The 72089-nt window shown below is 43.6% G+C and overlaps 1 protein-coding gene and 1 long non-coding RNA gene across 2 annotated transcripts in view; both read right to left on the bottom strand.

Moving 5' to 3' along the window:
• MTAP (methylthioadenosine phosphorylase) overlaps positions 1 to 13918 on the bottom strand; it is a 26758-nt gene extending 12840 nt beyond the window's left edge. Inside the window, exons 1-4 of the mRNA XM_035141288.3 lie at positions 13870 to 13918; positions 4185 to 4271; positions 3892 to 3950; positions 1010 to 1177 (exon numbers count right to left, since the gene is read on the bottom strand). Of these exons, the coding sequence (XP_034997179.3) occupies positions 1010 to 1177; positions 3892 to 3950; positions 4185 to 4271; positions 13870 to 13902 (347 nt within the window). The 5' untranslated portion in view covers positions 13903 to 13918. The remainder of the gene's footprint in view (positions 1 to 1009; positions 1178 to 3891; positions 3951 to 4184; positions 4272 to 13869) is intronic.
• Positions 13919 to 26315: 12397 nt separating this feature from the next.
• Positions 26316 to 62152, bottom strand: LOC148683454 (uncharacterized). Its single transcript, XR_015947308.1, has 2 exons — positions 62042 to 62152; positions 26316 to 26597 (listed from the first exon to the last, which is right to left on the bottom strand). It is a non-coding gene; the product is annotated as an uncharacterized LOC148683454 (long non-coding RNA).
• Between the last annotated feature and the right edge of the window lie 9937 nt (positions 62153 to 72089).

The following is a 72089-nucleotide window of genomic DNA, read 5'->3' as shown; positions in this document are numbered from 1 at the left end:
CAGTGGCCCCTTGGTTCTCAGACTTAATCCGTTCCGGAAGTCCGTTCCAAAACCAAAGCGTTCCAAAACGAAGGCGAGCTTTCCCATAGAAAGAAATGCAAAGTGGATTAATCCGTTCCAGACTTTTAACATGCACACGAAAGCTCATACCAAAATAAAAACTTAGTTGGTCTTTAAGGTGCTGCTGGAAGGATTTTTTTTTATTTTGTTTCCCCTAAAGCAGCAATTTAACATGAATTTTACTGACGAGACCACGGATCCATAAAATGAAAGCAATCAACAATGTACTGCAGTCACACAATCAACCCATCAGTAGCTGAACTGGGTTCCACACAGTCACAAAAGCAAAACAAAGAGCCGCAAAAACAAAAACGCAAAATAAATAGCAAAAACAGACCCTCAGCGTAACACTCAAATCGGAAGTGTAACACTCAAAATGGAGCACGTTTGGCTTCTGAAAAAAGTTCACAAACACTTCCTTCCAGGTTTGCAGTGTTTGGGTTCCAATTTGTTTGAGTACCAAGGCGTTTGAGAACCAAGGTACCACTGTATAAGTAAATTTTGCTCTCACTTTCAATCAAGACTGTCGTGAAATAAAGGGGAAACTAATCAGGAACAATCCAGAACGGACAATCCAGATTGGATTGCTTAATTTAAAAGGATTCTCATGAATTATCAACTTGCTCCCAATAAGTTGTAAAGGGAATGTGCTCTGCGGCTTGCTCACTGGCATGAGCGAGTAGGGATAATATTTAATCAATATATCCTCTCCTACATTCCTAAACATTCCCACACTTTGGTTTCCCCTGCATCAAGTATGCGTTGTGTGGTCTTTGGTTCCAGATCCACGAAACAGTATTTTCATTAGAACCCCTCGCCACCCCATTAATATCATCCATATATCAAAAGCAGGGGTGCTTTGGGAATAAAGTTTCTGCTCCAGCCCGAGATCTAATTCAATGATTGCCCAGCCTAGCTCCTCATATAAGATCTCCACCTCTTTTTTTACCTGTCTATAAACTGGTCTATTATGACAATGTCTCCAGGCTGAATCTCTTCTCTCAACGAACCACAGGCTGTAGTCACCAGCAGATGAGAGCAGCCCTCTTCCTTCAGGGCCCACAGATTGGCACGGTAATTGACATGTGTCGGGATGATGGTGTGATGTCTCCCATGCCTAAGTAGAGAAAGATGGGAGAGAATAAACAGCGAAGCTAAAATTCAAGACCGGGATGGACGGGACGGGACGGGATGGGACAGGACATGACGCACACAGAAGCAAACAACTTGCATTTCGTGTTGCGGTTAGGAATGAATTTACCAAATTGTGTTTTTATTCTCTTCCACCACCTCTTTGAAAGCAATTTACTTATGTAAGCATCTAAGGAGAGTAGCTGGGGATCGGGGCCAATAGATCTGGCCAATCCAGAGGCTTCCATTTGCTTTTATTCTCTTCCACCACCTCTTTGAAAGCAATTTACTTATGTAAGCATCTAAGGAGAGTAGCTGGGGATCGGGGCCAATAGATCTGGCCAATCCAGAGGCTTCCATTTGCTTTCCTGTCTCAGGAACAAATGTTGTACACCTCGTGTGCCAGAAGCTATGAGGGTTTAGTACATATACCATGTTTCTCATATTTTAAGGCATCCCCCCAAAATAAGCCATGGCAGGATTTCCAAGGGTTGGTGAAAAAATAAGGCATACCCCGAAAATAAGCTCTAGCGCAAAGCCCCGACCGAGCGAGAGGCGAAGCCGCGGGACCCAGCAGGAGCCTCGGTGTCCCCTGTGCGAAGCCCTGGGACCCCGCAAGAGCCTCAGCGCGCGGCGCGCTAACCCCCGTGACCCGGCTGGACCTGCAGCTCAAGCCGCGGCAGCTGGCAGGAGCCGCGGCGAAGCCCTGGGACCCGTCAAGAGCCTCAGCGCACGCACGCTAACCCCCGGGACCCGGCTGGACCCGCAGCTCAAGCCACGGCAGCTGGCAGGAGCCGCAGCGAAGCCCTGGGACCCGGCAAGAGCCTCAGCGCGCGGAGCCCAGGACCTGGCTGGACCCGAACTGAAGCAGTGCTAAGCCCCGGGAGCCGGCAGGAGCCGCGGTGCGTGAAGCCCGAAGCCCTGGGACCTGGCAGTACCCTTAGCGCACTGTGCTTGAAGCCCTCGGACTGCAAAAGTACGGTACTTAATTAAAAAAATAAGACATCCCTTGAAAATAAGCCATGGTGTGTTTTTTTTGAGGAAAAAATAAATAGAAGACGTGTCTTATAATATGAGAAACACGGTAGTTTCTAAGGGAGCAGGTGGCGCTGGGGTCTAAACCACTGAGCATCTTGGGCTTGCCGATTGGAAGGTCAGCTGTTCGAATCTGCACAATGGGGTGAGCTCCCGTTGCCCTGTCCCAGCTCCTGCCAACCTAGCACTTCGAAAGCATGCCAGTGCAAGTAGATAAATAGATACTGCTGTGATGGGAAGGTAAACAGCGTTTCTGTGCGCTCTGGCTTCCATCACGGTGTCCCGCTGAGCCAGAAGCAGTTTAGTCCTGCTGGCCACATGACCCGGAAAGCTGTCTGTGGACAAACGCTGGCTCCCTCAGCCTGAAAGCGAGATGAGCATCGCAAGCCCATAGTTGCCTTTGACTGGACTTCACCATCCAGGGGTCCTTTCCCTTTCCCTTTTTACATATAGTTTCTGGTTCAAATCCTCAACCCTGGGATTTAAGGCCTGGGATTTTAAGGTTTTTAGGACTGGGCAATTTTATCATTTTTCATGTCTCTGTATTCCTCTGTCCCAAACTCTCAAGAAAGCTTACATTTAATTTGCACCTATCTGTTAAATTTATATCCCAACCTTCCTTATAGGGCGGCACACACTTCTGTGATTAAAAACAAAACAAAGCTCCACAATTTAAAATAGAATTTAAAGTATATTCAAAACATTTAATAATCCATTCAAAACAATAAAACAAGCAAAGATGACAGCAGCAATTAGAAATATCTCGATACAGAAAAGCAAGGCAGAATGGAAATACGTTGAAGAGTACTTAAAAAAAGAAAAGATAAATACAAATTTGGTGATATGCTTCGATTAAAATACATATAGGATGAACAACAAACAGATAATAAATAGAGGAAAGGTCAATCTAGCAGATAATGTGGGGATAGAGATAAAGCAGGACAAGGAAGAACTGATAAAGGGAAGTGATGTTCAAACAATAGGAAGCGCTCTTTTTTATCTGTATTGTACCTCTATGTTTATGTATGTGTTGTTTTTATTTGTATGTATGTGTACACATATCTCATATGCGTATGCATATGTAGGGGTATATGTATATATATATATATATATATATTTATGTTATATTCTTTTTTTCTCTCTTTTTTCTTTCCTCTTTTCTTTTCTGTTCCTTTTTTTTCTCTTCTCTTTCCTCTTCTTTACTGATTTGGAGTTGCTTTTCTGTTTTTGTTTTTGTGTAATTCTGATGTGTAATTTATGATTTATGATCTTGCTTTGTAATTATAAAATACGAAATAAAGGCTTTTTTAAATATAAAAAAACAAAAAAAACCAATAAAAGAAACAGAAGAACAGAAGAAACAAAATCACGTGTCTGCACAGGCCTGCTGAAACAGGTAAGTTGTCAGCAAGCATAAGTATTGTCCAACACCATTAACTGAACTTGGTAGTTCTAAAAGAAGAGGAACCATTTTTAAGGTAGAAGACTCAATCAAGCCAATCAAGATCTATAAACCAATTATAATTTACTGAAATGCTGGAGATAATCCTCAGCATATAGTGTGCATCTTTATTTAGCAGGTTAGATGCCTTGATTTCATACATTTACGGCAAACCTTATTTTTGAGTAGAAGAGAAATACAAGTGATGCTTAAGGAATTCTTACCTGGCTAGAAGCACACAGTCAACATTTTTTATCTTCCCCAAAATCAGAGCATCTGATGGCTGGAGTTAAAAACAAAAATAACACAAGACAGGGATGGAAGACGACACATTACAAAATGCCAACAGTGAATTTTAAACAATCTTAACTGCTATTTAGGCATGATTTTTTTTGGGGGGGGGATTCTTATTTATAATTTTTTCATTTATAACAATCCAATAAAAGCCACATTAATACAATACCAAATTAAAATTCAATTTTAAAAGCCAGTTATCTTAGAAGTTATGGGTACCTACCTTTCCATAAGGCGTATCGACGTATTTTTCTGTTCGTCCTTCTAATATGTCTGGGTCGTCCAGACCGGTCCCTCCAATAATTCCAATCTTGCGCACAAGAAACACGCATTAGTTTGGAAGACATTTGAAACTATTCCTAAATGCTACACCATAATAGTGTTTGGTTGTCACCGGTCCCCACCCCCCTCGCCATTCCCCCTCCTCCCTCCTTCCTAATTGTTTAAACCAATTCATGAACCAAGAACTTATACACTGACCACTAATAATGAAACATATGTTGTAGATATTTTTCCACATTTATTATGCTATGACATGAGAAAGCTTGGTGCCTTGCAAGACGAAATTAATTCATTCCGTGAGTCGCTTCGTCTTGCGATAATTTCATCTTGCGAAGCGTGGTTTGCCGTGGCAAAAAACAAAAAAACTGCAAAAAAATTAGTCTTGCGAAGCACAGACATAGAAAACTTCGTCTTGTGAGTCACCAAAAACATCGCAAAACGCTTTCATCTTGCGAGTTTTTTGTTGCACGAGGCATTCGTCTTGCGAGGTACCACTGTATACTTATTTGTATAACATTATTCTTGTTTATAGCCAGCCCCCCCAATAGTGCTTGGTTCTTGTTGTTGTTTTTAGATAAGGAGTGTGAAAACTCCATCATGCTTCAATGAAGGCCGTGGAAATACAGAAAAACATCTATTTGTGCGCAGTGCCGGATTTATGTATAAGCTCAATAAGCTCTAGCTTAGGGCCCCACTCTCTTGCGGGCCCCCCAAAAAATTAAAGGAAAAAAACCTGGATGTACATTTCCAAAATACAAGATAAAAAACAAATAAAATTAAACTTATATACAGCAACAGTTTTTGTGTTGTGTAGGCTCCTATGATGTAAGTCATGGGCCCTGCCTGCTCGCTTCCTCCCTCAAATATCCCTGGTTTGCTCCTTTCTATATATAGGGTGCCTACATTCTGTATGTGCAAATGGCTTTAGATACCTATGAGGTCCATAAATTACCATATACCATATTCAACACAAAAAAACAGCAACAATTTGTTGTTAACAAAGGACAGCTGGACATATCAAGGGCCCCATGACCTTCAGGAGCTGAGGGCCTCATCCAACCTAAATCCGGCCCGGTTTTTGCGAGACAACTTCTTACACCGGCCTTTTCTCTCTCGTTTGCTCAAGCCTATGTACATTTATGTGTGTGAATCCTAGTTTAGAAAACCACATGTGACAAACAAGACTACCCAAGGGCCAACAGTTCTCTGATAATTCCTGCTGAAATCTCCGTGTCAGCGATGGGAAACCCGTGGCACTCCCACCGTCCTTGAGCCCTGGGCTCGCTGCCTGGGACAGAGGTGAGCAAAGGCTGCAAAACCATCTGGTGGAGAGATGACCTTGGATGAGTCCAACGTGGTTCAAAGCTTAGTCGGATGCTGGTGGCCAAAGGAAGATGTTTGCTGGGGTGCAGCAAGAGAGGGTGATGGTTTTAAGGTGTTCAGCGAGCGCATGGTTAGGACATGGCTTGCGGGCAGATAGCGTCACCTTATGATGGAGCCTGACAACTTGTGAGCGAAGTGCCAGACCCAGGGGGGCCATTGGCTGGGAGTGGAGAGGATGATTCTACAAGAAGGCAGAGTCTGGGCATCGCTGCTACAACAATGAAACCATTGTTGTGCTGGGTTTTTTTTTTAGGTCAGGAATGGAAAAAACCAGTCACCCTATTTTTAGTCCGAGGCAGCTTCCTTACAGCTGACTGGGATAGGGAAGGGAAAACTCTGCCACCCACACACATTTCCTCCTTCCGCAGAGGACAGGCAGTGTGCCAGTCAGGGGCTTTCCAACTCAACCAGATGAGAACAGCAAATAGGTATGAATGGGACCGAAGGAAAACCAACCAACCCCCCATTCCTTCCCCCCCAGCCCCTTGCCTCAGTAATTGGCTCTAGCTGTGGGCCACGGGTAGCGCTGTGGTCTCAACCACTGAGCCTCTTGGGCTTGCCAATCAGAAGGTTGGCGGTTCGAAACCCTATGATGGGGTGAGCTCCCGTTGCTCGGTCCCAGCTCCTGCCAACCTAGCAGTTCGAAAGCACGTCAAAGTGCAAGTAGATAAATAGGGACCGCTGTGACGGGGAAGGTAAATGGTGTTTCCGTGCGCTGCTCTGGTTTCGCCAAAAGCGGCTTAGTCATGCTGGCCAAATGACCCGGAAAAACTGTCTGCGGACAAACGCCAGCTCCCTCGGCTAGTAAAGCGAGATGTGCACCGCAACCCCAGAGTCGTTTGCAACTGGACTTAACTGTCAGGGGTCCTTTACCTTTTAAATAAGTTTTAATAGGGGCGCGGGTGGCCCTAAACCACTGAGCCTCTTGGGCTTGCGGATCAGGTTGGTGGTTCGAATCTCTGCGATGGAGTGAGTTCCCATTGCTCTGTCCCAGCTCCTGCCAACCTAGCAGTTCGAAAGCATGCCAGTGCAAGCAGATAAATAGGTACTGCTGCGGTAAATGGCGTTTCCGTGCGCTGCTCTGGTTTCGGTGTTCTGTTGCGCCAAAAGCAGCTTAGTCATGCTGGCCACATGACCCGGAAAAACTGTCTGCAGACAAACGTTGGCTCCCTCGGCCTGCAAAGCGAGATGAGTGCCACAACCCCAGAGTCATTTGCGACTGGACTTGTAGGGTTGTAAGAAGTTTTGTAAGGAGAACTATATGAATTATTGTGAAAGCGGACTAAGAAGGAGGTTTTTTTAGGATTTGGATTTTATAGCAATAACTATTAAAATAAAATGCAAAATTAGAAAGGAAGTAAGAAACCATCAGTCGAGGTTGATGGAAGTCCTAGGCGGTGATAGCCAAAGGTCTGTTATGTTTTCTAAGATGGGATGTAATGTTTGGAAAACGTGTAAAAACAAACAAGCAAACAAACAAACAAACAAACAAGATCAGTAGCTGAACTGGGTTCCACACAGTCACAAAACCAAAAATGCAATATAAATAGCAAAAACAGGCAGACCTCAGCGTGACACGCAAAATGGAAGTGTGGCACTCAAAAGGGAGCATGTTTGGCTTCCCAAAAGAAGTTCGCAAACCGGAAAACTTACTTCCGGGTTTGCAGTGTTTGGGTTCCAAGTTGTTTGAGTACCAAGGCATTTGAGAACCAAGGTACCGCTGTAATGTAAAAAAATGTTGTTCCCCTGTAAGTATCAAAAGATAAATCAAAGCACGGGAGGGCTGGCTTTGAACATATACAGTGGTGCCTTGGTTTGCATACATCTTGGATTACAAACATGTCAAAACCCAGAAGTGCATGTCCCAGTTTGCAACCTTTTTTTGGATGACAACCCATTTTTTTTGGATTACAATTTTTTTCGAGGCCCCATTGGCGAAAGCGTGCCTTGGGTTACAAGCTGTTTTGGTTTACAAACGGTCCTCCGGAACGGATTATGGTTGCAAACCAAGGTACCACTGTAATAGCTTTTTACTTGCAGAGAACCCTTTCCACATCAATTTGTCTACCGTGGAATCCCCACGTTGCAGGAGTTTCTGGGAGGAAATGCCCAGAATTTGCAAAAGGTGCATGTCAGCCCTGATGGACCTGCCATAAAATAACCACCACAGGGAAAGTTTAAGAGTATCGAGTGAATTGTCTCTTAAGCAAGATTGGCTGTCTTTGCTGGTTTCACAGCGGAACCTCAGGAAGATTCTGAGGAACCCTGAGATTTCCTGAGACATAGCTTGAAAACCACTGGATTAAGCAAACCATTGTGGGGGAATAAATATCTGTGTTGCCAGATACTTACAATAAATAAATAGCAACAGACATAAAATACTCCATCCCACACTCTGTGCCCACTTCTTTAAGACTGACCTCTTTCTAATTTAAAAAGACCTTGCATCACTTTCAGCTACAATAGGAACATTTATTTCATTAGCCTAAGGCTATGTGGTTCTTGTTACCAGTCCAAAGTTCTGCCATAGGGTGGCAGAGCCTGCCAAGGACCAGCTCAGACAGAAACACATATTCTTTCTGATTTGCTGCCATCTTGTGGCATGGAAGTGGTAGTGCAGGCAAACCGGGTGCAACAATAAGTGAAGACAGATTTGCAATTTCCAGTGTGTTCGTAAAAACAGGGTGGATAAAAATCAATGCTTTTTAAATAAATAAATAAATAAATAAATAAATAAATAAATAAATAAATAAATAAATAAAATTGGATTTTTAAATTTTAAATCAGATTTCTTAAAATAAAATGCTATTGGAGGAAAATTCTTTCTAAAGATAGTTTTCTATTTAAGTTACATTATAGTCTAAAGGCTATTCATCAGGAAATAAGGATTTGTTTTAAGTTTTTCATGTGTGCTAAAACTCACGTCTTTTAAAAAAAATTGTTTAACCACCTTAGTTAACGAACACGGATATATAGGCTATAATGTTATTGTTTCAGTTAAATAAATTGTTTAAATTGTTATTAAGGAAATGATGGCTTTTCTCTTTCCAATAAAGTACAGCAGAAAATTAGTCCACATATAAACAATAATTTCATAATGACCTGTCTTTGTATTTCTAATAGTATAACCAAACCAGTAATTTTTGATATACAGTGGAACCTCGGTTTATGAACACATCGGTTTATGAATTTTCAATTTATGAACGCCGCGGACCCATCTGGAACGGATTAATTCACTTTCCATTACTTTTAATGGGAAAGTTCGCTTCAGTTTATGAACGCTTCAGTTTATGAACAGACTTCCGGAACCAATTACACCCATGTTTCAGTTTATGAACGCTTCAGTTTAAGTACTTCGCGGACCCGTCTGGAATGGATTAATCCACTTTCCATTACTTTCAATGGGAAAGTTCGCTTCAGTTTATGAACAGACTTCCGGAACCAATTGTGTTCATAAACCGAGGTACCACTGTAACTGTAAAAACTACTCTGAAAAAATTATTGTTCCAAAAATGAAACCTTCATCTGTTTGTTGTAAATGCTAAGATTATACCAGCAAGAATGAGTCTTTCTGTAAAAAGAAAAAGAAAAAAAAGAGATTTAAATCCACCCTGCGTAAAAGAATCAAAGAATGCTGGAATAATACTGCCTGAATGTTACCATCGAAAAGGTTCCCGTGTCACGCAACTGAAGCTACCATTCCACATTCCACATTCCAAATACCCAGCTGGCAACCAAATCCCTCCCATGTAGAATTATAGAGCTGGAATGGATCTTGAAGTTTATCTGGCAACCCTCGCTGTTACGCCAGAGCTACCAGCTTGGGCTTCTGAGTTTGGCTGCTTTGGGGTATCAATTACTTTATGCTCTGCTGTGATCAGCTGGATCACGTTTTGCTGCAAAAGCAATTTATGTGCTCGCTCCACTTGCTTAGTAATGAATAGTACACCTATGCAAAACGGAGAAAGGCTTTCATCAGGCAAGGATAAAATGCCCAGGCCTCAAGTTTTCAGAAACTGTAGGCAGCACCCAGTTAATACTGTTAAGCCAGTTGAAATCAATGTGATTAAATGATCCGAACGTTGTGCTGGAGTCCGGCCAGAGGGAATAGAAGTGCTTGAGATGAAGGAAGGAGGAGGAGGAAGAAGAGGAGCCTCCCATCAGTGGGGGGTCTCTGCCACTTCTCAGGAGGGGAGGGGTGATGCAGCGGAGAGGCCAGAGCTTTGCGGATGCCCCCGCAGAAACACAGGATAAGCTCCACCAGGGCACCTGTGCAGCCGTGATCTCCCTACCACCTAGCTAGTACCCCCTCTCCCCCGTAAGTGGTAGCAACTCCATTGCAGGGAAGCTACGGTTGCAACTCTATCCCACTGGCCATGGGCTTTGAAGACACTCAAACTCAGGACGCAACATGCTAAGAGGAAGGCATGCTTGGAAAATCCACACCACGATCAACTCCCACCCAGGAACCAATGTCCCCACTGTGGAAGGATGTGTGGATCCAGAATTGGCCTCCACAGTCACTTACGGACTCACTGTTAAGACCATGTTTATGGAAGACAATGGTACTCGGCTACAAGGGATCGCCAAAGAAGAAGACGTTTGAAATTAGCCAGGAGCCAGGCACATTTTGCACCTGATTGACCACTTGTGACCAAGTGTATCTTCACTTGGTGGAGCGACTTCACCCCCATCATTCTACCCGGACACTGAGGTCCAGCTCCGAGGACCTTCTGGTGGTTCCCTCCCTGCGAGAAGCCAAGTTACAGGGAACCAGGCAGAGGGCCTTCTTGGTGATGGTGCCCGCCCTGTGGAATGCCCTCCCACCAGATGTCAAAGAAATAAACAACTATCTGATGTTTAGAAGGCATCTGAAGGCAGCCCTGTTTAGAGAAGTTTTTAATGACTGATGTTTTAATGTATTTTTAATCTTCACGTGTGTGTGTGTGTGTGTGTGTGTGTGTGTGTGTGTCTATTCTGACCTCTTTTTCTTAATGGTGACATATTCTTCACAACTTTGGGCAGGGCATCAAGGTGGGGTAAGTGAAGACAACTCACTATAATTTTCTTCACTGCTCCTGCTAAGGTTGCCCCTTTTTGGTTCCAGAAATTCATTCTGTTTGGGCAGATAAAAATGCAACGGATAGAATTCCAAAGGAAGTGTTGTTAGTGTGTGAAAACAGTCAAGATCCAAGGATCCCCAGGCAAGCACCTCCAGATGGTAGAGATGTCAGGTACCATCCTGGCATCCCCTCTTGGCCGCAAGTGGCCAATAGCCTGGTGCAAAATGCGCCTGGTGAATTTCGAACACTGTTGATGACTGTCGGCCAAGTGACTCAAATGCACACTGTGACTTCAGGAATATCTCCCTCTGCCTATTTTCTTCCTAATTTCACATTCAGAATGAAGACGAGGGAAAAGTCTTGGAAGCACAGCGCAGTTCCAGGGCGGATACCTCCCCCCCCCCAGCTTTTCAGAGAGAAATGGGATTCTCATGTGCAGCAGAACAGCGACCAGCTGCAACCCTTCTCTCTGAGCTTGGAGGAAAGGAAGAAACTAAGGCAAGGTTTTGCCCTGATCCCACCCACCCCCTGGCAGAATCACCTAATAATCACAAGCCTAAATGACTTTAAAGGTTTTCCCATGAAGTTGGAAATGGTTTGTACTTATTGCTTCAACAAACCCTAACTCCTGTCAGCTACATGTGAAAAAATTCCTTCCTAAGTTTGTCATAGGTATGAGCTTTTGTGTGCATGCACACTTCTTCAGATACACTGAAACAGAAGTCACCAGACCCTTATATACAGTGAGAGGGTGGGGAGAGGTATTACTCAGAAGGGTGGTGGGAATGAGTGACTGGCTGATAGGTGTGGTAGACCGTTAACGGCTGCAATTGGTCTTACAGGAAAAAGCAATGGGTGAGATGGCTAAAAATAGCTTTATCATGATATACAGTGGAACCTCGTAAACAGACTACCTCTGTTTACGAACGCTTCAGCGAGCGAACGCCACGGACTCGGGGAAGTGTTGACATCCGGATTCCGCAGCTCGTGCATGCGGAGAAGAGCTCTATCGGTGCTTCACGCACGCGCAGAAGCATGCCTTCAGCGAGCGAACGCCTCAGCGGAATGGATTGCGGTTGCAAACCGAGGTACCACTGTAGTGAGAGGGTGTAGGGCTAATTGCAGTCTCAATAGTCAACAGGTTTGCCACACCTATCAGTCAATCAACCATTCCCACCACCCTTCTGAGTAATACAGGGTCTGGTGACTTCTGTTTCAGTGTATCTGAAGAAATGTGCATGCACACGAAAGCTCATACCAAGAACTTGTTGTTGTTGTTTAGTTGTTTCCGACTCTTCGTGACCCCATGGACCAGAGCACGCCAGGCACTCCTGTCTTCCACTGCCTCCCGCAGTTTGGTCAAACTCATGTTGGTAGCTTGGAGAACACTGTCCAACCATCTCGTCCTCTAGAACAAACTTAGTTGGTCTCTAAGGTGCTACTGGAAGGATTTTTAAAATTTTGTTTTGATGACGTCAGACCAACACGGCTACCTACCTGTAACTAGCTACATGTGACACATTCGAACTCTGCGGACACACAGCAGAATTTTTTAAAAAGGATAAAAAGAGATAACTCAAGATAGGTTAAAAAAATACATACACTGAAAGCATGAAGGAGACAAGATCAAATTCAGCAAGATCTCACTGTTTCCTCACTGTAATAGGAAGCATTCTACCTCTACAACTCTACTCAAGAGGAGCTGCTGCTATGTGTGTATCTAAGTGCATACATTCTGTCAAAGCAACAGATACGATCATTTTCAGAAATGGCAAACTACGGAATATCGATCACGTGGATTGGAACTATCCAAAGAATGCAAATAGGCCGTTCATGGTATTTCAGTGTGCCCTAAAAAGCAATGCGGTATCCTGTATAAGGAACAGGTTCTGTGACTCACAGCTCAGTTGGTTAGAGCTTGTGGTTGAAAACGCCGAGGTTGCAGGTTGGATCCCCTTATGGGACCAGCTGCATATCCCTGCACTGCAGGGGGTTGGACTAGATGATCCTCAGGGGTCCCTTCCAACTCTACAATTCTAGGCTTCTGTGATACAGGAGTCTAAACGCACTACCTTTCACCAGATTTCTAAAAGCCGTTGATTAGCTATATTTGAAGGGCACGTGGTGGAAAAGCCCTCTGTGACTAATAGAGGAAACTCATCTGAATAATTAAGAAAGGGAGGGTGAGAACTAAGCACAAGCCTCAGACTGCGGATCACCTCTGGATGGTCCTTTGGGGCAGCAACAAGGGGGATGGAGACAGGGGTAAAGGTAAAGGGACCCCTGACCATTAGGTCCAGTCGTGAGCGACTCTGGGGTTGCGCGCTCATCTCGCATTATTGGCCGAGGGAGCCGGCGTATAGCTTCCAGGTCATGTGGCCAGCATGACAAAGCCGCTTCTGGCAAACCAGAGCAGCACATGGAAACGCCGTTTACCTTCCCGCTGTAGCGGTCCCTATTTATCTACTTGCATTTTGATGTGCTTTCGAACTGCTAGGTTGGCAGGAGCTGGGACCAAGCAACGGGAGCTCACCCCGTCACAGGGATTCGAACCGCCGACCTTCTGATCAGCAAGCCCTAGGCTCAGTGGTTTAGCCCACAGCGTATTAAGAAGGCAGCTGTTTTCTTTGCCGCACAAATCGGGGGGTGTTCATTCCGGGATTCTTAATACTGTAGTGGGCGCTGTTTCTAAAGCACGGTGCTTTCCAAGAAAGAAGCAGCGGTGGAGGAGGAGGAAGAAGAAACCCAAAGGCAAAACCCCCCGTTTAACAAAAGCCAGGGACACTTGGCCAAGTGTCCCCGAGCATGTCTGCAGAAACCCACCGTCGCCTATGCACAAAGCCCGGCCTGTCGCCAGGCCCTTCTGGCGCGCAAGTGGGGCTTACTCCCGGGTAAATGCACCCAGGGGACTCGGCGCGCGCGCACCCTTCGGACTCCAGGGGCCCAGCACCGCTGGAGAGGGCGCCTTTACGCGCGCCAAAGGGCGCCTAGGCGCACGACTCGAGCAGGCCGACGGAGATCCCCAAGGACTCCCGGCCCGCGCTCGCGCGCTCAGGCCCCCTTCCCGTTCCCCGGGAGCCCGGCGGCGAGGCGGCCCCTTCGGGAAACGGAAAGGGAGCAGCCGAGCTGCGTCCCCAGCCGGGCGAGGCGGCAGCAGCAGCAGGGAGGCGCCTCGCTTACCTTCACGGGCGGGCAGGCGGCGGCTGCAGCCATGTTGCTCGGGGAGGAGAAGCGGCGGAGAGGAGGGCGGTCCCTGGCCGGGCGCGCCCACCGGCTCTCCGCCCCCGGCAGGAGGCGAAGCGCGAAGCGCAAAGCGCGGGGATCCTGCCCAGCCAGCCAAGAGGTTCGCGTTTGTCGCTCCAGTTCCCTTCCTTCCCTCCCCTCTTTTTAATTAATAAATTTATCCGTTTAGTAGTTTTTCAAATTATAATTTTACAATCACATATCCAACATGCAACTTAAAAACAAGATTCCAGAGAATCTCCTGGATTTCCCCCCCTCCCCTTTGTGGGTCCTATCAATCATTTCCTCCTGCATCTTTTATCATCATCCAAATCTTTTACATCTCCAAAATTCGCCATTAAACGACAAGTGTCATTTGTCGCTGCAGTTTCCTACGGTAGGCAGTTCACGAAATCTAGGTGGAATGAAACCTTGAGTAGAAGCCAGGTTAAAATAACACACACGAGCAAGCCGACCGCAGCGATCATTGCTGGCCGTGGTCGTGATCCACACAATGGATCCGGCTGTAGCGCCTTAATTGCGCAAAGCGCGGCGGGGCACCCCATGGACTCATCCACAAAGTCAGCCATTCATTCTTTGATTGGTACAGTATGTCACTTTCTCTCTCTCTTCCTCTCTCTCTCTCTCTCTCACACACTGCATCATTCTGAAAGCAGTTTACAACGCAGATAAAACGGGGGGGGAGCACTTCCAACGAACACCGCAGAAGCAATTTTTTAATAAGTTAGCGAAACAAGAAAACAAACAAACAAACAAACAAACAAACAAAAACAACAACAACAACAACAACAACAACAACAACAACAACAACAATTTATACCCCTGGGTTTCCCCAACTACTCTGGGTGGCTTCCAACAGAACATTAAAATACAATAATCTATTAATCTACCAAACATTAAAAGCTTCCCTAACCAGGGCTGCCTTCAGATGTCTTCTAAAAGTCAGATAGTTGTTTTTCTCTTTGACATCTGATGGGAGGGCATTCCACAGGGCGGGCGGCACCACCACCAAGAAGGCCCTCTGCCTGGTTCCCTGTAACTTGGCTTCTCGCAGTGAGGGAACCGCCAGAAGGCCCTTGGCGCTGGATGTCAGTGTCTGGGCAGAACAATGGGGGTGGAGACGCTCCTTCAGGTATACTGGGCTGAGGCCGTTTAGGGCTTGAAAGGTCAGCATCAACACTCTGATTTTGCTAGGAAATGTACTGGGAGCCAATGTAGGTACATAACAACATGGCAAAACTTTAGCAAATATAAGAACAGAAGAAGAAAAAACCCAGCATATTCCAATGCTATAAATATAGCAAGATTATATGCAGCATCCGATAGCAAAAATAACAAGGGAGCTGAGAACAAGGTGCTGAGAAGGCCAAGGATTGGGACCCCAGCCGTAGGGACCACCTGCATATTTCTGCATTGCACAAGGGGTTGGCCTACATGACCCCAGAGGCAGGGCCATCTTTGGAATATGCATCGTGGGGTGCAAAGATCTTTCCAGCCCCCTCAGATTTAGTTTAAAGGTAAAGGTAAAGGGACCCCTGACTGTTAGGTCCAGTCGCGGATGACTCTGGGGTTGCGGCACTCATCTCGCTTTATTGGCCAAGGGAGCCGGTGTACAGTTTCCAGGTCATGTGGCCAACAGGAGTAAGCCGCTTCTAGCAAAAGCAGAGCAGTGCACGGAAACGCCGTTTACCTTCCCGCCAGAGTGGTACCTATTTATCTACTTGCACTTTGACGTGCTTTCGAACTGCTAGGTTGGCAGGAGCAGGGACTGAGCAATGGGAGCTCACCACGTCATGGGGATTCGAACCCCCGACCTTCTGATTGGCAAGCCCAAGAGGCTCAGTGGTTTAACTCACAGCGCCACCCAAGTCCAAATTTAGTTTAGCCTCCCCCAAATCAAGTTTTATTGAGCTTTTTTTGGGGGGGGATGGCCCACCTGTAACAATGACGCACCGGGAAAAAATGCTTTTGTTTCCTCACTTGTCCATAATATTAGATGCTACGGAGTAACAGAGCGACAGAGGAGGGGGGCGGGGACTTTCGCTCCATTGCTTTTCACAGCCACTGATCAAGAGGGTCTGGCAGGGCCGTCTTATCCGGCACCATGGTGCAAAGATCCCTCTGGTTTTTAGGGAGCTGATACCACACACATTATCTCTGCTTTGGAAAAGAAAACAGGAAACAACAAATTGTTTTTGTTGCTCATTTATTATCATTGCACTTATTATTAAGTATATAACAACACCACATTGTTTTGCTTTTTCTTGTTTTTTGCAGATTTAAGACAAATTATCTTACCGGTATTATGTAAACCTTGTTTTTAACATTGTTGATTCCTTTTTAAATTCACAATACCTGCGTTATTCATGTAAAATAGAATACTTTTCCCTCTCATTCTAAGGTTCTCCTAACACCTTAATCCTTTGCTTTAATAAGGGAGACTCTAAAACAATGTGCGAACATACTTTAAATGTATTTTAAAATTTCAAATCCATCACATCAAGCCAGCTCTCAAAATTTAGGGAACTTCACTCATGCTTTTTTAAAATTCCAAGCATGCTCACAAATCAGTTAACATTATGAAAAGTAGCAATACATTCGACTAACTTCAAAAAAATTCCATTTTCTGGTTGAAACAAAGTTTGAGTATTTCCTCTCAATGCTAAATTTTGAGACGGCAAAAAAATTAGCACAATTACTCTCTCTAAAACAGCCGTCCACCTTTTCTTCTCACGTTCCATTCCGGCTTGATTTATAAAATCTACAGTTTTCCATTTCGATCTCTTCTTTTTTAGACGGACAACAGATGACCTGCACTCTTTTCATGTATTTCGCTACTTCTAGATAAATGCTCCCAGTTTTTGAAACCTGTCTTATCACTAAAAGTAGTGACATTATCATTGAAAAGTTTACAATAGAAGCAGAATACTGAATTGCTAGATTTGGTGTTCAAAAGCCAGTCTCTATTAACAGTTTCATTGTTCTTTAACTTTTTGGTGTAATACGGTAAGTATCTGAAAATGACCTATTTTTACCATCGTTGGGATAGGCATATATTTTTTTATTTGAACTGGCCCTTGGTCTATCAAAAACAATCTTTAACTTGTCTGGGACAATTTGAGGCCACAAAGAAGGATCCACTGCATTTTCATGAAACGTCACTTCCAGGGGAGTCTCAGATGTCGAGGGAGATTCAGCTGGAAGTGCAGAAGTAGAGGCTTCTTCAATACACGCGGTATGTTCTAAAAATCTCTTGAAGGTCTTTCTTCTTCATCCACGGTTGCAGAAGATGTACCTGTTAAAACAGAAATAGCATGGGTTAATACACATAAATTAAAATACAGTGGTACCTCGGTTTATGAACATAATTGGTTCCGGAAGTCTGTTCATAAACTGAAGCGTTCATAAACTGAAGCGAACTTTCCCATTGAAAGTAATGGAAAGTGAATTAATCCGTTCCAAATGGGTCTGAGGCGTTCGTAAACCGAAAGTTCGTAAACCGAGGTGTTCATAAACTGAGGTTCCACTGTAGTGGCTCAGAGAGCAATAGACCTCATGAGCACTTTGTAGGTTCAAATCCAAACTTGTGAAAAACAATGATTTAAGGTCGGCTGTTGTGCCATGTACGTCACACAACAGTTGCTCTAAATGGGCTGCAATGCCAGTACCTTCCTAAAATCCACCCATAAAAGTAATTTTTTGGAAACTTGCTATTTAATACTTACACCTATTTTCGAGATTTGCGTAAATTCTCTCAGTTGGTCAAAATATAAACATTTAATAATAAATGTATGCAAATAAGATACGTGGATAAAGTAAGTAGCTCACTTACTATGTCGAAAAAAATTCCAATTGGAGTTGTCAACTTCTTTATATTTTCTTCTTTCTCAAGTTTTCTCTTTCTGTTTTTGGAACCTGAAAGATTCTTTTTACCATCGGCCATCTGCAGAAATTAATAATAAAAAATGATAAACATGAAGGTGACGCATGAATAAATAAATATTGGCTGGCCAAGGCTTATGCCTCACTTAACTCCACATTCGGATGGACTCCGCTGTGCTCGGATCCTTCCCATACACACTGTCAACTCTCAGTCCTGGACTCGGGTGTGCAGAACCCGGCACAGCAAGAGAGCCTGAGGCGGCTTAGCAAGCCCGAGTGCCTCGTTGACTGGGCACCGCACTCTGGAAAATCAGCTAAAAAAATATGTATTTATACTTTATTTATTTCAATGAAACTGCAGTATATTCCAAAAGCAGGGACAATCAATCCACCAAAACTTAAAACATTGCACTTTAAAGTCTTAAACCGAAATTAAATTTAATTAAGGAAATGAAAACCAAAATAGCCTGGATCAGGGGTCAGCAAACTTTGTCAGCCGTGGGCCAGTCCACTGTCCCTCAGACCATGTAGTGGGCCAGACTATTTTTTTTGGGGGGGGGGAAATGAATGAATTCCTATGCCCCACAAATAACCCAGAGATGCATTTTAAATAAAAGGACATATTCTACTCATGTAAAAACATGCTGATTCCCGGACAATCCGCAGGCCAGATTGAGAAGGCGATTGGGCCGCATCCAGCCCAAGGGCCTTAGGTTGCCTACCCCTGGCCTGGAATAATGAAATGCAAGTGGAAGCACCCCTCTACTCCAAATCCACCCCACGATATCAAATAGCACAACCCAAATGGCCCCATGTTGACAAGAACCAGAAATTTTTTTTATTAAACGCACTACACAGAGGAAAACAACACCGTGCTGCTAGCAACCAAACAAAATCAATTAAATGACCATCCAAAAAATTAATATACCGTAAATTAAATGCAAAACACTGTTTTAAACAAAATATGACCTTATTCCCTTATGAGGTACCCAAGAGCCCGTAGAGAGTCCTTATGTAGGTTCCCTATTGGTAGGAGAAAATAACAGAGGCCAACCAGAGAATATTGAGAAGCAAAGCAGCTGGTAAGTCTGATCTTTATTAACTGTTGCAACAGGGTGCTCCCCACCCAGGCAGGAGAAAGGAGGAGGACCCAGAACAAAGGTGTGCCTGCCCTTATATAGACATTTAAATTGCCCACCCTGGAGTCCAAGACCACCCCCAGAAACCTCATACATAGATCCCAGAAGGGGTGTAGCCCAAGACCACCCCCAGATACATCATACCTCGCTCGCAGCCGCTGAACAGGAGCAGCAGCAGTTCCCAGCAACGCCCAACGCGCCACTCAGCCAAGCGATAAAGACGGGCCTGGGGACTGGTATATAGTAGGTATACATTTGGCGCCCGGGTGCCTCGCACCCCTTGCACCCCCAGGTAAAGATGGCCCTACCCAGAGGTCCCTTCCAATTCTAGGATTCTCAGTTTCACTTTAATCCTAGAAACATCACTCCCATGATGTTGCTCACTATCTCCCTGGGGCAGCAGCTTCCAAAGGCGGAGTGGGGTAAGCTGGAAACGCCCCTCCAGGATGGACTGCAGCCCATAATGACAATAATAAACAGTTTACAGTTATACCAAAATTTAAATAGCTGCCAACCCCACTTAAACATTTAGCCAACACCAACCCGACAAAACCAAAACCAAAATTAGAAGCACTTAAAACATTTCAGCCAGTTGCCCCAACCCAAGAGTTGTTCCAGCAATGTCCCTCTGGCCTCCCAGGAGTCTCTTTTAGCTGCTGGGGGGGGGAGAGTGAGCCCCGCCCCCTAGGCCAGGTGGAAAGGACCTTGCAGCAGGGAGCAGGTCTTCCTTCTAGCACTCACAGCAGCAGCAAATTGTGATCGTTATGGAATTCTTTTGAGTAGTAGTAATAGCAAGTGTGTGTGGATGCAGTGCAAATGCTTAAAAACACAAGGCGCAAGGCTAAAGTTGGTTCCTGGTAGGTGGGAATCATAGCTCTGTGAAGAATAAACTAGAGTTCCCAGGATTCTTTGGTAGAAGCAATGTCCTTTAAACATATGGCATAGATGTGGCCTAAGTTTTGGGACATCCCAAATGTAGCGTCCAGGCCATTGGGAGACTATGAGATGTATTGTGTTGCCATGCCCCCTGTACCTGTGGGCTTTCACACAAACACTGCTACCCCTGGGATGCTCACCTAAAATGGCATCAGGCCTAATGCTTCATTTTACATTAGTCCCTGTCTTGTGAGCTGGGCTCATGCCAAGGGGTGGCAAGACATCTACAAATGAATAAAAGACTGCAGGTTTGAACCTCTACCCCTCTCTAAACAACAACAACAACAACAACAACAACAACATATTATTATTACCCTGCCCAACTGGCTGGGTTTCCCCAGCCTCTCTAGGCAGCTCCCAACAGAATATTAAAAACACGATAAAACATCAAACATTAAAAACTTCCCTAAACAGGGCTGCCTTCAGATGTCTTCTAAAAGTCAGATATTGTTGGTTTCCTTGACATCTGATGGAAGGGTGTTCCACAGGGTGGGTGCCACCACCAAGAAGGCCCTCTGCCTGGTTCCCTGTAACCTCACTTCTCACAGGGAGGGAAATGGCAGAAGGCCCTCGGAGCTGGACCTCAGTGTCCGGGCAGGACGATGGGGGTAGAGACGCTCCTTCAGGTATACTGGACTGAGGCTGTTTAGGGCTTTCAAGGTCAGCACCAACGCTTTGAATTGTGCTCGGAAACGTACTGGGAGCCAATGTAGGTCTTTCAAGACCAGTGTTATATGGTCTTGGCAGCTGCTGCTCCTAGTCACAAGACTAGCTGCCGCATTCTGGATTAATTATAGGATGAAATCCTACAGGGTGGTTTGAACAGAATCCTCTCCTGCCCTTGATGGTTTCCCCAAATGCGTCCAAAGGGTCTCCCATCTGTTCAGAGAAGATTTATTTTATTTTTTGGGGTGGGAGGCCCACAGAGGACGAAGGAAAGGGAAGTCGCATTGCAGAAGCAGAATTCTGTCCTGCTCATGGACAGACACAATTTGACCCCGCAAATAGATACATGTATAGATTACAAATGAGATGGGCCAGACCCTCTCGGTGGTTTCAATTTCAGCCTTGTCTAAGAGGCTTCCCTGACAGCTGATGCTTGCCTTGGAGATAGCATTCCATTTGCACACCTCTTCCTCAAAAGGACGGACTCAAAATGCACCCCCAAATCACTAAGGTACTTCCAGACAAGTCATAAAGTTGAGAGGCTTCCTCCCTGTGGACAGTATTATTTACAATGCTGTGTAAATTAACGCGAATGATTATCCTGCAGGTGGCAGCACATTCCCATGTTACCAGGCTTCTAAACAAAAGCCCAGCCACTGTTTGCCATAAAATTTGTTCGCTGCATCTTAGCTTGCATATTAGTCAATACTATCTCCTTCCCCAAATAAATAAAAAATGTAAAAAAATCCTTTCTTTTCCCAGCATCTATAATGCTGTAATGTTAAGTCTTCTATACTTTTCTGGGATATGTAAGATTTGTATTTTGACAGTAAGGAACCAGATGTAACTACTTTACCTTTTTAAAAGTAAACTGCTTTACTTTCTTTCCTCTATATGGCTACAGCATGTAGGTCAGGCATCCCCAAACTTCGGCCCTCCAGATGTTTTGGACTACAATTCCCATCACCCCTGACCACTGGTCCTGTTAGCTAGGGATCATGGGAGTTGTAGACCAAAACATTTGGAGGGCCGCAGTTTGGGGATGCCTGATGTAGGATAATATCTGCCCTTGACTTCTAGCCTGCTGCCCTTTAAAATGACATTCTGCATTAAATGATCCTGTGCATATTGCTTTGAAGTAAGTTCCAGTGTCTCATTTTCAGGTAAGTTTCCCAGGTGCTACAGCTTCAGAATCTGACTGGGGAATTAAGATCCCTTGGACATGGCAGAACCTATGGTTGCAATCTGTACACACCACACTTAACTCAGGACTGCAATCCCTCAAGGGCCGCCTCTTCCCATATGAACCTAAATGGACCCTGAGATCATCTTCTCAGGCCCTTCTTCATGTGCCCCCTCCTCAAGAGGTCCAGCAGGTCTGGCAACGCAAGAACGGGGCCTTCTCTGTAGTGGCTCCCTGTCTGTGGAATGCTCTCCCCAGGGAAGTTCGCTTGGCACCTTCATTATACATCTTTAGGCGCCAGGCAAAAACATTCCTTTTTAACCAGGCCTTTGGTTGATCTCATTGACATCCAACACCCTTTTAGAATGTGGTTTTTTAAAATTAGGTTATTGTTTTTGGTTTGATTTTATATGTTGTGGTCTTCTTTGTGAACCGCCCTGAGACCTCCAGGTATAGGGTGGTGTATAAATTGAATTAATGATGATGATGATGATGATGAAGACAATAACAACAACAACAACAACAACAACAACAACTTCACACAATTAAAGATAGGAGGACTTACATCTGAGTAAACACACATAGGTTTAAGCTAAGAGGAAACTCATCTCAGTAAAATCTAGATGCTTTCTTTATACCGGGGGAGAATGTGGCAAAAGGGAGATTTTCTCCGAGCTAATATGAGAGAGGGCATATCTAAAACAGAGCCAATGTGGCGTTGCGTTTAGAGTGTGCGCTTTGAATGTGGTTCTACAGGCATTTATGACCATTTTATTTTTATTGTACTTTTGTGATTTCAACTATGTCCCATCCCCCGCCCCCCATTTTTGTATTGTTGGTTCATTGATGATTAATAGAATAATAATAATAATAATAATAGAATAATAGAATAATTTATTATTATTGGCCAAGTACATTTTCCAACATACTTGCAATTTGTTTCGGCTACATTGCAATGTAAACCTACACACACTGTTCCACTCACAATACAAATAAGCAAAGAAACCCACCCATAATTGACCTCCCCTTCAGCTACACAACTACAAATTTAACAATTTAATGGCACAAGGGGAAAAACTGTTCCTGTGCCTGGCCGGTTTTGTATATGAAGACCTGTAGCGATGTCCAGATGGGAGTAAATCTAGCAGATGATGACCGGGATGTAAAGGATCTGCTGCTCTCTTCTTAACTCTGGTAGCATAGATTGTCTCTGTTGTAGGCAAGCTAGCACCAATTACCGTTTTTGCAATTCTTGTAGCTCGTTGGAGCCTTTTCTTGTCTGTCTTGGAGGCTGTAACATACCAAGCAGTAATAGAATTACAGAGAACAGTTTCAATGATGCTTCTGTAAAATTGGATCAACACTTCCTGGGGCAATTTAAATTTCCTGCTCCAGATTGGAGGATGGGAAGAACAGGACAAAAATGAATTATGTAAATAAATATGGGTGAAATAAAATAGGTGCACTAAGAGAACCACCAGGAAGGAAACCGAATCTATTTTTTGGGTGAATATTCAAAAATTATCTTAGGTAGATAATTGAGATTAACTAAGAATAACATACATGTGATGTAAAAATGATTCTATGGGCAAACTGGCATTCTAATATAGATTAGTTCTTCAGCAAACTCCTATAAGGAACTTCAATCTCAGCTTTCAGAATTGCGGTTGCTCAATTCCCCCCCCCCCAGACAGTTGCATTTTATAGCTTTACTCAGCACTTTGTCGCAACCTGGATTTCTCATGAGCTGCAAATTGGCAGTTTAAACTACTGACATAGCAGAATTTGCTCAGATGATGACTATATAGCCCCAGATAGATTGTTATGAGATTAACAGAGATAATCTTTTTCTTAAAAAATTTTTTTTTGTAGATTTACAATATCACAAGCCCTGTAAAGAGAAGACATATGCTTGGAACCTGAGGGTGAAATTCATTGATCAGAATAATAATAATAACAACATGCTAAATGCTAGAATACATATATATTATAGAAAACGATAGGGAAAACTGCAAATTATTCCTAGATCTGGCAAACATTGTATATCATTCCAGTGTTTATAAATGATATTTGTGAAATCTATTCAGTGCCAGGAACACATTTCCAATGTTAAATATTACTGTAGGTTGGAATTTGTAAAGTCTGTTCTCTGGCAAATGTGCTGGGAAGTTAAAGGATCATATAAAGGAACTGCGAGCGGAGAGATTTCACCAGGCAAGGCCTTTTTCCACCTGCCTTGCTCCACCCTCCAGTTTCTGCTTCTCAATTTGTACTATATGATTTTTGTTATATTATTATTTTTATGCTCTGTGGCTTGCCGTTGTTTTATTGATTGCAGTTTAGAAATTATTTATTGTAATTGTTAAGAGTGGATTTCTGTTTAATTTTTATTGTTGTTGTTGGTTAGTCATTTAGTCGTGTCTGACTCTTCATGACCCCATATACGCTGATATTATTATTCTATACTATTCTAATGATTGTCGAATGTTACTTTATTTGATGTAGGTTGCTTATTTTAAAGCTATGTTTTATTATCACATTTTTAGATTGTTATAAGGCAGGGGTGGCCAAACTTTTTTCAAAGAGGGCCAGATTGGATGAAGTGGACATGGGTGAGATTGAATGAAGTGGACATGGGTGAGGGCCGACCAAAGTTGCTGAGCTTTTTTAAGCTTTTGGGGGGATTTAACCCCAGGAAATAAACTGCCACAGGAGCTGGATTAAACCAGCCAGTGGGCCGGATTAGGCCCCCAAAACGGACACGGGACATGCCTGTTATAAGGTGTACCTTCTTTGCTTCTTTACCTTGTAAACCGCTTTGGGTATTGTAAGATAGAAAGATGGTATACAAATTAAAAGTGATGATGATGATGATGATGATGATGATGATGAAGGTGATGAAAACGTCTTATTGGATATTTGCCATTCAGGACATTAGGGGTGGTATTCAACTAGATATTTGTACGAATGCAAGAATTAGCACCAGCACAGCAAGGCTTTCAGTCTCTCTCCTTTTTTGCAAATACAGTATTCCAGTCTGTCCCCAATTCTGCTCTGGAGGGTTGTGGGAAAACCCATAGAAAATATTTAGGGGGCATTCAGGGGGAGAAGGGAAGAACATCCTGTTCCAGGACATTCTCCCCAGTGCTTGGTTGACTACAACTAACACAGACCCTCCAAGTGTCCCTATCTTGGACAGTCCCAGATTTACAGAAGCCGTCCTGGTTTCTGATTTGATCCCAGAATGCCCTGCTTTTCCTTGTTGTTGTTTAGTCGTTTAGTCGTGTCCGACCCTTCGTGACCCCATGGACCATAGCACGCCAGGCACTCCTGTCTTGCACTGCCTCCCGCAGTTTGGTCAAACTCATGTTCGTAGCTTCGAGAACACTGTCCAACCATCTCGTCCTCTGTCGTCCCCTTCTCCTAGTGCCCTCCATCTTTCCCAACATCAAGGTCTTTTCCAAGGATTCTTCTCTTCTCATGAGGTGGCCAAAGTATTGGAGCCTCAGCTTCAGGACCTGTCCTTCCAGTGAGCACTCAGGGCTGATTTCCTTCAGAATGGATAGGTTTGATCTTCTTGCAGTCCATGGGACTCTCAAGAGTCTCCTCCAGCACCATAATTCAAATTATGAATTATGGTGCTTTTCCTTAGGACACCCCTATTTTCTTTTCTTTTTTTTAAAGACTTTATTTTGATTCTTCCAAATAATACAAAAATTATAGGAGAAAAAAAAGATAACACAAACAAAAAGAAATACAAAGGAAACCACAGAATACAAAGGAAAAAGTAAAGAACAAAGGAAAACACAAAATCATACACAAAAGAATATTTCATAACACTATAATTGATATAAATCAGAAAAATACAAACCAAAACATTACAATCAATACAATAAACATATAAATTAAAAATTCACCCCATTTTCATCAGTCATGGAGTTACGCATTCCTTGAGCCAAGGAGATACAACCTGAAGACAGCCCTGTATAGGGAAGTTTCTGAATGTTGGAGTTATGCCACCCCCAAGTTAAGGAGATAAGTAACTATGCAACCTCTGTACAGGGAGCTTTTTCTTTTCTTTAAAAAAAGAGAGTTGAATGTTTTATTAGATTATTTATTAATGTTTTACTCTATCAGATAGGCAGGGTACCTTGGGTTGTGGACCCGATCTGTTCCGGGAGGGTGCCGTTCGCACCCCGAAAAGTCTGCAACCCAAGCGGCGCTTTTGAAACCAGGCTCTACCTTGGCCTCCAGAAAGTATGCCCTGATCCTTCAGCTGGTACTGGTTCTTGTTGACGTGACGTCTGGAAGCAAATCCCTTGCGGTCCCGTCTCCCTCCCTTTTCTCATCCATAAAGCGATGAGGATAATAACAGCATGTACCTAGATTTCAAAAGCATGCGGATTACCCAGTCAGGTGTTCCCCAGACTCTTTGAAGATGAAAAGAGCCAGATATATTATTATTAATATTATTATTATTATTTATTGTCATAACCAAATCAAAAGATAGTGGGGAGATGTAATTGTACTGAGCATCACGGTGGAATGCTTGCATGAGCGTTAGTTCAAAGCAAGAATGCACACATTAAAATTTTTATTTTATGAGAGGTGAGGAGAGACAAACCAATGCCACAATGACTTGAACACTTGTTCTTGCCGTTTCCAGTTTCATCGACTCCCCTGCGTAGCGGCTCTTTAAAAATTCTTTCTACTCTCTACTTAAATTAACGCAAGTATTTCTATAGCTCCAGTTCATTGGTTGGTTGCTTGGCGTCCATCCATCTTCGGAGACAATGGAGGAGGGCCTCTTTGGAGTTGAAGTCAACCTTCCGTTCATAGAATGTAACATGGCAGAATATCTGCAATAAAAATATAATAATAATGCAAGCAATTCAAAGGACTGGGGCGATCAAAAAATGTAAACAGTTGCAGAAGTCTGTGTACATAAAAAGTACTTTACAAAGATGTCTGGAAGTCAAAAGAGAAGATGCACCCCCAAATCTCTGCTGGAAGAGTTTGTTTGTTTGTTTGTTTACTTCATTGCATTTTTAAAACAAATACAAAAAAGAAACACCCAGATAACAATAAAATAAAATAAAAAATACACAGATAAAATAAAGATATAAAAAGAAATTAAAAAGACAAAACAAAGAATCTGTCAAATACTGTATACAAAGTTATTCAAAGGATACAAACACTAATTTGAATATTCTATACACTAGGTTCTCAGAAAGAGGTGCATTTTCCTTCCTTCCTTCCTTCCTTCCTTCCTTCCTTCCTTCCTTCCTTCCTTCCTTCCTTCCTTCCTTCCTTCCTTCCTTCCTTCCTTCCTTTACAATCACTATCTTTCTGCTCTGGAAATCTAGTTTGAATCCCTGCTATATTACTTGACTTCTCTCTATCTCTTTGCGGCGCTCTCTCTCTTCTCCTCTCTCTCTCTCTCTCTCTCTCTCTCTCTCTCTCTCTCTCTCTCTCTCTCTCTCTCTCTCTGTGATTTACATAAAATGGTGCAAAATTTCTACTTGAAGTTGCAATAAATAGTCTTCCAGACGCATAGACATAATTAATTATCAAAATATAGATAAAATCAAGTGTTTTTTTAAAAAAAATTTATGTGCATAATAAAATTTTCACGTTTCAGCTTGCCTAAACCAAAAAGATTTCAGCAGGCATCAAAAGCAGTACAAAGAAGGCGCCGGTCTAATGGTAGCAGGCAGGAAGTTGCAGAGAATAGATGCTGCCACCCTAAAAGATCGGTTTCTCTCAAGTGCAGAGAGTATATTATTTGGCCCTTGTAAAAGTGCCAGTCCTTAATGCTGCTAACGTAAAAGTATTGTTTCTGATTCATATGATCCTTTTTTGTTTGTTGAATAGGCTACAAGCCCGCCAGGAAAGCCAAACACCACCCTGAGCAAAGAACAAGGCAAAAATGAAAAAATCATTATCTCCTCCAGAGGAACCCTGCAAGGCAGTGTAATAACCCCAACCCCAACCTGCTGAGTCATGACTTTCTTCCTTGCTTTGAGGTTCATTGCGCTTACGTTCTGCCTCAGTCCTGCTGGCCAGCAGCAGCCAGCAGGTAGCAGATTCGAAGCCAAGATTCCACCCTGCCATTGTCCCTGCCTGCCCTCCCTGCTCTGGCCAGGAAACAATCTAGCCTCACAATCTAGCTGGACGGGAGAATCCAACTTTCCTATGCAAGGTCCAAACTCAAGTTGCCATCTTCCTCTGTGACTAGCGATGGATGAATGCGTCAATTTCTGCTTCTCTCAGTTTCTTGTTTTCCCCACTCTTAACCAGCGCTGGATTTATGTATAAGCTAAACAAGCTACAGCTTAGGGCCCCACTCCCTTGGGGGACCCCAAAAAAATTAAAGGAAAAAAACCACTGGATGTACATTTTCAAAATATAAGATAAAAAATGAATAAAATAAAACTTACATCCAGCAACAGTGTTTTGTGTTGCGTAGGCTCCTATGATGTAAGTAATGGGTCCCGCCTGCTAGCCTGCTCCCTAAAATATCACTGCTTTCCTCCTTTCTATATATACCGGTAGGGTGCCAACATTCTGCATGGACTGGTTGCATGGCAACATGGGCAAATGGCTTGAGATCCCTATTAGGTCCATAAATGACCATCTAGCACAGGCATCCCCAAACTGCGGCCCTCCAGATGTTTTGGCCTACAACTCCCATGATCCCTAGCTAAGAGGACCAGTGGTCAGGGATGATGGGAATTGTAGTCCAAAACATCTGGAGGGCCGAAGTTTGGGGATGCCTGATCTAGCATATATTCAACACAAAAAAACAGCTACAATTTGTCATTGACAAAGGACAGCTGGACAGATAAAGGGCCCCATTACCTTCAGGAGCTGAGGGCCTCATCCAAACTAAATCTGGCCCTGCTCTTAATGTTCAGTTTTCTACAGTAAAGCTTTGGAACCCATTCTCGCTCACTTATTTCTACATGAGGTCCAGATCAGGGATTCCGCTGATCAACTCTAGCATGGGATCCACTGGGACCTCAGCTGGAGTGACTGGCCTCACAAGACAGCAATCATCCAATGTCCTCCAGCCCATATTCTAGCCCCTAGCTGTGGCAGAGATGTGGACAAGACCGTGGCCTTGCCACCCCATAATGCCCCACCCATAGGTAGGTTTGGATGGGCTCCTAACTGTTTGGCTAACACTCCTCTATCTAGTTTATTCAAGTTTTAGTATTCAGAAAAACTTAGTATATACATTATAAAAAGCAAACACTAGGTCAGGCATCCCCCCAACTTTGGCCCTCCAGATGTTTTGGACTACAATTCCCATCATCCCTGACCACTGGTCCTCTTAGCTAGGGATCATGGGAGTTGTAGGCCAAAACATCTGGAGGGCCGCAGTTTGGGGGTGCCTGCCCTAGGTTGTATCCAGTGCTAACCCTTACTTAGAGTTGACCCATTAAAATTAATGGACATCCACCTGTATTCCCTTTGCAATACATTTCTGTGCTGTATGGTTTGCAAAACATTCTCAGAGAAAACACACCTCTTCGCGAGCCTGTAACAGGCTGCAGGTAGGAAGCAGCAGCCGAAAATACAGAGCGGAGCTAAAAAAAGAAACATTTATTTTTTTGTCAGAGACAATGAAAAGACCTTGTGAGCATAAAGAGAGGTTGCTCTCTCTCTCCTCCTTATTCAAACCGTCCTTAATCTCCCCTCCTGCAGTGGGCTTTTCTCACAGGCTACTTTTCTGCAGGTATTTAGGTCAGCCACTGAGTACAGAAATTGACCAAAAGCCCATTGACTCATCGGGATTGTTTAAAAAAAGTACCTGAAATGAAGAAGCTGGTAGGGATACAAAACAGTCATGACTGAACTGAGCTGTTGGGCAGCCATAAATAGGTCAGAGGAAGATTGTCTCCCAACTTTTAGCTGTAACTCCAAGTTGTTACTCTTTACTTTTTGGAAAGAGTTTTCAAACTAATACTTCTTAGGCTAGGACTGCCAGCTCGTCCCTTTTCTTTCCCCCCAGTCTTCAGCATAGCTGCCAAGTCTCCCGTTTTCCCCGGGAAATCCCCGTTTTTCCAGCTGTTCCTAGCTGAAAAAACTGATTTTTTTGTTTCCCCCCGGTTTATTCTGGCGCGACGGCCATTTTGGAACTGGGCGGAGCATGCTCAGAAGCGACTTTTGATGCAGCTCTGCCCAGTTCCAAAATGGTTGTAGTGCGACTTCTGGCACGGTGGCCATTTTGGAACTGGACAAAGCAGCATCAAAAGTCACTTCTGAGCATGCTCCGCCCAGTTCCAAAATGGCGGCAGCGCTACTTCCGGTCTGCTATTTCTGGCCCGGTCCCTTATTTCTCTGACAGCAACTTGGCAGGTATGCTTCAGTTGTGGGTCTGCAGCTGCAGCTTGTTCTGTATCACTAGATGATGGTAATGTTTGTGCCCATGCAGAGGTGCCAGGCTTCTCCCCAGATATCTTGGGGGGGGGATGCGCGCAATGAGCGTTGGTGCACACATGTCACCAGCCTGCTTTCCTAGGCCCCTCATCAGCCTGCTTTCCTAAATGTCGCTATTCCTGACATAATATGCAGATTCTAACTCTGATTTGCATTTTGTCCTTGGGTGTCCCAGTTCTAAAATTTGTACACAGCATTAACAACAACAACAACAACAACAACAACAACAACAACAACAACAACAACAACAACAGTGCAATCCTATACTGTATGTGTTGATTCAGAAGCAAGCCCCACTGCCTTTGGTGGGACTTTATACTAGCTATGTGTGTACAGGATCACAGCCTGAATTCTTTTAACCTCCGCTGATTTGGCCCAGTTTGTCAAATCGAGCCATGCAGGATGGAGAAGACTGAGGGACAATCAAGAAGTTGCCAAGCCTGGCTTCTGCTTAAAACATTTTATTATTTATTTCAATATTATACCAGGGAGCTCAAGGTGGCCTATAAGGTTCTCCCTGACCCCCTTTCACACACAACAGGGGTAGGTGAGGCTAAGAGACTGTGACTGGTCCCAGTTCACCCAGTGAGCTCCATTGCTGACTGGGGATTTGAACCCCGATCTCCCAGGTCTTAGTCCGATGCACTAACAACTACTACAGCATCCGGCACACGAATGAAAATGGGTGGCACAAGCACCACTTCAACAGTGCAAAGTCAGCATTAAAAGGAGGGGAAGGTAAAGGTAAAGGGACCCCTGACCATTAGGTCCAGTCGTGACCGACTCTGGGGTTGCGCGCTCATCTCGCATTATTGGCCGAGGGAGCCGGCGTATAGCTTCCAGGTCATGTGGCCAGCACGACAAAGCCGCTTCTGGCAAACCAGAGCAGCACATGGAAACGCCGTTTACCTTCCCGCTGTAGCGGTTCCTATTTATCTACTTGCATTTTGACGTGCTTCCGAACTGCTAGGTTGGCAGGAACTGGGACCAAGCAATGGGAGCTCACCCCGTCACAGGGATTCGAACCGCCGACCTTCTGATCAGCAAGCCCTAGGCTCAGTGGTTTAACCCACAGTGCCATCTGGGTCCCAAAAAAGGAGGGAAAGTTTCCACCCATAAAGGAATATGGGCAGTGCAAAACTTCAGTCGTGGGAAAGGTCCAAGCTTTTGTGCAACTGAGCAGTGACTTAATTTGGGTTGAAATACTGTGCAATCCTCTCCTTGTATGCTCAGCAATAAAGTCATGCTGTGTTTAATGGGTCTTACCTCTTTGGAAAATGCCTTCAGTATTGCAGCCTAAATATTCGTGGCAGATGACATGCAATACTAGATACCTCAATCTGCATTTCCTGTCTTTTGTTACTATTGTATCGCTGGCTTCACGTTATGTAATCCAATCTTTGCTTTGGCAAATCGTTTGCCTTTGTAAAAAAAAGAAACGTGGGCAGATTGGTGCTCTGAGACGTTCAGGTGTACCTGAAGAATTCTTCCCTCTGGCAGCTCTTTCAACAAATCGGTTTACCTAATCTGACCTGATCCATACCTTTTGTTGCACATGGAAGAGAGCTACTTTCTGCCTCTCTGGGCTTTAGATGTGGAATTGATACCTTGTTTAGAAATGGGGGTTTGTAGCTAAGTGGAAGCAACAATAGAGCAAAGCAAATGGAATGTGTTGCAGTAGCAAATTTAGATAAAATGTGTGACTGCGGGGGGGGGGTATGGGAATGTTAGGGATGTGGATTAGGATATATTATTAGATAGATCCTATCCAAGCTTGTGTTAGCAAGCTTCCAATATTAGCAGAGTGACATTCCCCTTTTGTGCGCAGCAAAGCATGTGCGTTAGATTCGCTAGAATCTCTATAACAATATTACACTTTATAGTTCAATATTACACTTCCTGGCAAAGGTCCCCTTTGTCCCTCTTAAAAGAAATACACAACACAGTGTTTATAAAATAAGATAGAGTTTACTTACAGTTTCATCCTGAGTTACAGCATAATCTCAGAAAGGCAGGCTTGCTTAGAAAAGTTACAAGTATATATATATCTAGAGACTACTTAGTAAAGTAAGACTCCATTTGGTCTCACTCTTGGCTGCAGGCCTAGAGTGAGAACCATGCTAACTAGAGATTCTCTGGAGATGTGTCCTCATCGAGGGAGGAAGTAGCTAAGAGAGAGAGTGATTGCAGGCTAGGGCTTTTGTCTAATCCAACTCATTTGCATGTCTGAGGGAACAGGAACTGACCTGTAGTCAGGTGTCCCTCCAGGTGAGTTCCTGTTAGTGGACACTCTAGGAACTGTTGTGACTTGTCTGCCCCAGTGTTCCATCCCACAGGGGGGGGATAACCATAAGAAAAAGATCTGCACTGGTTTGCAAACTGCAGGGTGGGGGAATTTTGGGCAGTGGTAATGGTGAAAACCTGCGTCACCTGCTGGAGCTTTTATTTTGTATAAGGTAAAGGTAAAGGGACCCCTGACCATTAGGTCCAGTCGTGACCGACTCTGGGGTTGCGGCGCTCATCTCGCATTATTGGCCGAGGGAGCCGGCGTATAGCTTCCAGGTTATGTGGCCAGCATGACAAAGCTGCTTCTGGCAAACCAGAGCAGCACATGGAAACGCCGTTTACCTTCCCACTGTAGCGGTTCCTATTTATCTACTTTCATTTTGACGTGCTTTCGAACTGCTAGGTTGGCAGGAGCTGGGACCAAGCAACGGGAGCTCACCCCGTCACAGGGATTCGAACCGCCGACCTTCTGATCAGCAAGCCCTAGGCTCAGTGGTTTAGCCCACAGCGCCACCTGGGTCCCTTTGTATACGGTAGCAGTGTGATAAAAGTGTCTCTAGCTGGGATACAATTTAGAAAGCATTTATTTATTTTATTTGTGGCACTTTTATGCACACAGGGCATCAAGGAGCTCAGGGTGGCATACCTAAATCACAAAAGAGAGCCAAGTGTGGTGCAGTGTTTGACTAGGAGACCAGGGTTCAAATCCCGACTCAGCCATGAAACTCACAGGCTCTGGAAACTTGCTGGTGCATTTTAAAATAGTGAGATCTGGGTAGTGTGCACATATTTGAACATTAGGATCTTGAAAGCTTTTTTTAAAAAAAACAGTTTCTGTAATTCTGATGAGGGGACTATTACAGAAACTCTTTGTCTCTAAAGGCTAAATTCTAAGGAAAAAGCTTACCTCTCCTGTTTATAGAAAGAACCTTAGAGGGTTGTGAGTGACCTAAGCTTTGGAACATAGCTCAGAAGTTTTGTCTGCAGCTTAAAGCAACCTCTTCAGCTTCTACATGCTGCCAAATTATTGTTACGAAACACACAAAATGTTTCGGTGTTAAATTCTCTTAGAGCAGGGGTATGCAAACTTTTTTCAAAGAGGGCCAGATTTGATGAAGTGAACATGTGTGGGGGCCGGCCGAAGTTGTTGAGCTTCTTCTTCTTCTTCTTCTTCTTCTTCTTCTTCTTCTTCTTCTTCTTCTTCTTCTTCTTCTTCTTCTTCTTCTTCTTCTTCTTCTTCTTCTTCTTCTTTTACAATTTTAGCCCAAAGTTGTTGAGTTCATTTTAGGATTGAGGTTTACCCCAAAGTGAGATTTCAGCCCATGATTAACTTGAGTTCTATTGATTTCAGTGGGTCTACTCCAGTGCTATTTTTATAGAAAAAGAGGTGCTGGTTGTTATTCTGACTGGTGTGTAATTGGAATTTGTTTTTAGAAAGCAGAGTTAAAGTAAATTATCAAATAACCAATTCTAGCATGGGGGGGGGGGCGCGCAACAAAATAATATAATTTGGCACCTGAACAATTGCCATTATTAATTGTATTCTAATTTGGTGTCAACAATGAGGCTTTTATTGGGTTATTGTAACTGAAAAGTAATAAAAATTATTATACAAAAAAGAAAAATAGGTGCTGGAACTCACCATGAATGCCTCCCTTGTTCTCTTATACAGTCATACCTCAGGTTAAGTACACTTCAGGTTGAGTACTTTCAAGTTAAGTACTCTGTGGACCCGTCTGGAACGGATTAATCCACTTTCCATTACTTTCAATGGGAAAGTTCGCTTCAGTTTAAGTACGCTTCAGGTTAAGTACGGACTTCTGGAACCAATTAAATAATTAACCTGAGGTACCACTGTACTGGCAACGGCACCCACTTGAGTTCTGGTAAGTTCTGGCTGAAAAAAAGCCCTGGTCTACTCTAAGTAGGAAACAGGCATGAATGCCCAACTCGATATTTTTGCATGTTTCATACAGGCTTTGCCTGCCATGATAACTTCATGCTGCTTTTTTCTTGCAGATTTTTGAACATGGCAATGTTAAGAAACATGCCTTATAAAATGAACTTCAAGCAATTCAGTCAGAGTTTGTACTGACCAAAGTTAGCTTTTTAGACTGAAAGATTGTATCGTGCTAATGCCACCTTCCCCAAACTGGTGCTGTCCTTGAAGTTTTGGACTCCACCTCTCACCTGCCACAGAGAGCAGGTCTAATGGTCAGGTATGTTGGGAGTTGTAGTCAGGGCCTGCCCTAGGTGCAGGCTGGGTGGCGCGGGGCACCACGGCGCCGGCCTGCCAGGGGGGCACCGCGAGCTGCGCCCGCCCGCTGGCCGGCCGGTCCGCCGTGCAGCTGCGCCCACGGCAACCGCGCTGTGCCTGCCCGCCCGCCGCACAGCAGTGCCTGTGGCAGCTGCGCTGCGCGCTGCGCCCACCCGCCCACCGCGCTGGGAAACGGGGCGGGAGGGCGCCGGAGGGATCCGCCGCACCACGGTGCCAGGGGCGCTTAAGACAGCCCTGGTTGTAGTTCAAAACACCTGGATGGTACCAGGCTGGGAGGGCTGAACTAGTAAAGACAAGCTGAGTATTATCATCACAAGCAAACACTTCCAACCAGCTACAATAATGAAAATCTGAATTCAGACTGCAAATTTGCACGCAAACTTGCACACACATGCAAAACACACAAAGACACAGGGGGAGGCAGTGGAGTTAGTCAGGACAGACTCCTTGAGCACCTGTAAGCTTTTATAAGTGCTTGAGTCAGGTGCTTGCAAAGGTTCACCTCTTCGGGGGCTAAACACTGCGATGCTCATGCACCTCTGGTTCTCTGAACATCTATGAAAAACAACTTCACTTGTTCAGATGGGACTACCTACCGTATGTAGTTGGGATGACCAACATGGTACCCTCTATCATCTCTGACCATTGACCACACTACGTGGGCCAATAATATCTGAAGAATCACAAGTTCCCCAGTCATGCCTTAGATCAGGCATGGCCAAACTTGGCCCTCCAGATGTTTTGGGACTACAACTCCCATCATCCCTCTCTCACAGGACCAGTGGACAGGGATGATGGGAATTGTAGTCCCCAAACATCAGGGGGGAAATGAGTTTGGCCATGCCTGCCTTAGACGCCCAACATAATTTATGAATAAGCCCTCTAAAGATTTAAAGAAAAGCAGAAGGATGGGGGCATCTCCAGGAGTAATAGCATTATAAACAAGGAAACAGCAACAGGGAGACAGGAGAGCTTGGGAGAGAAGGGGAAAAAATCTGATGCTGCTGTCTCCACCCGTCCCTTGGGGAAACTGAAAATTAAAATTTCAGCACCTGGAGTCACGTATTTCCTAAAATGGATAGACAATTTTCAAATTTGGCTTCTCCAAAAGGGCCTCAGGTGACCCAAAGAAGGATATGCAAAACCATGCACTTCAGAAACAGTTTAGGAAGGAAAACAGACAGCAAAACCTTTCCAGAAAGGATTACAAAATGAAAAGACAACGCACCTCCACAAATGCCATTCATCACAGTGGGGCTTGCGGGACAGCCTGCCAAAATCAGGGACTATTATCTGACAAAGGCCTCGTGTGAGTTCCTGGTTCCCAGGTCCTGTCCTTATTCGCCACCGAAAGTATGAAACAGTTTCATTAATGGAAACCTTCATGCTTTTGCACTCCGTAGCATCCATCTCCAAGACCAAGCAATGGTCCCCTTCAACCTGCAAGAATCCTATAAATCATCAAGATACCAATGCTGTATCTCATCCAAAAGGAAGCAAAAGGAATCATGGAATCATGCATGGCTTGGAGATTGGGGTGTCTTTATGACACATGGCTCACCAATATATGCACCCATTTGCCCTCTGACAACAAGCCATTTCCTTCATTATCTAAATAGCCCATTACCTCATCAGGAAGTTATTCCTGGAATTGAATCCATGTTGGATGCAGGAATTAGAAGGGGACTCAAGAGCCGGCCTACCTCCCCCAGACTTGTAACACTCCACCCCATCCCCTGCAGAAGAAGACATCCGTCCCCAGCAGAACACAGCTTCCCTGCAGAAAAATAACAGACACAATAGGAAAGGTTTTGCAAAAAGACAATAAAACACAATTACACTTTTAACCCAACAGTAACAGCTTATTCCTGAAGGAGCATCTCCACCTCCATCATTCTGCCCGGACACTGAGGTCCAGCGCTGAGGGCCTTCTGGCGGTTCCTTCATTGCAAGAAGCAAGGTTACAGGGAACCAGGCAGAGAGCCTTCTCGGTAGTGGCGCCCGCCCTGTGGAACGCCCTCCCACCAGATGACAAAGAGAAAAAACAACTACCAGACTTTTAGAGGACATCTGAAGGCAGCCCTGTTTAGGGAAGCTTTTAATGTTTAATAGATTATTGTATTTTAATATTTCTGTTGGAAGCCGCCCAGAGTGGCTGGGGAAACCCAGCCAGATGGGCGAGGTATAAATAATAAAAATAATTATTATTATTACTACTATTATTATTACTACTACTACTACTTTCAGGCAAGCTTCCAGTCCATTTTTAGGAACACTTTCTCCTCCATTATTTGGTTTTTGTTTTTGTTTTGGTCTGCAGTGTTTGGTTGCAGAACTGCATTGCAAAATTCAGAGAAGTGTGAATATCGAAGGAGAGTTGTGCTTTGGTTTAAGTATTGTTTCAGAAAGTGTGAATCAGGTTGATCCACATGAAAAGTCAAACCAAACAGAATTTCTCCCTCATCCCTAGAATGGGCTCAGTGAGGTTGGGTTAGGGCCAGGTGTGTATAACCTCCCATACTGTCTCCCGTGATCATACCTTCCAATCCGTCCCTATAGCATGCAAAGCCATTGTGAAGATCCTTGTGTGTGGTGATGATGATAATAATAAAGCCATTCAGGAATCTACTAGAACCCAGTCAGCATAAACCAAACGATTGTAGCGGCAGCATTTTGTGCCGGGAGAGATTTGTTATTTTATATTACATGTTTTGATTTATAGGTGGTGTTCGGCTTTACCTAAATATCTAGTTATTCAGCAGCTGGTATGAGTCAGCCGGATAGGGGATTAGTGTTGAGTTTTTTTTAAAAAAAAATGTGGTAAAATATGCTTTAATCATGAGCTACAATAGGAGAACAAGTTTGGTCACATCAAGTAATTTTGGTTCTCTGAACACTGCTTCGAAGTGCATCATCGCTCCTAGATTCCCGAAATGCAATAGTCTGACACAATTCAGCACAGAAGACTGATTGCAGAAGGCTGAAATGGGCCTTGACAGATGAGACATGGAATCATTAGTGGTTTGAAAATGCATGTTCCATCATTCATCTTCATTTGGTTTGGATGCCTATCTTGAGCCACCGGCCTACCTCCTTTTCTTGACTGGCAGGCGAACATCGTGTTCTGTTCAACTGCTAGGTCAGTGGCTCAAACATTCCTCAATCTCTTGGGAATGTTCTCCATATTGGAGCCTTCACCAACCTGGTCGCTTCTGATTAAGATGTTGGACAAGGACATTAGAGACCTCAAAAAAGACTGGGATCCATTTATATTATAATAAATAAATTTTTTTAAAAATGGTCCAGTAGCTCCTTAGAGACCAACTAAAGTTCATCATAGGTATGAGCTTTCGTTGGCATGCACACTTCTTCAGATACACTGAAACAGAAGTCACCAGACCCTTATGTATAGTCAGAGGGTGGGGTCTCTAAGGTGCTACTGGACAATTTTATTTTATTTATTTATTTATTTCGGCTGCGTCAAACCAACACGGCTACCTAACTGAATCTAGATTTATGTTATACTTACAGAAAAACTATAAAGAAATGGACTCGCTAGCAGGGTTTGACTTTGTTGTTGTTTAGTCGTTTAGTTGTGTCCGACTCTTCGTGACCCCGTGGACCATAGCACGCCAGGCACTCCTGTCTTGCACTGCCTCCCGCAGTTTGGTCAAACTCATGTTCGTAGCTTCAAGAACACTGTCCAACCATCTCGTCCTCTGTTGTCCCCTTCTCCTAGTGCCCTCAATCTTTCCCAACATCAGGGTCTTTTCCAGGGAGTCTTCTCTTCTCATGAGGTGGCCAAAGTATTGGAGCCTCAGCTTCAGGATCTGTCCTTCCAGGGAGCACTCAGGGCTGATTTCCTTCAGAATGGATAGGTTTGATCTTCTTGCAGTCCATGGGACTCTCAAGAGTCTCCTCCAGCACCATAATTCAAAAGCATCAATTCTTCGGCAATCAGCCTTCTTCATGGTCCAGCTCTTCCATACATCACTACTGGGAAAACCATAGGGTTTGACTAAGCATTTCATAGCTGCCAAGTTATCCCTTTTTTAAAGGGATTTTCCCTTATGCTGAATAGGCTTCCTCGCGAGAAAAGGGAAAACTTGGCAGCTATGAAGCATTTACAATTAACAATGTAGAAACTAAGAGGTAAAAATGGGAAAATAAGAAAGTGTAAGAGGCAATATGAAAACAGGTATGGTATAAAAATGTTAAGAATATAATAATATTTAAATTAATTACTGCAATATTAAGGTAAAGGAAAACATGCAGGGGAAGCAAAGATTTAAGAACCAGAAAAGAAAGTTGAGGTAAGTCACGGGGTGGGTGTGTGGAGGGTTGGGGAATTATATGGTATTTTGTGTTTGAGATAATGTTGATTGTGACTGATAAAACTAAAATTTAATTAAAAGTATTTTTTTAATATAAAAAAAATATGTTGGAGACTAGCCTACCTGTTCTGCTGACTACAGAAGTGACTTACACATGTGGGGGACAGGATGAAACCTGATGGTTGATGATAGCTGCAAGTGGCAATGCAGCTTCCATATAAAGAGATGATTGAGAAGCCATCGTTTGCACTAAAACCTTGTGTTGGTTTTAAAGTGGAATAGCAAAGCATAGGCATTCCTTTAAGAATCTCTGCTCCCTGAATTTTGGAGCAAAGTGAACTGGATCCGTAAAATAAGAAGCCATAGAGCCATAGAACTGCCGAGCTGGAAGGGAGCTCCAATGTAGGAGAGCCCACCACCCTCCGTAGTGTAATTAACTGACAGATAACACAAGATATTAATTGAAGCAATGAGTTTCTAAAATGGTACTAAACTAAAATTGGTATCTGATTTTCACCGTAACACACATTTTAATTTTCTTCAATTTAATTAGGACACCTGACTCTCACAAATATGGGGGAAATGGATTTATCATCAAAACTGATCACCTATATTGGTGATCATTTCTATCGGTTAACCTCACTTCTAACTGCTATCTCTCCCCCCCTCCTGATATAATTTCTCTCCCTCACCAGCCCTTTATCTACACGTCTCAAAACGTCCTGGCTCTTGATCTGAAATCAAGAGCAAAGTAGTTTCCTCCGCCCCCTTGTAATAAGTGATCGTGCAAGGAAGCTCTGGTTCTCCAAACAGGCCTCACATTCCAGCGTGAAACCCTAAACAGAAGGGCGGAGGAGAAAGGCAAAAGTCACAAAGAAGCAACAAGAGATAAAAAAGTGAAGGCAGCAGAACCCAAATTCACTTCCTGCCAGGAGGGCATTCCACAGCTGTGGCTCTGCAACCCCAGAAAAACCATATTGCATGGGTAGGCAAATTAAGGCCCGGATCCGGCCCAATCGCCTTCTCAATCCGGCCCGTGGACGGTCCAGGAATCAGCGTGTTTTTTACATGAGTAGAATGTGTGCTTTTATTTAAAAATGCATCTCTGGGTTATTTGTGGGGCATAGAAATTTGTTCATCCCCTCCCCCCCCAAAAAAAATAGTCCGGCCCCCCACAAGGTCTGAGGGACAGTGGACTGGCCCCCTGCTGAAAAAGTTTGCTGACCCCTGCCATCTTGCATACAAAGCTGAGAGCTGGTGGCTGGTCTGAGGAAGGAAGAGAGCAAAAGCTGTGGTCAGTCAAGTGAAAACGAGCTTAAAATGTGAAACTGCACATGCTCAGAGTATTTTTATTTTGGTTTATTAAGGATGGCAATGTGTCACTGTTGTTGTTGTTGTTGTTTGACTTATGCTGTGAGTTGTGAAACTCTACAGAGCATGTGTGTGTAGTCCACAAAAGCTGATGCCATGATATATTTGTTTCTGCAGTGTGTTTCCATTTCCCCACAACTATGCCCACATTGTGCCCTAAGCCTGTAAGATCTCCTGCGTAACGAAAGCTCTTGAGCCAGCCCCAGTAGCATGTAGGCAATAGCTTGTGAATAACAAACGTGGCAGATACAGTGAAAATGAATGGCATGTGGGTATGTATGTGTTTAGGGCGGCAGATCGGTGGGAGAATCATAGAATCATAGAATAGAATCATAGAATCATAGAGTTGGAAGAGACCACAAGGGCCATCCAGTCCAACCCCCTGCCAAGCAGGAAACACCATCAAAGCATTCTTGACATATGGCTGTCAAGCCTCTGCTTAAAGACCTCCAAAGAAGGAGACTCCACCACACTCCTTGGGAGCAAATTCCACTGCCAAACAGCTCTTACTGTCAGGAAGTTCTTCCTAATGTTTAGGTGGAATCTTCTTTCTTGAAGTTTGAATCCAAGAAAGAAGATTCCACCTAAACATTAGGAAGAACTTCCTGACAGTAAGAGCTGTTCTGCAGTGGAGTACAGCATCCCCATCGCAGATCGGTGGTACAGCATCTCCATCGCATGGAGAAAGGTCCCGGGTTCAAGTTTCAGCACCTCTAGGCAGGGCTGGGAATGTTTCCCATCTGAAATGCTGGAGAGCTGCTGCCAGTCAGCATAAAAGAACTGGGCTAAAGGCACCAATGATCTGACTTGGTGTAAGGCAGCTTCCAAAACGCTGAGAGACAGGGAAAGAAGGCATGGGAAGAAATGGTGGCAAATAAGCATAGAAGATAACTAATACTGTGTACTGGAAGAAGCAAAGATCGCCAGTGTCGAAGCAATGATTCTTCAACATCAACTTCGTTGGACCGGTCATGTTGTGCGGATGCCTGATGGTCGTCTTCCAAAGCAACTACTCTATTCCAAACTTCAAAATGGAAAGCGAAATTCTGGTGGTCAACAAAAGAGGTCTAAAGACTGTCTCAAGGTAAATTTTTGAAATGTAGTATAAACACCAACAATTGGGAAACACTGGCCTGCGAGCGCTCCAGTTGGAGAACAGCCTTGACCAAAGGTGTCCTGCACTTTGAAGACACTCGAACTCAGGACGCAAGGGAGAAATGTGCTAAGAGGAAGGCACGCTTGGCAAAACCAGACTGTGATCAACTCCTGCCTGGAAACCAATGTCCCCACTGTGGAAGGTCGCGTGGATCCAGAACTGGCCTCCACAGTCACTTACGGGCTCATTGTTAAAACCATGTTTATGGAAGACAATCTTACTCGGCTATGAGTGATCACCAAAGAGGAAGTTATTTTTAAGTTGGTGAAGGCAACAGATGTGGGAATGAGATGAAAATGGGCTTCCCCAATGGCAGTGGGAAGGTGAGCATGCAAGGCTATACCTCCTCCCTGTCCTGCATCCATGCCCCCCTCCTGGCACTTCTGAGCCCATCCCAAATTTTCCTTTGAAGTGTGACAGGTAGCGAGTGGAGCTGGCTTGGGCTGTAGGCCAAATGAAACAGAGTGGTGGCCCACATGTGACCTGTGGGCCAGCTGCTGTTTCCTTCCCTAACACAGACAGTGCTGAGCTAGGTGGACCCATGACCCTATGAGCATACCTAGAACATGGGCGCATGTGCCACTGCAGCATCACTCCCTCTCTGTGCATTCAAAGCGAACACCTGAAAGGGGCAGGCGGGATAATTACTTTGTCAGATGGTTGCATGAAGACCCCATACGGTTTCTCACCACATTGGTCATTAAAAACCAACACCAGTGGCCCATTTTCTGAATAAGCCACATGCTGATGGTTTATTGGAAAAGGTGTTTTTACTTCTTTAATTATAGAATCGTAGAATTGTAGGAATCCTTTGCCCAATGTGGGCTTGAACCCAAGATTAAGAGTCTCATGCTCTTCCTGACTGATTGCAGCCCAACATTTGTTGTGGCTGTAAAGGTTTAATAGGGCATTAGTCATTTAACCCAAGGTGAAATCTTTCATAAGGAGCTGCTAATGAGACAGTGCGTGTCTGTGTTTATTTTGCAACTGCTCCTTTCCTTGGGCCTATGAAATTTATGCAAGCCCTGCAAAAATGCAACAGCTAAGTGCATGGCTAAGGATGCTGAAAGTGGCTACAGGACGCCACTGGGTGAAGTGTCAAAATATTTATTACATTAAAACATTCTCTCTGTCTCTTTCTCTCCCCCCCCCCCAACACCACTGATTGCAAGATTCTTTGGAAGAAAAACCCTGCCAAATTAACTTCATGTCGGAGAGGGAAGGCGTACAGACTTGCCCCAACTCTCTCTGGGTCTCTTGCATGTTACTCATCTGAATACAATACCGAGAGGTCTCTACACAATAATCGTTCCTTTTTCCACCTTGTTAGCACGGGGTGGAGCTGGGGGAATATGCAAACTTTGAAGCAGCGGGGTGGGGGTGGGGGAAGAACTCTGTGACTCAGGCTCTTGGCAACAGAGTAAAGAACCAGAGAGTTTGGCAAGTTGGAAAGCGAATGAATGATCAGGGAGTCTGAATTAACCGGCACCTGAGTATTCCTCTTGACGTTGAACTCCTGAAGATGGAGGGAAAAAAATAGTTTGCCCGTAGACTAGGTGTGAATCGAATCCCCAGGCTATAGTCTATGCACTCAGAGCTGCAAAAGGCAGAGTTTTGGTGAGCATGTGGCAGGTTGAATAATTTTAGAAAGGGAAGCAATGAATTGATCGGCAGGGCAGGGCAGGAGGTGGGGATACATGTTTCAGAGCAAGGTCTGAAAGTCTGCTCTTGGATTTATTCAAGATGAAGGGCCAAGTTAGGAGACTCACAGGATACCAGTGAACAGATCTCCTGTGTGATTATTTTTATTTTTAAAAAATCTTGAAAGAAACCAGCAGTCATTTCAAGGAGAAGCCTTAAACTGTGTGTCATATTCCCTATGGGTATTTGCAATGGGGAAAGATGTGGGAGCCCCTGTGTGCTACCTGTCTCATCCCATAGCTCTTATGGCATAAAATAATACCAGCAGGTGAGGAGAGAATGAAATCCTGCAAACTACAGGGTCTGCTTCACCAGCGTGTTCCCAGCAGAGAACGCACTGGGGCTGCACATCCCTGCAGGGTTGAAAAAGGGGCGGCCTAAGGTGGAAAGACAAGGCTTAACTCTGGGATTGGGGTGGGTGAAGAAGAGGCCAGAAGAACCAGCCACCACTCCAGTATCCCTTGCCAGGGATCAGCTGGTCTCTCACTGTCAGTTATGGCCAATATGGTGGTGCGTGATTTGGCAGGGGGGGGGGTAGAGATCCAGCTTATTCTTCTGCCATCCCTCCCAACCGTCTAAGGTTTTTGAAGCCCTAGTTAAACATGAGCCCCACCCACAAATCAATTTGAGTCCAGGTACTGCTTGGGGTGTAACCCAAGTCAGAGGGAGGCAAGCTGTTGGCTTCCGTCTGTTTTGAGAGACAATGGAGTGTGCCTCTGGGGATGAAGTCAAACAACTGGAGAATCACAGTGCAAAGGCCAGTAATTTAGAACTGCTGCACCCCACATTGTGTGTGTGTGTGTGTGTGTGTGTGTGTGTGTGTGTGTGGTGTACTTTAGCAGCACCAAACTGACCCCCCAGGGCACAATCCTGCGCATTGTGTACGGACGTCCTGAGGTGCCCAGATGATAATACCCCCTCTTGGCCTCACTGATGTGGCCCAAAGGAAACCAGAGCACTACATTTGGCAACACCTTGGCTGCAGGAGTTGCCAGAAGGAGGGAGGCATGTAGAGTGCTTGAAACGAACACATTGCATTGTCAATTTGCAAATCTCAGCCATTTTGCCAGGCACTTTCAGTTCGTCTCCTATATATTTGGGAAAGTTGTTTGTTTGCTATATATTTGGATACCTGTTAAGAAAGCAGAATCCAGTTTTGTATGATGGTTCCTGAAATCTACTTGGATACAATTGGATGCCATTTTGAATCAACTGAAGCTTTCAAAACTGTGCCGTACTGATTCGAACCACAAATTCTTTGGGTTTCTCAGATTTCCCAAGCAGCGCTGGACATGAAGCTGCAAGTTGCTTATGATGAGAACTTCTCAGTGTGTGGAAGCCACAGAGGTAGATGTTCCTGGTAAAAAAAATATCACATAAATGGGAAGAAGACTGATCACCACCCTTGGGGTTTGTATACCACATATAAGTCTGAGGCCGACATTTCGAAGATATTTTGCATTTTCTCTTTGGGGAAAACTAAAGGCTGTTGGAATTCATTCAGAAGGGGATTGTTCTCTGCTTTGGAAAGACATATGTCCTCAGAGAAAGAGGGGAGAGATTATCTTCTCGGTGAATTTGAAATAACTTGGTATGAATCATTAGCAAGGCTCAAGGTGCCTTGTGAGCATAGTGGATGAAATCCACCCCATTCAGGGGTAAACACAATTGCAGCTATTCCCCCAACCATGTTAGTCACATTCAGAGGCCCAATTGTAATTTCCTTTGAAGATGCAATCCGTTGAGATTATCCAGTGTGGATAAACATAAATATCCATAGCAATACAAAAAAGTACACATTAAAAAGGAATAGTTAAAAAATAGTTTCATTTATCTTCAGTACAATGTCATATTTGGTAGAATTAAAAGATGACTCGAGCAATGCAAACAGGATTTTGCATTAACAGACCATCGTAAAAAACACAACTGCGCAAGGACGGGTGTTCATTTTCATTTTCATCTCCCCGTTCTGTGGTTTGTTGGAGTAATCTGGGTTCCCTAGTAAGAAAACATTCCCACACAATCAATGCTGGCGATCTGTTTTGCAATGATAATTAACTCACGGAGATTTTCCGCAAAACAGACTTTGTCTTGTACCAGGAGGGATTGCTTGGTTCAGAAATTGTTTTACCAACACTAGTGAAGATAGAGGAGATAACTGGGTAATTACACAAGTGCTGTAATTGGAATGTCACTTGACTCTAGAGTAATTTCCTTTGGGCCCAATCCGCCCTCTGAAATGTGTACTGCTTTGCCGTTGTGCAACTCCCATTCTTTCCAGTGGGTTTGTGAGCACAATCCACCCCACACTCTGGAATCAGAGAGAACTGCTCTGAGAGCTACGGATGAAGGGCAGTATATTAATTAATTAATTAATTAATTAATTAATTAATTAATGGACCCCAAGAGGCTCTGCTACCTAGAAGTGAGAGGCTGAAGGGTAATGCCAGGGGAGACCGGGGTCCCAGGCAAGAAATGCCATCAATATAATTCTAGCATGATAGGAAAAGCATCTTATTTCTGTTTCCAATGCCAGATTTGAATGCAAGGATGTTTTCTAAGCCCCTTTGAGAGCCTTTTGGAGTTGTAAACAATCTTCTTCCACTTCAACTTGGTCACTGCTTTTTCTGTGAACGTTCATTTATTGCCATATTTATTCTTTTTGTTCAGATGGTTTCTTCAAAGAATAAGCACACACGGACTTCCTGTATTAGAGAAAGGACTAAGGAGTTTCTTTTAATTATTAGACAACTTACAAACTATATGTATTTCGGGGGGGGGAATCTCTAAGCAGTTTGCAGTATAACTGAAAGCATCATGAATGAAAGCAAGACACAAAAATGCTAGGAAAATTCCAAATTCTTAAACCCTACAATAATGAACAACTAAACAGACAATTTTTAGACACTGAAATCGGACATTTCCTCCATGTATGTTTGTTTGCAGGTTACTTTGTTATTTTCCAAAGAACATAAAAAATATTCGAATTCAGGTTGACTATTATTATTATTATTATTATTATTATTATTATTATTATTATTTTAAACAATGCTTACGCAATGTTTCCAGGAACACTCAAGAGAATCTTCCACCTTGACCCACTTGTGAGTTCAAGACCATAAGTCACCAAAACGGACGCTGAATTTTCATTGTGGAAATGAATGATCCTATATGGGCTGGACATGTTGGCTCATTGATGGATTAGTCACCGTTCCCATTTGCTAGTCATTCGCCTTGGTCCCCTTGCCAAACGGGGATGATGAGGCTGCCTTGCGGGCTAGCAAGCTCTGCCAACGTATATAAAGGCTGGGCTGAGGTGCAGGCTCAAACCTGAAGGAGGCCACCAAGTCACATGGCCTCTGCCACAAAGAGAGTGACTCATAATAAAACGGGAGGTTCTAGAACACCTCGGCTGCTCAGTGGACGAGAAAAAGAGGTGTACATTAATAGCATCCTCTTCCAGTTGATTGAACAAAATGTTGGGCGTCGGGATTGAAAATCGAATTTCTAAGTACTGCGTTGTTTAACAAAGGGACAAATGTGATATTTGCTTTGGATTTACAGCGGAGCCAGTTCTGGATTTATGTATAAGCGAAACAAGCTAAAGCTTAGGGCAGGGGTCAGCAAACTTTTTCAGCAGGGGGCCGGTCCACTGTCCCTCAGACCTTGTGGGGGGCCAGACTATATTTTGAAGGGAAAAAATATGAACAAATTCCTATCCCCCACAAATAACCCAGAGATGCATTTTAAATAAAAGCACACATTCTACTCATGTAAAATCACGCTGACTCCCGGAACGTCCCCGGGCCGGATTGAGAAGGCGATTCGGCTGAATCCGGCCCCCGGGCCTTAGTTTGCCTACCCATGGCTTAGGGCCCCACTTTCCTGGGATCCCCCCAAATTTAAATAAAAAAAACCTGGATGTACATTTCCAAAATATAAGATAAAAAGCAAATAAAATAAAACTTACATATGACAACAGTGTTTTGTGTTGTGTATGCTCCTATGATGTAAGTCATGGGCCCTGCCTGCTAGCCTGCTCCCTAAAAATCACTGGTTTGCTCATTTCTATATACAGTGGTTCCTTGGTTCTCAAACTTAATCCGTTCCCAAAGTCTGTTCCAAAACCAAAGCGTTCCAAAACCAAGCTTAATAATTATTTCACTATTAATATACTTCTTCTTAACTGTATTTCACTATTCATATACTTCTTCTTAACTGTATTTCAGTTCAACAATTACAGTACTTTGATAAAATACATATATTGTTATGTGGAAATGGCTTTAGATACCTATTAGGTCCATAAATTACCATATAGCATATATCCAACACAAAAAACAGCAATAATTTGTTGTTGACAAAGGACAGCTGGACATAGAAAGGGTCCCATGACCTTCAGGAGCTGAGGGCCTCATCCAGCCTAAATCTGGCCCTGAACCCACAACCCTGAAATGGAGAGTCTTGTGCTCTACCGACTGAGCTATAGTGAAAGTCGACATGTTTTGAGCAACATTGTTACTCCTAGGTACCCTGTTTCTCTGAAAATAAGACGTAGCCATAAAATAAGCCATAGTAGGATTTTTAAGCATTCAAGGAATATAAGCCATACCCCGAAAATAAGCCATAGTGATAGGCAGTTTAACCTTGTACAGTGGTACCTTGACTTACGAACGACTCGACAACCGAATTTTCCAACTTTCAAATGGGGGTAATGGCTGCACACTTATGAATGTCTTGACATCTGGAAAAAACCGTGGCGGTTTTAGATAGGGATTTTTTGACTTACAAATTTTTAGATAGGGTTGCTTCGACGTACGAATTTTTCCATTTTCAATGCATTCGTATGGGAAATCGCGTTTCCAAGGGTGTTTTTTGACTCACGAATTTTTCGACTTACGAAGGTGCCTTCGGAACGGATTAAATTCGTAAGTCGAGGCACCACTGTAGGTTAAACTGTACCATACTTAATAAAAAAATAAGACATCCCCTGAAAATAAGCCATTGTGTGTGTGTGTTTTTAAGGGAAAATAAATATAATACGGTGTCTTATTTTCGGAGAAACACGGGTAAGCGGGGGAAACTTCAGCTTTAATCACACACTGTACTCCTGCTTTAAATACATAATTGAGGCAGTCCCGCTTAAAGCCATCAGTCGCCTGCCGTCACATGCAATTTGGCCCAGGAGAAATAGTAACAAACTCTCAAGAATGCAAACTTGCGCACAGACAAGTTAAAACATCCACTGGAAGGATCTGCCGAAGTAAATCGAGCTCAAATGCATGGTTTTAATTTTATTTTCCTCTCACATCAAATAAAAGAAGAATGTTTCACATTATTATGATTTTACTTCGTTTTGTGGACATCCGTCATGATCTCTATACAAATCAGATTTTCCAATTTCTCAATGTGTTGCTGTTAGTAATATTTCCATTTAAAGTAGAAGCGTCTAGTCACTGCATCCTGCACGGCAGGCATGATATTCATAATAAACACTGCAAAAACATCGGTGAGTCTTTGTGAAACTGTGAATATCTTAAAGCCTGTAGCAAATTAACTAAGGAATAAACTTCAACGGACTAGAATCCACTTTGTCAGATGAACAAAGTGTTAACCGAAGTTGGGGAGCGAATGTGAGTAGTGAGGTGAGAAGCAAACAAAATGCAATAAATAAAATAAAATAAAATACAGACTGTGAAAATTGTATCAACCATTTACAAAGCAGTATTGATGAATACACAACACACCCTGTTATTCCTATATAGGCCACCAGTGATAGAATTGAACCTCTTTGACAAGGTGCAATTTAGCAATTTCACACCCTTTGTTCACGAATGGCCATTTTAATCAGTAACAGAGTTGCTAAAATGTTTCCCTTCCAATATCTGAATGCTGTACTGGGTAGGTGGACAGCGGTCTTCCCACATTTTTATTGCAGTTTCCCCTAACATATGATTGCTTGGAATGCAATTTTTGGTTGGAGAACCGCACCACAAAATTCGGGGGGCAGAGAATCACATTTTGAAGGAATGCTGTGCTTCACTTGACATAATGGTTCAGCAAGTGTGAATTAGGCAGATGTTCAATAAAATGTCAGCCAAGTGAATTTGTCCCCCATCACACTCACAGCATAAGGTAGCTTCATATGGTATAAGTCACTTTAGTAAAACACCTGAAACGGAGAGTTTATGGTGTAAGCAACACAGACTTCTTTGAACCCCAAAACACATGTACTTCCAGAATATGTTTTATACTTAGAATTCTCATGGTGACAATAGCTTTTGTAATGTTGGAACAGTGTTCATACGGCGGTGGCAGGGGGGGGGATATTGGAGAAATTAAGCTATAATTAGAAATTATTCATTGACATAATCAAGCATTGCCTCGATTTGAAGTTACTGGTTCTATCAATTTGGTATGAAGCCATAGAAAGAGTCATGGTTGCCATTAAAAAAAAGCAATGTAATGGTCATGTACGATTCATAAATTTGTATTTATTAATGCCTCTTATTTAACAGTGCCATTTCTAGTTACAGGTAGGTAGCCGTGTTGGTCTGTGTCGAAGCAAAATAATTTTTTTTTTAAAAAATTCCTTCAGTAGCACCTTAAAAACCAACTAAGTTTTTATTTTGGTATGAGCTTTCGTGTGCATACCAAAATAAAAATTTAGTTGGTCTTTAAAGTGCCATTTCTGCTACTGATGATTAAGGAGAGCTGAATTAAGCAATGAAGAGGAATATTTCCTTGTGGAAAGTAAAATCAGAATGTGATCAAAGGAGAAAAATAAAACAAGTAAACTAACAGCGTGGCATTTTCTCCTCCTCAGCAGGAACTGAGCACTTGTTTCGAAGAATGTATGAAATTAGAACAAACGTCTTGAGACGTTTCTGGGCGCACGTCAGAACTGTTTGTGGTTTCCATGATTCAGTCAAAACAACCTTTTATCACAGAAACAGCACAAGACTCATAAAAATCTGTGTTGAGATTTCTTTGATATTGATGTATCTTTTTAATATTTTGCCAGTGTTTAAGAAGCCAATATAGTTTGGAAATCACAGGTAGATACAACTGCAGCAAACCACTTTGGGTGGTGGAATACATTTTGGTTTTTTGTAGCAACTTCCTTCCCCATTGCTTTTCCATGTACAGATTTCCAGACATGGTCAGATCACTTGAAAATGCATCTCGCAGACTTCCAGGGACTGAACCATTTCAGGATGCCAAGATCCAGGTTTGGGGCAAGTAATCTTTGGAGAGAGAACCCCAGCAGAGACTCAAAATCACAAAAAATGCGGCAAAGGAAACTGTGATCAAAGCCGGTTGGGAGGAAAATATAACAATAAAGAGTCCTTCTGCTTCCTAAGGTTGTCCAGGGTGTTTAATATTAGGAGCAGTGCTGGATTTCGGTATAAGCTAAACAAGCTCTAGCTTAGGGCCCCACTCTTTTGCCCCCCCCCCTAAAATTTAAAGGGGAAAAAACTTGGAGGTACATTTCCAAAATATAAGATAAAAAACAAATAAAATAAAACCTACAGACAGCAAAAATGTTTTGCATTGTGTAGGCTCCTATGATGTAAGTCATGGGCCCTGCCTGCTAGCCTGCTCCCTAAAATATCCCTGGTTTGCTCCTTTCTATATATAGGGTGCCTACATTCTGCATGGACTGGTTGCACGGCAACATGTGCAAATGGCTTGAGATACCTATGAGGTCCATAAATTACCATCTAGCATCTATTCAACACAAAAAGCAGTGACGATTTGTTGTTGACAAAGGACAGCTGGACATAGAAAGGGGCCCATTACCTTCAGTAGCTGAGGGCCTCATCCTACCTAAATCCGGCTCTGATTAGGAGAGAGAGAACGACTGCTTTTGTAATCAAATGGTAGCAAGGAAGTAGTGGCATAGCTCTTTTTTCTAAACTCAGCAATCAGCCACAACTTCTTTCTTTCTGTTTCGTGGGAGCAGAGCTTCGCAGTCTGTAGAGAGGAGACCAACAGAGTTGGCAGTTAATATGTAGAAGAGGAAAAGAGACAGAATTGAGGTTGAGAGGGAAGAGGCTGAGCTCCGAAGAGCGACTCTCTTCTTCCATTCTGCAGTATTCATGAACTTTGACTTTCCGGTCCTGCCAAGATCCCTTTTGAATCTAATTTAATTTTGGACAGCCTCGAACACCACCCCCAAACAATTTCAGTATTTTTGGATGAGAAAGTACTTGATAATTATGCTATCTTTGTCACATTTGCATGATTTGCAAATATGCAATCAGGGGATGCTGAAAGCAAATGGGTCAAGATGGGGAACCTTTTCTGGCCCACAGGAAAGAGCTCCCCCACCCCAGATGCTTCAGCGTCAGGTTATTTGTAGCGCTCTCTGCCCAAATTGAAACAGAAAAGTAATTGTTTTTCTGCTCCTCCTTTAGGTGCTGAGGGGTATTGCATTCCCCAAAGCTAGAGATAAAGCTGTCAGGAATAAAACACAATTAACTCACATTGAGCTAATCATCTTGAGCTAGCCCAACAGAGGATGATCAGCCAGCATATTCAACAATATTATCTATTTGTTTGTTACACATTTGTAAAGTGGGCCCTGTGGCACTATTATGAGTGCTCCAACCAACCAACCAACCAACCTCTCATATCATTGCCACAAATAAAACTGTGGCTGTATAATAACCACTACAATTCTTTTCTGGCTTATATTGCATTTTCTTGCTTTTTCCATGTTGATGTTGTATTAAAACATGTACTTTCACCCTTAAGGTCAATTATTAACTGAGACTGAATTGACAAATCGTATAAGACGCCACAGCTGAAACTGCTGCTATCCTATGCAGACAAACTCGGTTTAACCCAGGCTTCCTCAACCTCCAGATGTTTTGAGACTACAATGCCCATCATCCCTGACCACTGGTCCTGCTAGCTAGGGATCATGGGAGTTGTAAGCCAAAAACATTTGAGGAAGCCTGGTTTAACCTTATTTGTAAGCTCCTTAACACCATTAGTGTACCAGCATCGCTGAGAAACGAGATAAATAAGGCAGATCTCTGCTTTGAGGAGCTTATAGTTCAGCTATATTACATTGGAGCTCCATGTTTGGAACTTCCAAAGTAATCTTACTTTTGAAAAAGCAGCGCAACCCCATTTTGGATTAGAGTCATGGCATTGGGGGGGCAGGGTGGGATGGGACTATTTCATGTTGTTGTTTAGTCGTTTAGTCGTGTCCGACTCTTCGTGACCCCATGGACCATAGCATGCCAGGCACTCCTGTCTTGCACTGCCTCCCGCAGTTTGGTCAAACTCATGTTCGTAGCTTCGAGAACACTGTCCAACCATCTTGTCCTCTGTCGTCCCCTTCTCCTAGTGCCCTCAATCTTTCCCAACATCATTGTCTTTTTCAGGGAGTCTTCTCTTCTCATGAGGTGGCCAAAGTATTGGAGCCTCAGCTTCACGATCTGTCCTTCCAGGGAGCACTCAGGGCTGATTTCCTTCAGAATGGATAGGTTTGGTCTTCTTGCAGTCCATGGGACTCTCAAGAGTCTCCTCCAGCACCATAATTCAAAAGCATCAATTCTTCGGCGATCAGCCTTCTTTATGGTCCAGCTCTCACTTCCATACACCACTAATCGGAAAACCATAGCTTGAACTAGACGGACCCTTGTCGGCAAGGTGATGTCTCTGCTTTTTTTGGATTAGAGCCATGGCATTGGGGGGGGGGGGCGGGATGGGACGGGACTATTTCATAGGAGAACCTATTTTTTCACCCCAAGTGATGGGCCTGCTAGTACTCCTAAACTGCTGCTAGCTATCCAGGGAGAAACTTGGGAGCTTGCAAGTTTCCCCTTCTGTGGTTCATAGCAGCTCTGGAGAGGTAATCCGTGGGGTGGCTTTGTGGGAGGAGAAAAGGGGTTGGATCCCACTTTCCCCTCCATCATGCCCATGGCAGCCTCAACCCAAGTGGGGGTTCCCTGTGGCTCCCCTTACGAAAGACTAGCTTCCACCTGAAGGAAGCTTGAAGTGGTTGAGAGGACAAAGGGTGAGGTGGGCTGAGCATTCCTAAGTTCTCAGTCACAATCTGACTACAGGCACAAAGTATTCCGAGTGACTCACACACCGAATATGCCCAGACAGGAAACTGGCAAGGGTCCCTTGTCTAATATCATATGCGCTGTGTGGTTATCATTCTTGAAGAACTTTGCCCTCGCTTCCTGCATGCATGTTCCTGGAGAACGCAGACTGTAGACCTATTCATAAGAATTCAACACAACACAAACATTATACGGAAACCCGTTGAAAACTGCTTAATTAACTCAGTTAATTAAGTCAGTCCCACTAAGCCCAATGGGGCTTGCCTTTGAGGAGATACGCATCAGATTGCGCGGCAAAGAAGGCTGCCCAGGAATGCAAGTTAAAATGAGAAATGGGATACTTGTCCATATCTCCACATTGTTTTAAAGTACTGTATTTCCACGGCAGATGTTTCTGCTACCTGGACCATTGGACCAGATTAGAGATGGGAAGGCCTGGAAAAAACCTGGAAAAATTGAAAAAAAAAACCAGGGTCCCCCTCCCAATTTTCCCCCAAAGCTGTTTTTTTCTGGAAAATTTGAAAGAAAAAAAACCAGTTTGATATAGTTTGAATATTGCACACACTTTCCCCCTCTTCAATTTTCCCAGGAAAAAACAGCTTTGGGGAAAAACGGGGGGGGGACCTGTGTCCCCCTCTCCATTTTTCTGGATTTTTCCCCAGGCCTTCCCATCTCTAGACAGGACAAAACATCTCTTGATGCATTCCTGCAAAGGAAGACACTAAAATCACCTTTCTGCAGTGGTGAATTCTGTTTCCACGACACAATTCTGTGTCTGCTTGGTCGTATCGACTTCAATAGGGATTACTCCCAGGTAACTAGGGTTAGGATTGCAGCCTTTGATGGGAACTCAAATTCGGGAAGAGGAAGAAAGCCAGTGACAGGAAGCCCTCCTGAGTCATGTGACCACGAGAGGTGGGACATTTATCTGACCACCTGTGGAAAGATCCACACTGGAACTGGGTGGATTAATCAAATCAATCAAATCAATATACTTTATTCGACCGATAGTCAGAACAAAACTGGGTGGATTATTGCGCCCTAGAATTTGTCCCCCAGTTTAAGTGAATTCTATGGCATCTGTTGTTGATCTTTTTCTGCCTTTGAAGAAAGTTGGGAACTTGAATGATGGAACCAGAGATTAAGGGATTTTTTCAACTCCCTCTGATTTCCATGGGAGAAATGTTAGCATGACCCCAGTGGGGTCAACAGGACTTGAAACTAATAAACTTGGGACCAGATCATGCCCTATAATGCTTTTCTCTGAACCTCCTGGTCTAAGAAAGAAACCTGAAAGATCCCAAAGGCTCCCAAATCCTTAAATACAAGCTTGGCCAATAAAAAGAGATCGCTTCACCTACTTTGTGCTTCTCAAACAAGTTCAGGCAGTAGTATGCTAGAGGAGGCATGAAAAGGAAAGAAAAAAACAGCCAGAGATGTAATATAATTACAGGGTAATAAGACTATAAACACTGTTAATACAATAATTTTATATTTGGCTTTACTCATATTTGGCATAGCTGTCCAGAAATTTAAGTACAGTATTGTTGCTATTTGCTATTGATTTAATAATAATAATAAGTTGACTATCTTCCACACGATAGTACATGTCTGGATTTTACACTGGCATCATCCTCAGTGACAATCATTTGATATGATAGCCATGTTCAGTGATATGATAGCCAAGTTCAAATATATAAAAGGATGTCATATAGAGGAGGGAGAAAGGTTGTTTTCTGCTGCTCCAGAGAAGCGGACACGGAGCAATGGATTCCAGCTTCAAGAAGATTCCACCTAAACATTAGGAAGAACTTCCTGACAGTAAGAGCTGTTCGGCAGTGGAATTTGCTGCCAAGGAGTGTGGTGGAGTCTCCTTCTTTGGAGGTCTTTAAGCAGAGGCTTGGCAGCCATCTGTCAGGAATGCTTGGATGGTGTTTCCTGCTTGGCAGGGGGTTGGACTGGATGGCCCTTGTGGTCTCTTCCAACTCTATGATTCTATGATTCTACTTGTGATAGCTTTGTTTAAATGAATGGGACTTCAACTGCTGCAGCTTCCATTTGTGGCAATGGGGGCTTCTGCAAGAGACTATATCCCAGGAGATGGTGGCCTCTGGGCAAGATTAGCTGACAGAGAAACTGATTTGTAAGAAGAATACCGTGAGCAGAAGCTTTCCATCATAATGCACAGCTTTCGTCACCCGAGGGTGGAGAAGAAAGACTCCTCTTGATTCAAAGCAAGATATTGTCAATCTTGCTGACATTCAAAAATTCCCCAAAACTATTATATTTAGAGTAACGAATAATGTCATTGCTATTATGAAGCAATCGTTTTCATACAGTGTTGTCTTTTGGTAATTTCAGAGTCCTGAGTTATATCAGGCCTGTACACCTTTGGACCAACCGAGTCAAACAGTGTCAGTCGGACTTATAATGCGACTCAGTATGGATGTTTTCAAAAATCGATGGACTGTAAAGAATCTAGCAAGGGGTGGGTTACGGTCAATACAGGGCCGTAGAAGGCACTGGGGACAAACTGTTTGCTTGCTTCAACAGACTGCCGGATTGACGTATCAGCTCAACAAGCTCTAGCTTAGGGCCCCACTCTCTTGGGGGCCCCAAAAAAAATTATAGGAAAAAAAACCACTGGGTGTACATTTCCAAAATATAAGATAAAAAACAAATAAAACAAAACCTACATCCAGCAACAGTGTTTTGTGTTGTGTCGGCTCCTATGATGGAAGTCATGCCCCCCCCCCCCGCTAGCCTGCTCCCTAAAATATCACTAGTTCAATCATTTTTATATATAGGGTGCCTACATTCTGCATGAACATTGCATTCTGCACGGACTTCTTTAATAATGACTTTGATAAAATACATATTTTGTTATGTGCAAATGGCTTTAGATACCTATTAGGTCCAGAAATTACCATCTAGCATATATTCAATACAAAAAACAGCAACAATTTGTTGTTGACAAAGGACAGCTGGGCATATAAAGGGTCCCATGACCTTCAGGAGCTGAGGGCCTCATCCAACATAAATCCGGCCCTGTTGATATACAGTATGAGAGGAAGAAAAACCCATGCATGTCTGGTACACAGTCTGAATCCCATTGAGGTCAATGGCAAACTATATATTCATTTGAATGGAGCTGAAATGCATGCATAATATTTGACATAGATGCCAACTAATATACTTGTTGCACGGCCAGGGTGGGCATGTGGGAAACAAGGCAAACTGTATTTTATTTTTATTTATTGAATTTATACGCTGCCCTATACCCCCAGGTCTCAGTGCGGTTCACAGAATAAAATCAGAATATAAAACTACAAAATACATAACCAAAATAAAAACAACCACCATCCAATAACACCCCCCCCCATTTCTATGATATCAGGAGGTATACAGGTGAAACTTGGGAAAATTAGAATATCGTCGAAAATGCATTTATTTCAGTAATGCAACTTATTATTTATTATTTTTATTTTTATTTTTACAAATGCTTTCTTTTGGAAATTCCACAGTAATAAAACAAATAGTTACAATAATCCGAAACTAAACAAAACTAAACATCGCTATTACATTTCATTAATTACATTCCATTTATAATTGACCTGCCTAATGACAAATCTTGACATATCTTGCTTTGCATGTCATGCATCTATCTCATATATTGGTTTCACCTTTTAAGTTGCATTACTGAAATAAATGCACTTTTCGACGATATTCAAATTTTCCGAGTTTCACCTGTACCTTACCAAAGATGTTTGGACTTCAGAATATATATTTCTTTACAGCTCAAAGAATGCTTATTATTATTATTAATTTAAGAAATTTACATACTGCCCTTTGTCCAAAGACCACGGAGTGCTTTAGTGACATAATAAACAACAACGTACACAAAGTACATAATAGCCATAGGAGAACAAAAATAAAATAAAATTAAGCAAGTATATAACCAGTCATAATAACCAATTCATGATAAGAAGCAGTAGCAAATTATTCATAAAGTCAGCCCAGTAATGAACAGCACCACTCCGCCCCTGAGAGTCTATTATCTGCTTACCTCAGGTGCAGCTATACGACATAATTCGTATTTAACAATAGCAGCTATATAAAAGAATAGAAATGTATAGAAATGTATAGAAATGTACAACACTGTTCAGCTGAAAACTGATCCAAGTGATAAGGGGAAACGTCAGCAGCCTCTCTATGTATTAAGAAAATAGATATTGCATGACCAGAAAAGATGCAAAAAAAAAAAACAAAACCACGTGCTGTGGCTAGGAAAAGAACGATGCTAACGGGATAACCCGTTAGAAGTCAGGGTGCTGGATTTGGACCCGAGAGAACTCAGCCATGTCTTGAATTATCCTAAGAGAGCAAATGTAGCAGATCACATATTGAAAATATGTGAAGATGTCAGAAAACTAGATGCAAATATATGTATTGTTTTGCTTTTAACTTGAGAATCATGAAATGTCTTGGGAAAAGCTCAGAGGCTTTGCAGGATCAGTGTCTCATATTTGTTATCTGACTCGTCCAACATATACCGTACCAGTAATTGCTGTTTATATAACACATTTTAAACACTTCATGTACATTACTTTAGGAATCTGAACAACACTCCTGCAAGGGAAGCCGGTGTTATTATCCCCCAATAACGGAGTCGGGGGGTGGGGGTGGGATCTGAACAAAGGATTCAAAATCTTGGCCATTGCCACACGCTTACTCTCGATTTTGGGGCTTTAGTTAACATTCTCAGGTATTCTCTGGCCACTTCCCTCTCCAGTTCTCAAAGCAGAAAAATGTTACAAATTTATAAATTCATCCATTTTAGAGATGGGAATGCAATTTGGTTCCGTCTGCATATTAATACAGACCTACCTGATTCACATGTCTCAAATCCATACTGGAACCAAAACATGGCTATCCTTTGCAATGTGTGCTTCTCTGAATTTCGTGATGTGGTTCTCTGACCAAAATATGTGCTTCCATTAGTGTCTCCAGATGCAATAGAAAACAGGGCTCCTTTTTGTGTGTGTGGTAGTAGTTCTGTAGAAAAGGGGATTTCAGTAGGTACAGCAGTGCAGGAAAGCAGTTCCACTTGGCAACTGGACACCCTAGTAATAATCACATTGCAAACAAGAACAAGCAAATTCCTCTTCTTCTTTTTTTTAGTGTTACGGCAAACACCATGCTACCCGTGCAGTGCCAGATTTATGTATAAGCTAAACAAGCTATAGCTTAGGGCCTCACTCTCCTGCCCCCCCAAAAAAAATTAAAGGAAAAAAACCTGGATGCACAATTCCAAAATATAAGATATAAAACAAAACCTACATACCACAACAGTGTTTTGTGTTGTGTCGGCTCCTATGATGTAAGTCATGGGCCCCGCCTGCTAGCCTGCTCCCTAAAATATCACTAGTTTGCTCATTTCTATCTATAGGGTTTGAATTATGGTGCTGGAGGAGACTCTTGAGAGTCCCATGGACTGCAAGAAGATCAAACCTATCCATTCTGAAGGAAATCAGCCCTGAGTGCTCACTGGAAGGACAGATCGTGAAGCTGAGGCTCCAATACTTTGACCACCTCATGAGAAGAGAAGAATCCTTGGAAAAGACCCTGATGTTGGGAAAGATTGAGGGCACAAGGAGAAGGGGACGACAGAGGACGAGATGGTTGGACAGTGATCTCGAAGCTACGAACATGAGTTTGACCAAACTGCAGGAGGCAGTGGAAGACAGGAGTGCCTGGCGTGCTATTGTCCATGGGGTCACGAAGAGTCGGGCACGACTAAACGACTAAACAACAACATCTATAGGGTGTCTACATTCTGCATGTGCAAATGGATTTAGATACCTATTAGGTCCATAAATTACCATATAGCATATATCCAACACAAAAAACAGCAACCATTTGTTGTTGACAAAGGACAGTTGGACATATCAAGGGCCCCATTACCTTCAGTAGCTCAGGGCCTCATCAAACCTAAACCCGGCCCTGTACCCGTGTCTGTGCCAGTGTGGAGCACTGGTTAGAGTGTTGAACTAGGACCTGGGAGACCAGGGTTCAAATCCCCACTAGGTCATGAAGCTCTCTGGGTGCCCCCGGGCCAGTTACCGTGTCTCAGCCTAACCTACCTCACAGGGCTGTTGTGGGGATTAAAGGAGGACCATGTCCTCCTTGGGGGGAAAGTTGGGAAAGAAACACAAGCAAAAACTTAATACGTAAAACTGTGCTAGCTGTAATATAATGGGTTGCATCCAACTAAATGATACTCAGAGTAGACCCATTGAAATGAATGGACCTAAGTTATAATGCAATCTTAACCATGTCTGCACAGAAGAAAATCCAAGTGGGGCTTACTCCCAGGTAACGAGGAGCTTAGGGCTGCAGCCATAGTCATGCCCATTCTACTCTAAGTATGACTAACATTATACAACCCAATTACTCCCAGAATATAAATATATATATATGTTTAAGTTGCCCAAATAAGAACAATGATAAAAATCGTACCACCTACAAAGAGCTATGTCTCCCAAGGAGGTTAGAATATCAACTGATCAGCATGAGCGAAAGCCTGCAATTAACTCATTGCTAAATTAAATGTTGGACGTGGAAAATGTGTTTCGAGTTGAAAGGGAGAAAAGGCAAACGTTCCCATGCCACGCTCAAGTTGCATTTTAATCCATCCTGGATTAAAAAGAGAAAAAGACAGAAAAGTAATTATACAAAATAAAATGTTGCAACGAGGTGCATTTCTTTCTCTTTCTAAAGATCCCAATGCGAAGTCTTCCATAGCTAGCTAGCTGCTAGTCTAAAAAAGAATGGCAACTCTAAGCAACTCAAACCTAATGGCATTTTTCAAAGACCATCTCCCAAAGGCAAATTTATGCAAGATAATGAAGAAGAAGAAGAAGAAGAAGAAGAAGAAGAAGAAGAAGAAGAAGAAGAAGAAGAAGAAGAAGAAGGAGGGAACAAAACAGAAAGAGAGAAAGGTTAATTGGGATTGTATATTTATGTGCATCCTTATACCCTCCCAAACAAAATTAAATTTCTAAAAAAAAGTGGAGATTCTCTAGTGCATGTATTTGCTTATTCACTAATAAATAATTTAATAAACACTGCCCATATCTCTCTAAGAGGCAAAATAGGAGTAGGGATGAGAGCAAACAAGAAGGAGTCACGTCAGAAGACAAGGACCAGCTGCTGTTGCTACTACAGTATACGGAGAAGATCCATTCGGTTCTAGTGGGTGTTTTTTTTTCTAATTTAAGGGTCAAAATCAGACAAATCTGTCAATCTCTGTTTCTCATTTTTGCAGCCTTCAGTTCAGCTCTGTACATTTCTGCATCAGTCTGCAGTTTGTTTTTTAAAGTCCTCACAAAACTTCACGTTTTAATGCGAATTTCTCCTAATAGGCACCTTTTCCTATGGGAATTTGCCTGCTTCACACCAATGTTATTTTCACTAACATAGGCACAATTCCCTCTTGCTATATGCATTTCATTTGGTTGGGGGTTTCTCCACCGTAGGATTCAGAGAAATGCAGATTTCGAAGCATAGCTCTGTGTCACTTCACACATCATTTGGGAAAGTCTGAATTGGATAGAAGTGAACCAAATTTATCTCCCAGCCCTAGTGGCAGCAACTACAGCTCTATAATCATGTAAATTTGTGAGATTGTGGGGTAGTCTAAAACACACACAATATTCATCACTCCAGTGCTTTTCTTCCAACCAGCTAATTTCAAGGTTTGGATCGAGACTGGCAAGGGCAGGGGGGGGGGGAGTTCAAATGATCTCGAAGCCTTAGAGGAAGTAAAACAGGAGAGGGAGAATTGCACTTTCTTCCTCCACAGGCTCCTCTTAATGTTAAGATCATGAAACAAATGGTTAATGATTGAACAAGTTTTCGCAGGGCAAAATCAGCTATTCAGATTAAACTTCTTAGAACCCTCTGCGGCAAGTTGTGACTAAGACTGCAATCTTGCGCACACTCAAGCTGAGAGTTAAGTCGCATTAAACACTGCCAGATGTAAATCCAAGCAAACAGGCTGTCCCATTGAATGTAATGGGGGTTAGACAGGTTATGATGAACATCCTATGGCTTTCAATGGAGCATCACCTCAGCTAATCTTTATCTAGACTGAGGCCATTATGTCTTGCAAATATTCCTTAGGGAATAGCAGCTTGCGAAACATCTAAATGGCACACATGCACCTTGCCTATGCTTCATCAAGGCAGGATAGCATCTTTTTAATCTCTGAGATTCAAAGGTTAGTATACCCTACTTAATTAAGCAATAGGTCTTTAAGTACATATTATACTGTACAATCCCTTCCAGACTAAACGTTGCACAAAAAAGCAATGCGAGTGCACCTGATTTTATTACCTTGTTCTAAATGAGTCAGCTTATTTATCCTTTAGGGGACAATCCTCAACACACAGGCTATTGGACCCAGTGGAGCTACCTTCCAAGCAAACCTATATAAGGCAAATTGCACTGTAAAAGTCTAATGAAAAACCTGAGCGTCTCTGTGCCAGGCACAAGCACAGCAATGCCCACTGGCATTTCAGCTCCAAGAGCAAAGACTTGACCAAGAATATCCCAAGAGATTAGTAACGCAAAGGCAGCTGAGACTTACCTTCAGCGAAAAATCCCAGAGCCATGGGAAAAAGGAGATAAATTGTGGGAACCAAAAGGAAATCGTCCACTCATCTTGAGAATTCGGCTCATAAGAAAATGTTGTAAGAGCCCAGGAGCTAGTTCGTGCTCCAGGAGGGGGGGGGGAACTACCAGATTAAGGAAGTCAGAGCTGATCTATGAATCAGCCTAACATCTGATTTGCAAAGGTAATTGGGAGCCTGGCATTAAATGCATCGAGATTTCCCTACCATGTGCATACATATGCGTATTTATGTACAAATTGTGTAGGCAATGTTTTTTAGTTACACACACACACAATTGTATTTTATTTCAGCAGGGTTTTATTATGCCTATCTGTATATAGATAGAGATGAACTTATATGTCTTTATTCTCAGGGTCCGAGGTGCTTGGGGGGGGGGGACCAGTGATCCCTGAAACAAGCATTGCGTGAAAGTGCTTGTTGTGGGTTTGTATATTTTGGGGAGAAAGGGACAGATATTTTGCCAGAAGGTGCATAAATTGCACTCATGATGATAATGAACACTACAAAAAGTCGTTTACAAGGCTGATTGCTCTAATTTTAAACCTGTTTTCAGCCTTTCCCGGTGATTAGCATCGTATGGAAGTAAAAAACGAAATAATACCATACAACACCAAGCCCCGGGGGAAATACAGTTTATCAACAGAAAGCAGATTGCATGCGATCCTATACATGTCTGCTCAGGTATAAATTCCATTGAGTTCAATGGGACATACTCTGAGTTATTTTGGCATAAGATTTCAGTTTTAGCAGCATATTGAGGCAGCCATCCTGTACTTGTGTACCTGGGAATAAGTCCCACTGGACCTAATAGGAATTACTTCTGAGTAGACAGGTTAGCTCAGTTGGTTAGAGTGGGGTGGTGATAATGCCAAAATCACAGGTTTGGTCTGGGGTCTGGGTGCTTGTTCCTGCATTGCAAGGACTTGGAAGGAAGAGATGATCGACCACAATGAATCTCTGTATAGGATTGCACTCTTGGAGATTGTAAAGATAGGAAAATGGAAGATTTTCTGCTCTTCATTTTAAGGAATTTGCAGCACCAAGTTCCCAGCTATGCTTCTGGGCGATTAACAACTTTGATTGAGACCCTTTCATGAGGCTGAAATGTCATTGCAATGCACCATGTGGAGGGCAAATGCATTTTCACATCTCCCCCTTATTCAAAAACCTACCTCTGTTTTATAACCACCCACTTACATTTAACTTTCATTCTCTCTGACTCATCTCTTTAATTCTGACTCATCCCTTTTAATTTAGTTGCTGGGATTTCCCCTCTTCAGCCCCTGTTTCAATAGTTTACCTGTGGTTCAGGCAGGTACAATTTTTAGGGTTTTCAAGGAAGCTTACTTATGCCAGCTGCTGAAGCAAAAAAATTAAAAAATCAGATGAATACTTTTAGGAGCTGTTGGGCATGTAGGAAATTATTTTTTAAGGATGTGCCAAGGCATTGCTTTAACTCTACAACCATTCCTTGCAGGAAGAGGATGAAAATAGCAGAAAACCTGAATCCACCAAAGGTAATGACCTAGTTCCACTGATGTCAAGGGGGCAGAGGCTCAAGCATCATGGTTCTCTCCTCCTTAGTCTCTGTGTTGCCTTGGAAGAGGATGGGGCCAAAACTGGAACCAGCTGGCTCAGCCTGTCACAGGCTGACGGCTTCACCTATTGTTGCCCTCTCTGCCTTCCAACCAACAGTCCCAATGACCTTCAGCCAACACGGTGCAGGGGCGTAGGAAGGAGGTGGGGTGGGGGTGGTTTGCCATGGGTATCATCCCAGAGGGGGGGTGACAAAATCCCCCCGGGTGGATCGCTGCCGCGCCGATCACCCCTCGAGCGGATCGCTGCTGTGCTGATTTGCCCCCCCAGCGAATCGCTGCCATGCCGAATGCCCCCTGGGGACTGTCAGGAGTATGGGCAGGAGTCAGGCTCTGGGGCCTGTAGTGCTTTGCAGGGCTGGGGCCTGCCTCAGCTTGTGCTGAAGAAGCAAGGAGTGGCCACTCAGGTGAGGCCTCAGCTTGTGCTGGAGAAGCACGGAGTGACCACTCAGGTGAGGCCACTTGATATCTCACTGCACCTGGTGGCAGGAGCTGGGAGGGATAAAAGCTCAGCATTTCCCTTCAGCTCTTTGCCACAGCAACGCTATCCCTGCCTGGTTGCATCTGGCCTCTTGCTCCTTGGACCCTTGTCTTGCCGACGACTTGTTCCTTGGACCCTTGCCTTGCCGACACCTTGATCCTCGACCAATGGACCTTTGCCTTGCTGACGCCTTGCTTCTCGACTCCCAGACCTTCGCCTTTGCCTTGCTCCTTGACCCTGCGACTGCCTGCTGCTGGACCCTCAGCCCTGCACCTGTTCCTGCATCTACACCACCATCTAGCCTCTGGTCCTGACGTCCTCAGCCAGGGCTTCTACCACCCGCCGACCAGACCGTGACAGGGACTGCCATGACAATCACCCCCCCTGGGCGGATCGCCCAACCCCCGGGTGCACGGCATGTGCACCGCTCTGGGTGCCCAAGTGGCTAGCTCTGCTGCTGACAGAAGGGGAATTAATACAGAGCCAGAAGCAGCTTGTCAGGTGGTCTGGAGCCACCATGCTCCCTTCCCAGAAAGTGGGTCATTGTGGCTTACCTGAAGGGTCAAGGGGGAACACGCAAGGCAGCAGGGTAGTCAGCCTGGTGCAAACACAGTAGAAGAGACAATATGGTGCTCCTGCACTGCGTCACCCTCCCTGGATCCTCTCCCTGTCAACTTTCGGTAAGCAACAGCGACCCAGCTGCTGGGAAGGTGGTGTGGTGCAGTGGTCGTGCGTCCTTTGCTGGTGCCCAGAGCGCATGCGCACGCACGTGCACCTGGCAGAACCAGGGGCCGGGTGAGGAGGGTGAACAAAACCCGCTGCACCAGCCCAACACTTGCTGCTGCCAGGTGGGTGCAGGGCATGGAGGATTCACAGGGCTATGCTGTACCACCTGCCCACCCACCCACCCAGGGGGGAGCCCAGCCAGCCGATGCAGCTCTTAGCGAGCCTCTTCTGATAACTTATAAGGGAAGTGTGCCTTTCCCAAATGGTCTTCTGTTCAAAGGGTTGTCCATGTCTCGGTTAAAGAACGATATGAAAGGAGAGCGGGGGGGGGGGCTGGGGCTGTTGAAGCTGCCCCTTAGCAACTAGCACTTGAATCACCCACTCACAGTCTTCCCTACTGTATATAGTGAGATGTGTTGAATTCATATTAGAGCAACTACATTTCTAAATTGGCACCTATACCTATAAGGAGCATACATAAATTGTAGGCAGATATCCGCATCCTTTTTATTTATTTTTTGAGGATGATACATTTTCAACCTCGCCCAACCCAGCAAGACTCCATTCACCAAATCGGCAATTGTGGGAAAGGCCATTGAAAAATAAGGAGCAAGTGCCTTGGATCCAGATCAGGACCACAGTGGAGGGCAAAGGAGTACCAGTACATGGTCACCTTAACAGGGTCTCAGTCTGGACCAGGGCACTGGGCTTCTTTACAGCCATTAACACGATTGTGTGAATGGTGTCTTGTAGAGTTTGGACAATACCTCACCGCAGCTTTCTGGCTGTGGGTCAGGGTTGGAGGAATAAAATCATTGACCAGGTCTGTAGCATCTTTCTTTCCCCTTTTCTACTTTCTCTGTAGCTCTCCTTTAGTTAATATATTGAGACACAACAAACAGAAGATACTCTTCCTTTTGACACCCAGGTACTCTTTAAGCATAGCACCAGCGTGCTCATTTCCCTGATTGTTATCCAGTGAAAGATACAATCTTTACCATTTAGGCAGAAATCATGAAACCACTTACCTGTGTATAATAATATTTAATATTTAAGCAACATGTTTAAATGTGCAGAGCACTTCATATTTATTACCTTCATAATCCAAACCACAAAAAAACAAAACACTGTCTAAGATGGCATGATGGTAGTTTTGATTAAAAACCAATAAATTAACAGGACATAATGAATTTCAAGAAAGAAAGAAAGAAAGGGAGGGAGGGAGAGAGAGAGAGAGAGAGAGAGAGAGAGAGAGAGAGAGAGAGAGAGAGAGAGAGAAAGAAAGGAAAAAAAAAGGAGAGGAGAGGTTCCAACACTGAAGTTTACTCAGCTACAGTACTTTTGATTTATCACAAAAGCTCACCTTGAATTTTCTATTATCACTCTAACAACCTGTGCCTTAAAGATCCTGCTTGTAGTGCCATCAACAGCTTTAGGGTGCCTCCAGATGCACTTGCAGGATGACATGTGTTCCTAATGCTATCAGGGGTGTCATATGCACTCCCTCATTCAAGGTTATTTGTGTTGGCAGACCTTGCAGCTTGGGTGAACTAGATTGGAACAATCACTTAAAGTTTCTGGAGTTAAAAGGTTTTATTCATGCAGGAACTATTTACCGGATGAGTAGACATAAAAAGAGAAACAGCAGACATCGTAACTGGAGAGAACAAACAAAATGGCTCCACTTTTAGGAGTGGAGTTAGAAAACGCAAAGACTACAAGCCAGGGGTGGCTGGATCCCAGGCAAACAGTGGCTTTTTGTGGTTCAAGGTAATACATGCATTAACATGCAGTTCAGGAGAAGGAAATGCCCTTGCTTTTCTTCAACAGTTTGCATCCCCAAAACATTTGGGATGGTCACATCCTTAGTGAATTATATAAACAAACTATCAAATGTGCTGACAAAAATAATAGCACAACAAAACAAAACAACACCACAAACTGGCTAGTTAATATAAAACCAAATTTACTGGAATAATAGCTAGAATAGAGATAGGCTAGTAACCATTCAAACAACAAACATATTAAGGTGCAAGTCAAGACTTGAAAATACTGTGAACATGAAATGGATAAAAGTACAACTTTTGTATCTAAACAAATACATGCACAGTAAACGTTATATAGACTGGATTAATGAACTGTTCAACAAGTGGCGTGAGTCCAAACACGGAACAGCAACACCATGCCGCCACAACGGAGAGGGTAGCACAAAGGAGAATGTTCAAAGCCGCTTATCAAAGATGAACTGGATGGAATGTTCTTCAATGGGTCTTGAGATCGAAACACAAAGCCATGTGCATGGATCAATCACAGGAAAGCGAATCAAAGCCATCACCCTGATGGAAATAACACAGGTGGGCGAAAGAAGACCTGTTTTCTGGATATATTACAGTTTACGTCTGACAAACAAGCGGACAAGGGAGGGGCTGTTGTGGTTTTAGATAAAGTAGTATATGAACAAGAGGCCTTTCAACAATTAGGTAATTGCAATTATTACCAACCCGTGGATCATAATCCCACTAATGAGATGAGACGTAAGCTTTTAATGATAGTTCAAGAGGCATCTTCCCTTGGTACTATATCAGATCAGCTGGCTGAATTTCTAGTGCCTGAACATATTTTTTATACCCTCCCTAAGATCCATAAGGGTGTTTCCCCCCCTCCTGGACACCCCATTATTTCTGAATCTTCCTTCTCCCCACAATGATATTATTAATCTAGATTTCCAAGATGGCCTGCAAAAGAAATCCATAAAACGAATATAAAACGGATCAAAAACATCAGAGACAAAACAAAACAAAATAAATTTTCTTTTCATTTTTAGCAAGAAGCTGCAGTTCACTTTTTTTTGGAAGCCTACTCACACTGTGGGGCCTGTTCCCTTATCTCTTTGTTTTTTCACCTCCCTTCAGCCAAGCGCCAGAACTTAAGGGATCAGAAAGTGGGTCACAGAGTAGTTAATTACTCAATGTAAATCTACTCCCCCCCCTCCAAAAAAAAAATGACTCAACCCCACTTGATGAAGTCTCCCTCATCAGCCATCATGCCAACAGTAAAACAGCACACTCATTACCTTTCAGACAATTAATACAAACTCTTAAGGGTCACAGTGTTCGGAATAAAATGACAACACCCATCAAATGTGAAGACTTGAAAAGCATTTCAGGTGATGAGAGATTTATATGATGGTATATCTCCTGTACTTGGCGCAGGCAGAGAGGAAGAAGGAGAGGGCTTGTGCCGTTCAATTTGTTAGTCAAATCTACACACGCTAATTAGGGAAGGGAAGGCTTCCCGGGACTGTACCATTTCAGAGTGTTGGTGGGGTGGGCACAACATATTTGAATCCATTGAGCCGCAGCTGCTTAGTGTGTTTTTACTTGATGTATATTTTACTGCTTGTGGGATTTTCTGCCCCAAGTGCCCCCCAAACCTGGCTGGCTTTGCTACTCTGCCTCAGGCTGCAAAATGCCTTGAGCTGCTTCTCTGTAGGAGAAAAAACATTCACACCTCACCTTTCCATTAAATCTCCAATATGCCATAAACACTTATTTTTGTGCTGTTTTACCTGCGCAAGCCACAACTACATCTTTAGGAGGGAAAGACCTTTCTAAATGGGAACTGAGAAAACTCATGAACACCACTCACTTTTCCTGTTTACGTATTTATGTAACATGAGGCCACCCAACACTTTGTGCCCTTGAGCTGCTGTTATTCTAAGACAGTGAGTATAACTTATCAGAATTGCCATCCTGAACCTCCTTTCTGACCAAGGAAAGGGGGAAAGAGAATAATTGCTATCTAAGATCTTCTATTTATGCAATTTTCTTCAGCCACAGATCATTTTGGAAGTCTAGACAGTAGACCGAGGCTTACACCTTCTTTTTAGAGGTTTGGTATGAATCAAAATAGCAGCATATGAATAGCTATCAATTGTCTATAAAAGCCGGGCTCCACAAATTAGAAAGATGGTTGTTATCAGAAACTGCTGTCTAGTTTCCCCCACATTTGGGAGACAGATTTCAAACTGAGAGCGGTTACTTCTCTTTCATTCAGGTTGATCTACAACTCAGCCAGCATGACCAATGGTCGGGGATGATGGGGGTCATGGCTCAGCAAAACCTGGATGACCAAAGGTGTCCCATGCTTGCCTTAATATTGAAATGATGATAATAATAATAATCGTAAATTATTTCTACCCTGCCTATCCAGCTGGGTTTCCCCAGCCACTCTGGGCGGCTTCCAACAGATTAAAATAATCTATTAAATATTAAAAGCTTCCCTAAACAGGGCTGCCTTCAGATGTCTTCTAAAAGTCTGGTAGTTGTTTTTCTCTTTGACCTCTGATGGGAGGGCATTCCACAGGGCGGGAGCCACCACCGAGAAGGCCCTCTGCCTGGTTCCCTGTAACCTCACTTCTCGCAGGGAGGGAACCCCCAGAAGGTCCTTGGAGCTGGACCTCAGTGTCTGGGCTGAACGATGGGGGTGGAGACGCTCCTTCAGGTCTACTGGGCTGAGACCATTTAGGGTTTTAAAGGTCAGCACCAACACTTTGAATTGTGCTCAGAAATGTCCTGGGAGCCAATGTAGGTCTTTCAGGACCGGTATTATATGGTCTCAGTTATGTTTGGTGTGAAACCTAAATGCTAAATCCTGCACACAATGCTCATGAGCTCAGTAGAACCACCTCCATGGTATGTGAGCAAATCCTTGTAATGATATCTAGGATCTGTCTTTTCCTGTGTTTTTTTTTAAAAAAGAAGAACCTCAAAGGAAGACTTGGAGGAAGTACTTTAAACTGAAAAGGAAAATGGACTTGGTGAAAACTGACGCACACACAAAACCCCTCTACCTCTCTCAGAACACTTGACCCAATTACCCAGTAGCAGAGAACACCCCCATTTCTTCTCAAGTGTAAACTGCTCGGAACCTGTCACAGAATTTGACCTTATTAACGTGGCTGTGGGTGTAAAGTGAGGTGTGCCCAGCGAACCCAGGATATGAGTCACTTCAGGTGGTATTTTGCATTGTGCTCTACCTACGTAGATATTTCTATGGACGGAAAGTTGGGTGAGGGGAGAGAAATGGGGGAAGAAAGAGGGAAGGAAAGTAATGCCCGTAGGGTTGGGTTTTCCCCTCATCCATTTCTATACCTTGCCCCAATTAGCTTAGATAGAATAACTACAAAATGGGATTAGTAAGAAAGAGAACACAAAATTGACTGCCAATGGGGGTGTGATGACAATGACTTGGGCTGAGTAAAGATTGCGTGTCCCGCAGAGGGGAAAAAAACCCCATAACTTTTCTCCCTGGGAGGATCCAGTTCCTTGACATTTAAAATTTACTCAACTCACCTGAACTTGGCTTCTTAAAACCCTTCGATAGCTAGGGAGGCTCACTAGAAGCTGGAGGCACGACAACACAAAGGTAAGGGCAGAGTCTGCTCTGCATCTTTCCTCTCATGTTCTTTTGTGTGTCCTGGATCTTATGATGCCAAGTTGGTATATAAAAATGGATATAATAATAATAATAATAATTATTATTATTATTATTATTATTATTATTTATTATTTATACCCCGCCCATCTGGCCGGGTTCCCCCAGCCACTCTGGGCGGCTTCCAACAAAACACCAAAATACAGAAATCCATCAAACATTAAAAGCTTCCCTAAACAGGGCTGCCTTAAGATGCCTTCTAAAGGTCTGGTAATTGTTGTTCTCTTTGACCTCTGGTGGGAGGGCATTCCACAGGGTGGGTGCCACTACCGAGAAGGCCCTCTGCCTGGTTCCCTGTAATTTAGCTTCTCGTAGCGAGGGAACCGCCAGAAGACCCTCGGCGCTGGACCTCAGTGTCCGGGCTGAACAATGGGGGTGGAGACGCTCCTTCAGGTATACTGGACCAAGGCCGTTTAGGGCTTTAAAGGTCAGCACCAACACTTTGAACTGTGCTCGGAAACGTACTGGGAGCCAATGTAGATCTTTCAAGACTGGTGTTATGTGGTCTCGGCGGCCGCTCCCAGTCACCAGTCTAGCTGCCGCATGCTGGATTAGTTGTAGTTTCCGAGTCACCTTCAAAAGTAGCCCCACGTAGAGCGCATTGCAGTAGTCCAAGCGGGAGATAACTAGAGCATGCACCACTCTGGCCAGACAGTCTGCAGGCAGGCAGGGTCTCATATTAGTGGTGCACATTTTCCTGGTGCACAATTAAACTGTTCTTTCTCTATCTAGGTAGGAGTCTGTCACTGAGACATAGAAGTGACCTCTCCTGGTGCTAACCCTGACCTGAGGTTCCTTGCACCTCAGTTTCCATGCCGAGGAGGAATGGCTATGCTCCATTTAGCTCCCTTTAATTTCCCTTCAGGCAAGAGGATGAGGGGCAAACTATACAGGTTTACTTTGATCACCTGGTTTATTCTTGAGTGTCAGAATTTTCTTCCACAAACTGGCAATGCTAAGGGTCTGATCTAGATTGGGACTTTGGGCTGGGGAGTAGGGGGTTTCCTTCCACCCTCCCCCCCACCCTGCCTGTATTGCAGGCATGGAAAATTGACTTTAGCAGGGGGCCGGACTATATTTTGAAGAAAAAAATGGACGAATTCCTATGCCCCACAAATAACCCAGAGATGCATTTTAAATAAAATCACACATTCTACTCATGTAAAAACATGCTGATTCTCGGACCGTCCGTGGGCCAGACTGAGAAGGCGATTGGGCTGGATCCGGCCCCCGGGCCTTAGTTTGCCTACCCATGGACTAAAGAACCACATGTGTCTATTTGCCAGGCTTGGGGCTCCTGTCCCTGATTTTGCTTTGGGGAAAGATTTTTGGGAAGGCCCCTTAAAATGTTGCTAGCACCTCCCACTCCCTGAGCCTCCCTAGACATGAGATTTTTGAATGGAAGCAGATGCCGCTTGAGCTGAGTGCTTATGCATGTAAATGCATGCACTTGAGCACCGCGGGGCACCTCAGGTGTAAAGTCGCATGTGCCTTTGCTCTTAATGTACACGTGAGAAAAAATTCAAACAGCAGCCGTTGGAGGGGCAACTGATAATTATCTGTGCAGTTGTGGGACTGCACCGCACGCAAATATATACATGTGGCTATTTTCCTGTTGGAACCTTTCTAGTCTGTGCAGGTGACGGTTGGTTTATTTGCTTTTCCTGATCCTGGAAGTTGAACATAGTGCCTGCATTTTCTCGA

Source organism: Zootoca vivipara, chromosome 15, assembly GCF_965207765.1.
Source record: "Zootoca vivipara chromosome 15, rZooViv2.hap1.1, whole genome shotgun sequence".
Taxonomy (NCBI): domain Eukaryota; kingdom Metazoa; phylum Chordata; class Lepidosauria; order Squamata; family Lacertidae; genus Zootoca; species Zootoca vivipara.
Note: the sequence above shows the minus strand (reverse complement) of the source record. Positions and strands in the feature narration are given on the sequence as shown.